This window comes from Erpetoichthys calabaricus, chromosome 11 (genome assembly GCF_900747795.2).
Source record: "Erpetoichthys calabaricus chromosome 11, fErpCal1.3, whole genome shotgun sequence".
NCBI classification, from domain to species: Eukaryota; Metazoa; Chordata; class Cladistia; order Polypteriformes; family Polypteridae; genus Erpetoichthys; species Erpetoichthys calabaricus.
Genome location: NC_041404.2, coordinates 123,858,791 through 123,913,669, shown reverse-complemented (window position 1 = coordinate 123,913,669; position 54,879 = coordinate 123,858,791). Strand labels below are relative to the sequence as shown.

Sequence of the window (54,879 nt, the reverse complement as noted above, 5' to 3'; positions counted from 1 at the left end):
TAGGACTTTGTTCCATATCCCCTGCATGTAATGACTGCCTCAAGTCTGCAATTCATAGACATCACCAGGTGCCAAGGATCTTCTCTGGTGATGCTCTCCCAAGCCGCTAATGCAGCCATCTTCCGTTCCTGCCTGTTTTGTGGGCTTGTCCTGTTAAGTTTTCTCTTCATTTAAAAGTTAAAAAATTAGAAAAGCAAAGGCAATCATTTAAATAATGAAGACACTTCCTATACACTCTTGTTATGTACTCCATTTACACTGAATTTCTGCACATAGCTTGATGCATTACAATTTGTTACAAAGAAATATAAAAATTTGATTCTAATTTTGTAAAGCTAAAGCTTTGTGTTTGCACCTAACTAGAACTAACTGTTGTTAAAAAATTGAAGAATTAACAGGATGAGTACAGGCTGGGGCAGGACACGCTGAACATTGTCAGATAGTTCATCAATTCTAGACCACTCTGACCTCTTATAAATGAGTTTTGAGATGAGTGGGCAGAGCAATGAAAGGTGACTGTTCAGTATGTTGGTTGTTACTGTATGATGGTTCATCAAGCACTTGAGGGTAGGGAAAATGTGGAAGGAATGAAAGTCTATTTCTACTGGAATCTAATTCACATTAAAAAGAAATCCCTCACATTTTTAAGAAATTCCCCATCTTTTCCCCTATGGCCCTGATTTGCTCCTAACAATGGGGGGATTCCCACTGATTCACCTAACCCTCTCCAGTTTGCCTGTCGCCCAAATTATTCACTGTGGATGCCATATAATCTACTATTCTGCTGGTCCTGTCCATTTGGACAAAAGAGACACTTCTGCTAGAATCATCCAGCACCATCACTCTGAGTACTTTTGCCCCGCAGGGCTGCATACTCTGCCCTCTTCTGTTCACTCTGCTGACATAACTGTACAGCTGCATACAGCTGTAACACCATCATATTGTTTGCTGACAACAGAATGGTAATGAGTCTCATCAGCAGTGAGACTGAATCAGCTTACATAATGGAGATACAATAATTGGTGGACGGGTTTAAGTGCAAAATCTGGCATGGATAACAGAAAAAAGATGATTGTTGACTGCAGGAAGTCCTGTGCTATCCACATACCACTGCACACTAAGTACCCTAAGGAGAAACTGGTGAAAAGCAATTGGCAGGTAACCTTACATTACCTCTATAGCCAAGAAATCACAGCAGTATTTCCACTGTTTAAATTTATAAACAGAGTGTGAGTATATACGCACACAATGGATGCAGTAAATGTGTTACATTTTCTAATACTGTTTTTTATTGTTAGTTGTTGTCATTTATGTATCGCTAACTATTCATTTACCTATTATTTGTTAATCGATTTATAGCATCTTCTTTTATTCTTGCACTTGTCCTGTGTGTCTGTGTTGCATAGCGGTCCTGGAGAACGTTATTTCGTACCACCGTATGCTGTGTGTGAATGGTATTATAATAAAGTCACCTGACTTACCGGTAACTGTAAAACCGCGGACGAGTGTCTCTTGCTCCCTTATGAGCCCTTGTGTACGGCACAATAGTCGGCGCCATAACTCGGCGCAGTACGTAAGCCTCTATCTTTAAGTCCCCGCCTCTCAGCAGTAGCCCTGCTCTGTGTTGTTATGACGACGAAGTCGTAAATCCGCCATGTTTTCCTGAGCGAGGCGTTGCGACAGGGACGGAGCGCCTGGTCGAAATGAACGTGGAGAATAATAATACGGCAGAAGCAGTATGCGACAGGGCGGCCTCAGGCAGCATCTTCACAATTCACAGCGGCCTTGGCGACGAAGGTAACGTCGGAAACAGTCGCTGCTGCATTTTTATAATTTTAGAAAATTCTAGATTTCATGGTGGGACATCGGAAACAGTCGCCTCCGCGTGAGTCGGAGCCAAAGCTGGGCGGACAGCGTTTGTGAAGCGGCCAGAAAGAAAGAACCTCCTCTTCTTAGCCTGGTTTCAGACCGTCTCCGAGATGGTGGTGTTTGCCTCTTAAATGAACTGGAGCTCCTTTCCGTCTCATCATCTCTTAATGTGTTGATGTCTTTACAAAACTACACAGTAGATTGATTTTGCAGGTTATTGTCGATTTTTATATCCCATGATTGATGCTCAAATCTCCCGGGGTTTCCCGTCTTCTTAAAAGACTGGATAGTTTTTATTTATGTAATTTATTTATTAATGGAGAAACGTAATCTGGAGTTGCATTATTACGTAAAAAGCACGAACGATCTACGCAAGGTCATATTAGCAGTTTCAAAATCACCTAAAGTAAGGTGTTGGATAAGAAGTGGAGGTAATGGACATGCGTCACGTGAAAGTGCGAGTGAAGTGGAAAATGTATTGCCGGACGGGGTTATGATGTTTGTTTTTGTCCTTTTTCGCACTATACAGGATTTGAGTCGCTTGTATTAAGTTTGCACTTTTAAATATTTTCCCGCTATGTCGTGAATATAATTTGCTGTTCAATCAACACGACCTGTACTCCTAGATGCAAGAGTTCATTTCCCATTCCTTCATTGACCAGCGTTTAAGAACACAGGGCGTTTAAGTTTCCTCAATTCAGCTTATGATTTTAACAAATGCGAATTGTAACGGGTACCAGAAATCGTGTGAACTAAGCCACGAGTTTTATCTTTAAGATATGCCACTTTGCAATGAGGTACATCAGTTGAATCTACAAATAATCAATACATTAAATATGCAAGTGTTTATTATCTGTTCAAAAACAGAAAAATTACAAGAAATTGCATAAGAAATACATGATGTCATGAAAATTGAACTCATCAGCAGCGTCTATATTATAGAAAATTCAGAATTTGGAGTGTGTGGTTATTTTGTAGCTGGCGTCAGCATTTCTAATTGTAATGAGGAGTTTGTTTCACCACTGCAGTGGCAAAGCTCAGGAGCAGCAAGCTGTAAATCTATCATAAGGAGATGATCAATGTGGCTTCTGTTATGTGTTTTTGAACAAGTGGCCTGCCACTACACAGCGCTACATTTCTCAATGGCCCAATGTGCCAAGACTGGAATGTTGATTCTGATGCAGGCCATAATTAATAGGAGGGGTCATCCATAAAGGGTTGTGGGGCTATGGTACCTCAATCAGTTCAGAATAATATATTCAAAATTTATACTGTTATAATTTATATACATATACTAGCCAATTTCCTAATACAATGGGCTTCAGTTATTCTGCCAAGAGTTAACTGAATGTATCAGAAGTACTGCTTAAGTAACTGAGTATTTTTCTGTACACGGTACCTGTATACTAGTTCAGTGGAGCTTGTTTCTCTCGGAACATTCAACATGCAATTAGATAGATTGCTCTGCCCTTTCTTATATAGTTCATATGTGTTATCCTCACAGGTGGCACAGTGGTAGTGCTGCTGCTTTGCAGTAAGGAGACTGTGGAAGATTGTGGGTTCGCTTCCCGGTTCCTCCCTGTGTGGATAGTGCTTTGAGTACTGAGAAAAGCGTGTTATAAATGTAATGAATTATCATTATTATTAATGTGGACCACCAAGTACTTGTAGGAATGGACCACATCCACTCCTTGAATAGTGACTGGACATAGAAGCTTGTTGATGCAGCAAAAGAGACATAATTAAAACATTCCTGCTGTAGATCAGTTCTTGCTCTTTCCATCTACTTTGCTTTTCTTGATGCTCATTGTAAATCACAGTTTTAGTGGAAACTGTATTCTTTTGATCTGAAATACGTTACTATTAGGAATAATGGAAATTCTGTTAGAAATTTCAACTTGTAATATATCCTGTAAAAATTGTAGCTTAAATCGGATTTGAATGTAGCATTCTGATCTGTAGTCATTTACCATTATGAAGTTTTGGAGAGTTTAGATCAAAGCAATATACAAGAACTGTGGTTTAATTTATTCCATACTGCATTGATGTTTACATGCTGCATATTAATTGGCCCATGCAATGAACTGAATGTTTTATGCATTGTACAGAAAAGAACAATTGTAAAATGTCCATTTCCTCTATATTCTGTGTGTGGGAGACCCTTTACTTAGCTATGCAAGCCTTTGAAATTTGTGGATGACTCACAAGTGGGTGAAATGAGCTTGAATGTAAGGGGGGGGGGGGGGTCGGTCCCTTGATGAAATGGACACATTTGTAGGTGTGGGGAGAGAAAGTGAATAGAAACAAATAAATGCATGCAGCACTGTCACCCACCACAACCCTCACTCACACATAACAATGGCAACCTGTGACCCACTGGTTAAGAAACACTGGCTTAAATTGATTATGGCATACTGTGGCTCCTAGCTTGTGTTGTACGAAGGGTTTAAAGTGGGGTGGTACACTGAACCAGCACTTTGCTGTTTCTGCTTTTCGAACCAGAGTGTAGCTGCACATTCCAACTGTACATCTAGGTTAACATCTTAGTTCTCCATAATACTGTATGCATTTTACCACCAGAACCCCCAACACCCCTGTTCTTTGATGTATATGTAGTATATGTGTCTGCATGGGTTTCCTCCGGTTGCTCTGGTTTCCTCCCACAGTCCAGAAACATGCAGGTTAGGTGCATTGGCGATCTTAAATGGTCCCTAGTGTGTGCTTGGTTTGTAGGTGTGTGTGCCCTGCGGTGGGTTGGCGCCCTGCCTGGGGTTTGTTTCCTGCTTTGTGCCCTGTGTTGGCTGGGATTGGCTCCAGCAGACCCCCCGTGACCCTGTAGTTAGGATATAGCGGGTTGGATAATGGATGGATGGATATATATAAGCACACTCAACAATCCAATGTCGGTTGAATTTGTATGTATATTATACCATATCGTGAGACATTAGAGGTAGCCGACAGGATAGGTACAGCGTGTACCTGAGGAGGCCACTTGCTAATCAGATCTTGTGTGAGTTTCGCCTAATTTTCTTTGTCCACCTCATTTCTCATTTACCATGCAGCTTGCCACCTTGTCTGTTTTTTTCTGTGTAGGACAGCTGCCCTTCTTGACTCGCTGCCAGTCTCATATCTTTGCATGATTACACCTGCTACTTGGGCAGTGTCACTCTCCAGGTTGCAGTGTTTGTGTGAATTGCATGCCCCATTTTTCCACGCAATCACTTGTCAGCCCTGAGCAGGAAAACAACGTGGAGCATAAGAACCCCCCCCCCCCCCAGTATTATTAACAACAAAAAAAAAAAAAAAAAAAGTGGGTCGACTATTTTTCTTTTTTCTATAGCGTCAGCAAGTTTCAGTCAAATCAGTTGAAGTATTTTTGAGATTTTGGGGCAGTTAGTTTTTCTATTGTTGGGCTGTTTTACCCCTAAATATTGGTATATCAAAATGTCTTTTCTTAGCAGATACCCACTGGCTGGGATTTTACATCTTGGAAAATTCCAGCTTTTTATCTAAACTGGAAATAGTGGTTTTGTTGTTGAGTGAGTGAGTGAGTGAGTGACTCAGTCAGTCAACTTTGATCTATAGATAGGTATAGCCGTATACTGTATATGTGTGTTAAATTTAAGACATAAAAATAAATGCTTACATATGTAGGATTTTTCAGGTAGATGTCTACAGTAGGTGTAATAGGAAATTGTCTCTTTATTTATAATTTATCAAGCAAGACAACTTTTTTGGTCATGAAGCCCATTAGATGATGGAATGCTATCGGCACATAATGAGTCATTCAAAATGTGTATAATTTTTGCACAAATGTATGGCTTTTCTGAGAAAATTATGAAGATTTTCTGAATTTTATTTTCTTAACCATCTTTGCAGCAAACTCCTCATAATACAGACCTTCTGCTAGTTCTTTTCTATAGCTAATCCATTCAATCTCATTTGAGACATATTTGTTTAAAAGTGAAACCCCATTTTGTTCAAAACTTGTGATTTAACCTTTTTGAGCTCCTCTTAGATACAGTGTTATAGTTCATCCCATGCAGTGTAGCAGAATGTGCAAAGTGAATTTGAGAAGTGTTCTTGCACTGGTTACAAAAAGTCAAATGAAGTTAAAATGTGGGACTTTATCTTTTGACCAAATAGATCCCACTCCATTCATATTTTAAATGACCATACAGTGTTGTGGGAAGAAAGTGCTACACTGTATGCCTTGGGATACTGTTAAAGAAATCTGAAAACTGAATTTTAACAGTGTTCAGAAAAGATGAGTAAGCTGCAGCACTTGATGAGGCCCAGCACAGACACCCCAGTCGCCCTACTCAAGAGACGGGCAAGAAGGGAGGATAAGAGTGGCACGTACTGTAAACATGGAAATGTAATGAAAGCGTCTAACCCAACAGGCTGCTGTGTTTTGATTAGGTGTAGATACATGTTCACCTTGTTATTTTGGTTCATCTTCAGCATCTCTGCTTTCCTCATTTTGCCCCCGGCTCAGACTCCGTTGCCTCCCATTTTTGAACCAGACAATGTTATGGTTATAGTACCAAGAGTGGTCCTACTTTTCATAACTTTTAGGGACAGAGAAACACTAATTACTTAGACAGTCAGGAGTGGTACTGTAGCTGACTGAAGAATTATCTTGCCTTATTTTACCTCCCTGACATGAAAAATACCTGTCGTCCTCATGCAATCCCTCTGCAATCAGGGTCAATAGATCTTGGCCCCCTTGTACTCCTGCTAGCAAAGGCTGACCTGACACTGTCATCTTGACATTCTGGATTTAAAATAAAAAGCGGTAGCAAGTGTAAAGCCAATGTCACATTACATGACTTACAGTTGTTTGGTATGTCTGACTTGCCGACTGCAGTTGTTATTTTGTTGCCAGAGCATACATGTCATACTTCGCTGTTGCGTGCAAACTTTCCAGCACAGTTATGCTTGGCCATTTTTGTGACGGCTAATGACATGCTGCCTGACAGAGCCTGGTACTGTACAAAGGGTTTATAGGTATGGAAAATTTAGCCACAATCTCTTTTCTCTTTTTCTTTGCTTTTTCTTTTCTATAGTGGTCTGCAAAACACGACACATCAGATAGACTAGATTCTTGCTCCTCATCTATGCATTATATGCACAGTACTTCCTGATGTGTGTTTGTTGTTTGTTGTATCTAATGTGCACACAGAGCCTGCCCTCAAATCTTAGGGCAAATCTTAGACTAGTTGGTTTGAGCTGCTAAGCATGTCACTTTATGAGACTGGCTTCATGGGTTCATGCTGCCAGCTTCCACTATCTTGATAAGATTATATACAGTAAATTAAGGCTACAACTGAAAAGAACTGGAAAAGTTCCATAATGTGACACCTGTTTATCTCTGTGACTTTAGGGAATTCTGCTGAACCTTCATCCCAACCAATTATCTTCATAAACTTCACAAATGGTATAGTCATTTGATCCTCCACAATACAGTAGGTCCTTCATTATATCATTGCCTGTTCTGGATTGTCAGCTTTGAATAAGACAACAGGCACCAGGATGCCAGTCTCATACAAAATAGTCAAAGACACTTTGTAACAGTTGAGTAAACTTTCTTTTCAGATTTGACTGAAGTGCTGATCTAACATTGACAGAATGTCCCAGTCTGTCCCCTCTTTATGTATAATACCTTTTATTCTTGGCCTAGTTTTTATTACCTTACATATAATAATAACAACAACAACCTTACGTATAATGGTTTTTTTTCTTTGCAACAGTTTTGGAAAGTCAAAGCAGTTGGTGGGTATATCAAAGCAAATCCAATCCAGTTCAGTTCAGTTGTTGAGCAGGGAGTTCATTATAAGAAAATGTTAACTTTGTGACATACGTTTCAGATCCAGTTACTCAGAAGGAACAAAGTTTACCCAGGAAGACTGTTACATTATTATTAGTGTTACTATTTTAATCCAAATGGTAATAATTGACAGGTTCCAGTGCAGAACATGCATTAACTGTGGAAGCTAAAAACAGTTGCAATCAGTATAGCAATACAATGTTATCTGTAATTTTTCATATATCGTGTGAATTTATTTATGTACATTATGCAGTACATGTATGCACTAGGGAGTTTTGGGCAAGATGTTTAAGAATATTATGGACAAGTTAGAATGTATAGAGATTTTTTTGCATTCAGTTTTGGAAAAAGCTGGGTTTTATTTTTTTTTTTTCCTCTCCACAGATGAAGATGTGCATAAATGTGGTCGCTGTCAACTGGAGTTTACAAGTCTGGAGTCTTTCATTCAGCATAAGCTACGGAACAACTGCCAGCGTGGTCAGGATGCTGTTCCTGTCATCCAGGCAGATGAGCCAAGCCAAGAGAACAGTCCAGTAAGACAAGATTGTTGTACACAACATGTGGAATTGAGAGCTGAGTTGTGGTGGTAAGGTGGTTAGGGTGGTTCATGCTGACAATATGGAAAGGTAGAATGAAACCTGGATGGCAAGTTGGTGATGTTGAATGGTAACTGAAAAGTGCCGTTAAGCAGAGCCCAAATACTAGTAGTTTAGGTGCTGAAGCTGCTACTATATTGGGGCGTGGAGTGGTATGGTTGAAAAAGGATGGGAGAGGATTTGTTAAACTCTGACAAAGTCCAGTTGGCAGGTTGGACAGTAGCAGATACAGTATTCATTGCCAGTGTGAGCACAAATTTTACATACGAACCATTGTGAACACATTTTGAGCAAACTTCAGCATAAAGTAGCAGATACAGTATTCATTGCCAGTGTGAGCACAAATTTTACATACGAACCATTGTGAACACATTTTGAGCAAACTTCAGCATAAATGTCAAAATGTGATTGGGCATGTGTATGGCATAAAGGATAAGGCACTGGACTTTAAATCCAAAGTTGCCAGTTTAGTTAAGTTCCAAACTTTGACTCATTTTGTGACCATGGCCATGTCACTCAGCCTGCCCATGCTTGCTCCATCTGTAACATATCCTGATCTTATCAGTTACTTTGGATAAAAGCATCAGCCCAATATAAAATAAAGGTAATAAATGAAACTGTATAGTACTTCAGCAGTGCTCTACAGCACATGACATTGTAAACCAGTATGGCATGTGCTTTGATATAAACGTTTCTGAAAAAGGAATGATGAGTGTATTGGCTGAAACTGTAGATCTTTTGGGAGGGAGGATACATTTGAAAACCTTTGTTGAACATGTTGTACTAATAAAGTAAACCTACCTAATCCAGTTCACAACAGAAGGGAATCTGAACAGTTCACTGCTATGTTAAGCACATTGCATAAAACAGCTCTGGACAGAGTGCCAGTCCATTGCAGAGCCCAGTCACACACACTCGCACACATGATTGCTCACTCATAGAATAATTTTAAATTGTCAGTCAGCCTGTCTAGTATATTTCTGGAGACTTGAGAAAACCTCAATACCCATAGAAAAGCCCACACAGACCTGGGAAGATGTCACATGGGGCCAGAAACCATTCTGGCAGCACCAGGCACATGGCTGGAGTAATGAAGAAAAGCAAATTGGAACTGAAGTAATGGATACTAAGTGGAAAGCTGGTATAGAAATACAAGATACTGCAAAAAAGTAAATGTAGGAAAGTCCAAGGAGCAGGAGGAGTGAAAGAGGTTGATGCTTGACTTACTTGTAAAGGTCTTTCTTTGATGTACCCAGTGCTGAAGGTTGGTTAATGAAAGATTTAATGGTTTGAAAGTGCTGTATGCAGGTGGCAAGTGCAGCTTGTCTACAGTATAGTTACTGAGTATGTGTAGAAGGTTCACACTCACACCACACAAACTGCTACTACAATTTGCTGTGTCATACATAAATTGGATATATCGTATAGTTAACAAAGATATTTTGGATGTTAATGAGTTTTATTCACTTTTATTATTAAACCTATTATTAATCTATTCTTATAGTTTGCTTGGGAAGTGATTTTATTTTATTTTTTTAAACAGCAATATTGTGTTCCCACCATAGGTTTTCTATGGTATTTAAGTCTGGACTTTGACTCTGTCATTCATGGAGCATCACCACTTTCGTTTTTTAGCATTAAATCTGGAGTCACTGTCTTGTTGAGTAGTGAATCTCTGTCCCACTTTCAGTGGTTTTGCTTCAGTATCTCTCTATATGTTGTTTTTTACCTTATGTTTTGACAAGCCTGCCAGTACCTGCTGATATAAAGCAACCACTGAATGTGTTGCTGCCACCACTTGCCACCATATTTTGTTGGAATAGAGTTTTGTAAGATGAGCTGTTCTTTTTTTTTTTGTTACAAATATTGCTTGGCATTTAGCTCAGAAAAATTTCCACGTCTTGTCAAGAGTTCCCTGCTTGCATTTTTACAAGTTCAAAGTGAGACCTTTTTAACATACGTCTTCCTCTTTGACCGTTTTACCATACGAACCAGATTAGTACATCAGTATTTGTTAACTGTGTAGGTTTCTCTTATCTCCGTTGTGACACTCTGCAAATCTAAAAGATGTTTTTTTTGCCTCTTGACCATTTTCAAACTTGCTTAGCTTTTGAGTTTTGATATATACTTTGAAACGTCTATGAATATGTCACTTCCATTTTCTGATAAAAAATATAACATTGTTTCCTGGGATTCACAGCCAACCCCCCACCCCCAGTTTGACACAGAACAAGCAAGAATCCAATCAGTACTACTTTACACATATTTATGTTCTATTTGAAATCTAATCATTACCAACACCAAATTTCCTACCCAATTCAGAGGGCTCTGTTAACACAAACCTCAGGACACAGCAGTCTCTCATTTTAAAATGTCACAAATTTCCTCCTGAGGACAAATAAAGATCTGTCCATCTATCCATCTCTCATACAGTGCCTTTCATATTGATCTAGCAAGGAAGCTTAAGAGGCCCATCTCTTATTTTTGGCTTATCTTTGAGATAAGTGTGTGATTTTTTGCTAATTGCTAAAATGGTAATGGTAACAAGTTGAGGCTGTGTTTTTTATAATAATTGTAAATTAATAAACTAAACATGGTAAATACTTTTCAAAGCTAGACTTTTCAGAGTTGTTTTATATAGTTTTCTTTTATAATTAAAATGAATGTAGTCTATTAAAGTATGGTCTTATTTTCTGCATTATTTATTTTATAACTGACTTATTCAGTTAACAGTGGTATAGAACTGGTGCCCATTTTGGCACTACTGGGCACAAAGTGGGAACTCCATAGATAGATAGATAGATACTTTATTAATCCCAAGGGGAAATTCACAAAAGCAACATAACATTTTTCACCAGCGCAGCCGATTGAGTTCACATTCCCCAGAATAACAGAAGGCACCGAAGGCTTAAAACGCTACTTTCTCGCAAGCCGCTTCATTTTTAGCTTAGTCCCGCTCTGCTGCCACGATATGCCTTCTTACCTCGTCGGGTAAATGTGGAACCACGCCGGCACTGGCATTTGTTCTCAGCGCTCGAAGTTGAGTACTTGAATAGGCGAGTCTTGGCGTGTAAAAATCCATGCCCACGTTGTAAAAGTAAGTGTGTCCAGGGAACAAATCCACATAAAATAAAGTGGTAGGAGTGATCAATAAATAAATAAAAATGGAAAAATAAAAGTAGAAAAATACACATACACATACAGTCATACATGGAGTTGCTGAAAAGGCTGCCACTCTCGGCGGCACCGGATGTAAGAAATGTGAGCAAGGCTCCAGTACATTGCCTAGCACATGCATCCACACTCAGTTATACTTCACATTTGTTTTCCGCTAAAGGCAAGTGTGAGTAAAAAATCCATTGTCCCTATGATTTTCTGCAAAGACAACTCTACCTGACTCATAGTCACTTCTTATTAGTTGAGTTGCTTAGATAGGGAAGTTCATTTGTATAACCAAGATATTTAGTGTGGCTGGAGTTTGCAAACACCGTAATATGCTGCAAAATTAGAATGTGCATGAAAGGGTTCCCAGAATATTGCACTACTGGCTTATTAAAATGGCTTACTGGTATGTGAAGTGAGATGTTTATAAAAAGAATTTGAGGAGATATGTGGCCTATGAGAAGTGGTTGATTGGAAAGGTCAGTAGTTAGAATGATCAGTACTGTAGATGTGTGCAACTCTGTTGATGGAGCAGCATATGAGTACAGAGTTGAGATAAAGGTTTGAAGTAGGGGTAATGTATTGTGTACTGAGAACAACTTGCCAAAGTGGTTTGGGCAAGTGAAGTAAGAGATAAGAATGAACTCCAAGAGTTGTACTTTATAGGTGAATTGTCTTCTTTCAGGTTGTGTTGTCAGATGAGATCACGGTTGCAGCTATTTTGGTGGATGAGAGCAACAGACTACTTGAAGAGGCTAAAAGTTCATCTGATACAGGTAACTACTGCACATTTGCGGTCAATAAGCTGTGGGTTGCGCTGAATGTTCCAAGGCATGGCTGGGTAAATTTCTTAAGATCCTGTAATTGTCCAATCTGTTGGCTGATGTTAATTTATGGAATATATCGGCTGCAGTTCCACCCCTGGCTGTAGTGTCTGAATGCTGCAAGTGAGTAGTGGTTGTTTAGCTGCTTATTTATTAATTTGTTTTAATTATAAGGGACCAAAACAAAAACGGATGATCATTCCGGAGATCAGCTATCTCAGCATGGAGATGACGGGAATGATGAGGAGCACAAAGAAGAGGAACAGGACAGCCAAGGAACTGCTCTGAAGGCCAAGTTAAAGACCGATGAGCACGGGCGCTTCCTTTGTCAGTTGTGTGACAAAACGTTCAAAACGGTTAGTGTGAGTGTTTTGCCATCTGTTCGGAGATGGCTAGCAAGAATTAGCTGTGGTGTTCCCTATCAAGTCCAGGGACTGAGCTTGAGGGCCCTGGTGAACTTAGTTAGGTCTTGAGATGGATTATAGATCCTCCACTTTTGATCTCAGGAAGCAACTGTTTAAGAACCCCATTTCCAAATATGGCATACAATTAAAGACTTGTCCAGTTTACAGAGTTAGAGAGTTCATTTGTAGTAGAATTTATGCTCTTTGGAACCATTCATGATGTGTGATGTTGACTCCTTTGAAATGCTTCCCTATTTCAGGGCAACATTCTCCGTGCTCATTTAAGCACCCACAGTGAGAAGAAGAATTTCCGGTGTGAGCTGTGTGGCAATGCCTTCCGTACAAAAGGTTCTCTTATTCGGCACAACAGGCGGCATACAGGTAAATGTTGCCCTGTTGGGATATGTTTCAGAGGTTCTAGTATTTTTCTTCTTTTTGATTAGCTCCCATTTGCAGAGATCCAATAAAACAGCATATTTATTCTTACAGATGAGCGTCCTTACAGGTGTAGCCTCTGCGGGTTATGCTTTAGGGAGTCCGGTGCACTGACCAGGCACTTAAAATCCATTACACCCTGTACGGAGAAGATTCGATTTCATCAGTGCAAAGAAATCCTGGTCAGCAAGAATAGCATTCAAAAAGGTCATTATACTGCTCAACACTCAATGGCTGCTGGCCCTGGCTAGTAACATTGAAACCATCCATACAATGTACACTGTCAAACATTCCTCCCTTCTCTGCAGTATCCAGTGATGCCGAATTGGACTCTTCTATCTATCGTCTCAGGCCAGCTGAGGAGCAACCATCAGTGGTGGAGGTTGTGCCTGCTGAAGAGCACCACCTTGAGCAGGAAATTCACGTGCAAATGGAATTGGAGAATACAGGGCACACAGAACAGGTGGGTAGACCTCTGCTTAAACAAAGTGTGCAGTTGACAAAGAGAACTTTCTACAGGGAGAGTTACTGGACCTGCTATTTCTATTTTGAGTTGATGTCATTGACTCTAATAATTGTGTATAAAATCAATGAGGTGTGTCTCCCATACAAAATAAATAACTAGACCTCCCCTTCTTGAATTCTGTGAATTTGTGAGCTGTCAATAAATACACTTCCTTTAAACTCCATTTTCTTTTTTTCATTTGGATGCTTAAATAGGCCCTTTAACAGAAGAGTTAAACATTATAGATCTGGAGCTATAAGGGCAAGTCATGATTTCTAGTTGATTTTTGAATTGTCTGGAAGCAGTTGTTTCAGCAAAGAACAGAGAAATGGAATAAGGGAGCTACTTATGTATTCTCTTAACATATTATTTATTTTCCTAGATCACTACATCTGAGTCAAATGGGCAACCCAGTCACTCAGAGACTGATGGCAGCAGTCTGATTAACCAGGCGATAATCGATTCTGAAATTGGTGCTGAGGAGGAGGATGATGATGATGACGAAGATGTTGATGATGTTGATGATGAAGATGAGGATGAGGTAACTGATAGTGAACGTATAGAGGACATCCAAGTGACCGAAGAGTGTGTGGAAGTGGGCTCCGAAGAGATGGTGAGCAAACGTCAAATGTAGGAACTGATTTATGCTGGACAAAATACTGTAACATCTGAGCATTTGTTTGACATTTGTTTTTTTTTTTTCCATAACTGATTCTCTGGTTTCATTTGAAAACCAGACTGTCTAGAATTTTATTATGGGGCAAAAAGTTTCAGTGCATTCAGCTCGGATTTTAATTTACAGTTAATGAAATTGTGAGTTTTCTGCAATGATTGGGGGTATGGTGAGATAAAAGAAGGAATGGAGGGCCATAAATTATGTATTCTTTGTGTATCCAAATGGCATGGATATGCATGGACCAGTGAATCAGTATTCTAGGTATTTACATGTACAGAATTAAAATATTTAGAGGAAAAGCTCAACCATGAGCTGCATCAGCATCTGATATATGGTTTATTAGATGTGATCAACAAGCTCAGTTAACATTCTTTCTGGAAAAGAGAACATTAGGGTGTATCTTTAATAGGCTAAGTTTATTATGTTAAAACTCTGCTAAGTGCACGTTCATTTTTTAATAGTAATCCGATTACAGCATGCTATGAGTTTCTGTGTAGATTAATTTCTGCTCTGTATCACGTATTTTTAAGTAGGGTGTTGACAGGCAATTAAAAAAAAAAAAATAGTAAAGCCAAACCTGTGCTTTTCAAATGAGTTCATGACTCCTGGCCGTTTCTTTTAAACGCTAAAAATCAGCAGACAATGAGAAGCACTAAGGGTGTTTGATATAATTAAATGAATAATGAAACTTGTATGCCTGTGATAGAGGAGAATGATTAATCTGTATTGGTTCATAACCTTCCTCTTTTCCTTAACAGTTATGTATGCATAATAATGCTCAGATTTCTTGACACCATCTGCATGCTTGATATAAGGCTGAAATAAAAAAAAAAAAATTATTAAACTGTTTCCACTCTAGCTGTCAATACCCTTATCTAAATATGTTTATAGGCTTCAACTCGGACACCATTACAGACATTGTAAGCAGATCTCATTGATCCCTGATTTGACCTGTGGTATTGAACCTTCTCTCCCTGATGAACAGTCTCATGTATTGGATGAACATCAAAATAAGAAGTATTAAGTATATAGTCATGGCCAGAAGTTTTGAGAATGACACAAGTGTACAGGGTACCAGTCCACTGTAGGGCATTATTTCTCAATATCTTTTTTTCTTTCGGCTGCTCCCGTTAGGGGTTGCCACAGCGGATCATCTTGTTCCATATCTTTCTGTCCTCCACATCTTGTTCTGTTACACCCATCACCTGCATGTCCTCTTACCACATCCATAAACTTTCTGTTAGGCCTTCCTCTTTTCCTCTTACCTGGCAGCTGTATCCTTAACATCCTTCTCCCAATATACTCAGCATCTCTCCTCTGCACATGTTAAATTATTCATAACTGAACTCGGCTCTACATGTTTGATTCATACTTCTAGGTAATTAATACAGTTGTGGTCAAAAGTTTTGAGAATGACACAAATAATGGTTTTCACAATGTTTGCTGCTTTAGTGTTTTTAGATTTTTTTGTCAGATGTTTCTATGGTGTACTGAAGTATAATTGCAAGCATTTCATAAGTTTCAAAGGCTTTTATTGACAATTACATTAAGTTTATGCAAAGAGTCAGTATTTGCAGTGTTGGCCCTTCTTTTTGAAGACCTCTGCAATTCACTTTTGCCTTATGGCACAGTCCTCCATTATGCTGGAAAAAAGGCATTCTCCGTCACCAAACTTTTCTTGGTGGTTGGGAGACGTTGCTCTCTGAGGATGTTTTGGTACCATTCTTAGATGGTTCGTGCATAAACTTAATACTGAAATTGTCAATAAAAGCCTTTGAAACTTATGAAATGCTTGTAATTATACTTCAGTTTACCATACAAACATCTGACAAAAAATCTGAAAACACTGAAGCAGCAAACTTTGTAAAAACCAATATTTATGTCATTCTCAAAACTTTTGGGCACGACTGTAGTAATTACCTAGAAGTATGAATCAAACATGTAGAGCTGATTTCAGTTATGAATAATTTAACTTTATATTGAGAAATAATGGCCTACAGTGGACTGGTACCCTGTTCAGGGTTGTTTCCTGCCTTGTGTTCAGTGCTGAGCTCTCAAACCCTCCTACCCTAAATTGGATTAAGTGAGTTGGTTATTGTTATCTTATATTTGTTGATAAAATGTATGGAGGCACATGTTAAGAAAACTCTACTCAAGACTGCAGACCATGAAGAAAAAAGTAAGAAGCATACTTGAATCTCCCCTAATGAGGATAACCTAGTCCAGGGGTGGGCAAATTCATTCCTGGAGGGCCGCAGTGGCTGCGGGTTTTTGTTCCAACCCAGTTGCTTAATTAGAAAACAATCCTTGCCAATAATTACATTTCATGGCTTGTTAGTGCTTTAACTCTGCTATGTCAAGTCATTCTCATATCCTTGATTTTTTTTTCCATTCTAAGGGTATCATCCAAACACTTTGAAGTGTAAAACGGATGGGTAATTCTCAGTCCTTCACTTTTTTCTCTTCTCTTTCCTTCCAAGTATTTAATTAAACCAAATAGTGCATGATAAATACACACAGGTGTAAAGGGTAACAAGCAAAATGGATAACTGCTGGTTTCTTTTGTCATTTGTATCTTATTGCTAATAAGGAGCAATTAAAAACAGAGAATGCAGCTGTTTAAGACTTAAATAAGCAATAAGGGTTCAAAGTCTTAATGAGGGAGATAACTAAAATGAAGCAGAAGTGTTTCTAGAGCAATAAGTGCTTCTTATTAAGGAATTGGGTTGGAACAAAAACCTGCAGCCACTGCGGCCCTCCAGGAATGAATATGCCCACCCCTGACCTAGTCTACTCTTGGAAGTCTTTGATGTCAGAGGAGGTCTGAGATTGAAGGATATCTGCTAGGTTTATGTAATAACTGCTCCATTATAGAATCGGGATCAAAAGGCAAAGCCATATGTGTTCTAATTTTTGGGTTGTGAGGTTGATGATTCATTTTGTGTTTGAAATATGCATCAGTTCTTTCATATCCCCACTTCCCTCCGATTCCCAATAGTCAGTGTATGGAGGAATATTTCAGAAAAAATAAATGAATTGTGAAATGTACAAAAGGTTAATAATGATATGTGAGCACAAATATTTAAATGTGTTAGAAAAATATTTTTGTTGTTTATTTCATTGTTTATGTATTAATTCCTTGGAAAGAAAACTGTCATTTTCTCCAGTCAATGTTAATTTTTGAAGAAGATACTTTAATTTAAGAGGCTCCAAACTCCATATCCTGTCAGTCATCTACCTTTAAAATGTATGTTCATTTCAAGGTAGGTTTCATGTTGTGCCCAGTGTCACTGAAATAAATATAACAGGAAAAAATAAATACATTTGTTTAAGTTCACATAATTTATTATCACAGTTCACAAAATATTTGTGTATTTATTAATTGTTTTTCCAAAAATATTCCTCCATAAGAGTAAACTATCACTTTCAAGTATGTATTTTTTTCTCCTATCTTTAAATATCTGTGCTTGTAAAGTGTTTGGCTAAGCCTGACTGTTCCTTTGCTTGTTGTTTTGAGCCTCATGACTTGTTCATTTGCTGTATAGGAGACTTCAAATAGAGAGTCTGACTGTAAGAGTTACGCCTGTCCTCACTGTAGTCGTGTCTTCAGTGGACCAAGTTACCTGCGCCTGCATATCAAAGGACACTTGGGTGAGGACTGAAATATGTGTGGGCCCTGACATGTAATAGGGTAGAGGGATTCTCTTACTGATGGATGGGATGCATTTTTTTTTTTTAATTTAATTTAATTTAAGGACCATTCATGTTGTTGTGCTGTAGCTGTGAATCTTTTCAGAAAAAGGAAGGTGTGCTAAGCAGTAGACTGTGTCATGTGATTTACTTTTACGTTCCAGGTTACAAACCCTTTAAGTGTCAGGAGTGTGACAAGGAGTTCATCACAGGCTACCTCCTGAAGAAGCATATGGAAGCACACATGAGTGAGAGGCGCTTCAAATGTGGGGAGTGTGGGAAACTGTACAAGACCATAGGTCATGTGAGAGAACACATGCGAGTTCATTCAGATGAGCGACCATATTCCTGCCACAAGTGTGGCAAGGGCTACAAAACTAAGGTAGAAGTTAAACGGCTATTACTTTGGCTAGGATTTGCTGTCAGCATGCTTAGAAAGTATCCATTTTCAGCTTTTTCTCTGTTCAGCCCAAGCTCATATTTGCTGATATATATACCTCAAGTGGCAATGATCCAAAAGCTGCCATTTGACTCCAGTAATCAAAGTGAATGTACTTGCAGTCTGTACCAAGCCTCGTTGTGACAGTAGTGCCGTTCTGCGTTTCAGAATGCTCTCCAAGTGCACCTTCGGACTCACTTTGATGAAAAGCCTTATGTTTGTCAGTTCTGCTTTCGTGGGTTCAGGGAAAAAGGCTCCTTGGTGCGGCACATCCGCCACCATACAGGAGAGAAGCCGTTCAAATGTTTCAAGTGTGGACGGGGTTTTGCTGAACATGGCACCCTGAATAGACACTTGCGTGCTAAAGGTATGTATAAGCATTAAACTGCAATTCGTACTGGCTTTGGGGTGATGATTGTAGAGAGTCTCTGAGATGTTTGTCAAATTTCTTATGTTCTTACATTCTTATTAATGAATAACCAAAAGGGGAGACCATTCAGTCCATCATGCTTATTTGTTTAACTAGCAGCTGAGCTGACATAGTATTTCATTCTCATACTTCGTAAAGGTTGTCAAGGTTTCTGCTTCAATTACGTGGCTGTGTAGTTTATTCAGATACCCATAACTTTTTTTGCGTGAAGAACTGCTTTCTGCCTTCAGTCCTAAATGCACCTCCCCTTGATTTCCACTGGTGTCCTCAAGTTTGTGATTCACTGGTAAGATGAAAGATGTACTTTATCAGTTCCTTTCAGGATTTTGAAAATCTGGATTAGGTCCCCATACAGTCTTACCTGCCCGAGATTACAAGTTGAATTCATCGAGGCTGTCAAAGTACAACATGTCATTAAGTCCTGACATGTACTTTGTTGCTCTCCTCTGCACAGCTTCAAGTGTTGCTATGTTTTTCTTATAGTACAGTGACCATAGTTGCAGTCAATACTCCAAATGTGGTCTCATTAGTGAGTTATATAATTATATATATTATATATTAATTATATATAATGTCCCTTTAATTTATATTCAACTTGTTTTTACAATATAACCTTGACATTTTATTTTCCTTTTTTTAATCACTTCTACACATTGCTTAGATCAGGGGTCGGCAACCCGCGGCTCTGGAGCCACATGCGGCTCTTCAGCCTCCTTGTAGTGGCTCCCTTTGGCCTTGACAAAAAAAAAAAAAACCATGAAAATGAATAATGGCAATTTCTTAATTTAAGTTGTATTTATATATATATTTATATATATATATATATATATATATATATATATATATATATATATACAGTAATCCCTCCTCCATCGCGGGGGTTGCGTTCCAGAGCCACCCGCGAAATAAGAAAATCCGCGAAGTAGAAACCATATGTTTATATGGTTATTTTTATATTGTCATGCTTGGGTCACAGATTTGCGCAGAAACACAGGAGGTTGTAGAGAGACAGGAACGTTATTCAAACACTGCAAACAAACATTTGTCTCTTTTTCAAAAGTTTAAACTGTGCTGCATGACAAGACAGAGATGACAGTTCAGTCTCACAATTAAAAGAATGCAAACATATCTTCCTCTTCAAAGGAGCACTTGTAAGTATGCGAAGCACCGCGGCACAAAGCTGTTGAAGGCGGCAGCTCACACCCCCTCCGTCAGGAGCAGAGAGAGACAGAGAGAGATAGAGAGAGACAGATAAAAAAATCAATACGTGCCCTTTGAGCTTTTAAGTATGTGAAGCACCGTGCAGCATACTTAAAAGCTGCACACAGAAGGTAGCAACGTGAAGATAATCTTTCAGCATTTTTAGACGAGCGTCCGTATCGTCTAGGTGTGCAAACAGCCCCCCTGCTCACACCCCCTACGTCAGGATCACAGATAGTCAGCGCAAGAGAGAGAGAAAGAAAAGTAAGTTGGGTAGCTTCTCAGCCATCTGCTAATAGCGTCCCTTGTATGAAATCAACTGGGCAAACCAACTGAGGAAGCATGTACCAGAAATTAAAAGACCCATTGTCCTCAGAAACCCGCGAAGCAGCGAAAAATCCGCGATATATATTTAAATATGCTTACATATAAAATCCGCGATGGAGTGAAGCCGCGAAAGGCGAAGCGCGATATAGCGAGGAATTACTGTATATATGTTTATTTACTACTACTACTACTGTTATACATTTTAACATCTAATTTAGAGAGTTTAATTCTGCGTGGACAGAAGCATTTGCCTTCACCGCCAACGACACTGGCTTACCGGTGTGCTTAATATGTGGCGATAAATTATCGAACAACAAAAAATGTAACGTTGAAAGACATTTTCAAAACAAGCTCTCAGCATTCACTGAAAAATACCCAAGTGAAGATAAGCGAAAGAGAGCAATTTCGGAACTGCAACGGAAAGCTGAACAGAGCAAACATACTTTCAAAAAGTGGATCACTTCTACACAGTCAACTACAGCTGCTAGTTTTGTGGCAGCTCAACAGATCGTAAGGAGGGGTAAGCCGTTCACAGACGGAGAATACATGAAAGAATCGTTCATAAAAATATCAGAGCATCTATTCTCCGACTTTAAAAACAAACAGGAAATTGTTCAGAAAATGCAAGCTGCATTTAGAGAAAGATTCAGTGAGTTCAGAAAGGAAAAACACACACTCTCTCCTTCCCTGTCACACGACTGGACATCGACCCATCCCTGCTGAACACATCCGCATTCACAGGAGTAAGCCCGATCTAGAAATTGAACTGGACGACATAGCAGATAAAGATTAATGGGTGTCCAAGTTCAAATGCCTGACAGCGGATCTTGAAGAAGTCACCTGTCAGAAGGCTACTCTCGCTAAAGAGCACAAATGGAGTGATATTGAAAACCTCCCCAAACCCGACAAATTTGTGTTCGACACATGGAGTGCCATTCCCGAAACGTATATGAACATGAAAAAATATGCATTTGGAGTCCTGTCCATCTTTGGCTCAACATACTTAAGTGAGCAAGTTTTCTCAAGCATGAACTTCATAAAGTCCAAATATCGCTCCTGCCTCACACATGAGAGCCTGCAGTCCTGTGTGAAGGTCAAAGTCATATTGTACAGCCCCGACATAGAGATGATCAGCAGCGAACTTCAGAAACAGAAGTCACTTTAAACAGGTGACAACAATAGCATTTAATAGGCTATTATTTTTCAGAAAAACAAAACACATTCATTTCAGACCCGGAGCTGATGTAGGTTTTTTTGTATGTTCAGGTGCTTCAGTTGATTCAGCACACTGAAATGGAATTTAATGTTTACTTTTTTAAAGCTGCTAAGCTACAGCTAAATGTTTTATTTATATTAAAGTGGGCTAGTTTTTATTTTAATTTTACACAGGTATAGGAAGGACCCAAATAGGCCTGCATAGTTCAGTTTAATTTATTTCAAAGTAGCCCTACACATGCACACTGCACTTCTGTTTGTTGTATTCCGTGGTTGTAACATGTAAAATCTAAAAAAAGATTAAAACTTTTAAAAGTTTATAAGCTGTGTTATGTTTTGCGGCTCCAGACTATTTTTCTTTGGAGGAAGGGGGGGCAAAATGGCTCTTTTGATAGTGAAGGTTGCAGATCCCTGGCTTAGATGAAGAAAATATTGTCATCATAAACTCATAAATACTTTTCAGAGGTTGCTTCCATTGAGACTGCATCTCCTATCTTGTATTTATAATTGATGTTCTTTTTGCTCATGTGCAGCACTTTGCACTTTTCTACAATAAATTACATTTTCAAGTGATCACCCAGTTCAGTCGTAAAGCTTGTCCATGTCATTGTGGTTTGTTTTTTGTTTTTTTTTTCTTCCTCCTCTGTGTCACCCATTGCTCCAGTTTTAGTATTATCTGCAAACTGCACAAGTAAACTAAATATATCAAAATCTGTCATTAATGTAAATCAGGAAAAGTAATAGTCCCAGGAGAGACGCCCAAGGGACTCCACCGATGACCTCACTCCACGTGCAGCATTCTGCTCTTGTGTGTTCTCTTTTGTCTCCTTCTAGTTAACCAACTAGAGATCTAGTTTTGCAGGTTACCTCTGATGCCTGCAGCTTCTGGTTTTAGAATGTATCTTTGAAGGATTACATCAACTGTTTTTTGAAAGTCTAAGAAAATGATCTTGTATGCTTTTGCATTTTTTTTCCATTACTGAAGTTGCCTGTTCAAAAAATCTGAAACATTGGTTTGGCAAGATCCTCTCATAACTCTGTGCCTCTGCAAGTGACCTACATTTTAATTTAGAATTTAATTAGATGTGACCTACATTTTCATTTAAAAGCCTGAGTATCTATAAGAGGCAGAGGTAGTGTTTGGGTATTTGCAAGAATAAAGCAGTTTTATAAATTTTGTTTCTTACCTGAGCAATCAGTATTGGAATTGAAAGCCAACAGTCTGCCTTTGTATCTTGCATCACCTCTAGTGACCTAGTGCTGAGCTCCTGGGTGTCTTGCTGGCTACTGAGATGTTACTAGATTGACCTTTCTTGAACAGTAGGCAGCAGCTCTTAGACAGACTAGATACGTAGCGATGCAAACAGATAGGGGAGGTTACAGGGTGCTTTCCAATGTTAAATGCCCTGTCCTGCAAATGCAGGTGGTTGCTTTGCAGGTACAAAGGAGTCTGAGACTGCAGAGGTGTCAGAGGAGGACAACACTGCTGACAGCATAGCAGCCACAATTATTTCAGAAGACCCCCACACTGTGCTTGTTGAGTTCTCCTCAGTGGTGGCCGACACACAGGAATATATCATTGAGGTAAGTAAACTTGGGGTCGTGGATGTCACAGCCCTTTACATTTTCTGCCTAAAGTTCAGGATCTTATTTCTGTCTTTTTCTGTGCAGGCCCCAGGAGAGAGTGCAGCAGGAGTTGAAGAGACTGAACTGATCCATGATGACCAGCAGCAGGTGTGGCTTCTTACTTAACAGTTTAGTGAGGATAATAGCATGACACTGAAAGTGTGTTATAGAGTCCAACTCAAACAAGAGTATCATTAGTAGCCATCTTTGTATAAAGCAAGTTTAGATAGTAAAAAGAGTAGATTCCAAGAATGAATTTAATATGTAAGCAGGGTTTTTTTTTTATTTTTTAAATACAGTGCATCCAGAAAGTATTCACAGCGCATCACTTTTTCCACATTTTGTTATGTTACAGCCTTATTCCAAAATGGATTAAATTCATTTTTTTTCCCTCAGAATTCTACACACAACACCCCATAATGACAATGTGAAAAAAGTTTACTTGAGATTTTTGCGAATTTATTAAAAATAAAAAAAATTGAGAAAGCACATGTACATAAGTATTCACAGCCTTTGCCATGAAGCTTGAAATTGAGCTCAGGTGCATCCTGTTTCCCCTGATCATCCTTGAGATGTTTCTGCAACTTAATTGGAGTCCACCTGTGGTAAATTCAGTTAATTGGACATGATTTGGAAAGGCACACACCTGTCTATATAAGGTCCCACAGTTGACCGTTCATGTCGGAGCACAAACCAAGCATGAAGTCAAAGGAATTGTCTGTAGACCTCCGAGACAGGATTGTCTCGAGGCACAAATCTGGGGAAGGTTACAGAAACATTTCTGCTGCTTTGAAGGTCCCAATGAGCACAGTGGCCTCCATCATCCGTAAGTGGAAGAAGTTCGAAACCACCAGGACTCTTACTAGAGCTGGCCGGCCATGTAAACTGAGCGATCGGGGGAGAAGGGCCTTAGTCAGGGAGGTGACCAAAAACCCGATGGTCACTCTGTCAGAGCTCCAGTGGTCCTCTGTGGAGAGAGGAGAACCTTCCATAAGGACAACCATCTCTGCAGCAATCCACCAATCAGGCCTGTATGGTAGAGTGGCCAGACGGAAGCCACTCCTTAGTAAAAGGCACATGGCAGCCCGCCTGGAGTTTGCCAAAAGGCACCTGAAGGACTCTCAGACCATGAGAAAGAAAATTCTCTGGTCTGATGAGACAAAGATTGAACTCTTTGGTGTGAATGCCAGGCATCATGTTTGGAGGAAACCAGGCACCGCTCATCACCAGGCCAATACCATCTCTACAGTGAAGCATGGTGGTGGCAGCATCATGCTGTGGGGATGTTTTTCAGCGGCAGGGACTGGGAGACGAGTCAGGATAAAGGGAAAGATGACTGCAGCAATGTACAGAGACATCCTGAATGAAAACCTGCTCCAGAGCGCTCTTGACCTCAGATTGGGGCGACGGTTCATCTTTCAGCAAGACAATGACCCTAAGCACATAGCCAAGATATCAAAGGAGTGGCTTCAGGACAACTCTGTGAATGTCCTTGAGTGGCCCAGACTTGAATTCAATTGAACATCTCTGGAGAGATCTTAAAATGGCTGTGCACCGACGCTTCCCATCCAACCTGATGGAGCTTGAGAGGTGCTGCAAAGAGGAATGGGCGAAACTGGCCAAGGATAGGTGTGCCAAGCTTGTGGCATCATATTCAAAAAGACTTGAGGCTGTAATTGCTACCAAAGGTGCATCGACAAAGTATTGAGCAAAGGCTGTGAATACTTATGTACATGTGATTTCTCAGTTTTTTTATTTTTAATAAATTTGCAAAAACCTCAAACTTTTTTCACGTTGTCATTATGGGGTGTTGTGTGTAGAATTCTGAGGAAAAAAATGAATTTAATCCATTTTGGAATAAGGCTGTAACATAACAAAATGTGGAAAAAGTGATGCGCTGTGAATACTTTACGGATATACTGTAAGTGTCCACAATAGGGGGAAGCCAGAAATAATATTTTGTAATGATCAAGGTAAATCTAAGGGTGTACTCACACTGAGCACATTTATTCTGTACCGTGCCCAAGCATTACTGCCCCCCCCTCCTTACACCCCCACTGGCCTGCACTCACACTGCACTTAACTTTCTGGGCCTGGGCAGACTTTTTCATAACCATGTGACTTTGTGTAAAGCCAAAACAAGATCCAAACACCAAGTGACAGCATGCATGTCAAAATGATCTCCCTATTATAAAAAAAAAAAAAATCTTGGGAGGGGGAGACTAGGGAGACGAGACGTGATCTCGGAAGACAAATTAACGTCATGCAAGTGACACTTTAACATCACGTGAGACAAGGCAGTAGGACATCTCCTCATCTAGCAGTTGTTGGAATGCATTTGGCAGACACACTTCATGTGCTCCCAGCTCTTAAAACATTGACAAGCGACAAGCAGAACATGCAGCAGCAACAAGCCAGCAGATGATCCGAACGCTTCTCCTTAGCGTGCGTTCAGCCACCCCCACCCACCATTCACAACGCTAGCGGCAGAGATGCGAATTGACAAAAGGACAGCTGCTGTACAGGCTTTTAAATGATTGATGCGCAGCGTGACAAAGAGAACACGCAACTCGACAGCAGCTGAACGAACGGCATCTCCTTAGCGCAAGTTTAGCTGCCTCCCCTTCACAATGCAAGCAGTGTTATACGTCCTGCGAGAAAGAGATATAACCACACCCAGGGTGGAAATAAAGGACAAGTATTGTTTTTACAAAATTTTTAAAGTAAAAGTGAAAATAATGTAACAATTCCCATGAAAGTAACGATCTCTTTAAATTGTATATCTGATAAACCAAACCCGGGGGTGAGCGAGCGAAGCGAGCAGGGGGCAGAACCCCCTAGTTTTACTTATTTTGTGGTTGGTTTGGAGTCATGTAGGGTAGGATAACGCTCTACCCTCTTATAGATTTGTTGAGTGTGCAGCACAGTGTCTTGCTGTTAATCGTGCTGCATGTACGAGAAGATTTTTAGGGAGACAAATGATGTTAAGGGAGGAAATTGCATCTTTTCTTGCCAACTACAGTTCACGTTCATGTATAAGGTGAGAAAAAAAAAAAACAGGTTTTTATTAGTGCATTTCTCATTTCATTCAATATTGAGTTATCTGACTTGTCATATCATTGATGTCATGTCCGTTTTCCATGCTAAGGCATGTTTAGCAATCACATTGTTCCCGAATGTGCTCAGGCCCAAGTAGGCCTAGCATGGAGTAATCACATTAGGACAATTGTGCTCAGGCACAGAACAAATTGCCAGTGTGAGTACATCCTAAAATTTACAGCTTATTAAAGTATTAGGATCCAGTGATTACAGTGTTTGGGTAGAGAAAATCTGTAATAAATAAAACTTTCATATAGTATAATACAAAAACCTGAATAAACCCAATACACAATTTTTTTAAACTATCAATTTCTTTGGTTTTGATGTGAAGGATAAAAGTTCACTAACACTTACATCAGCCATGTGAAAAGCTACAGCCCCATTAGTCACTTAGTCAACCAATGAACCAAATTTAAATAACGGGTTAAACTAAGCTAGGCACATCTCACTGCTGCCATCCGTATTGAATCTAAACATCACTTAAACAGAACCTTTTCAGGAATGCAAAGTGGACTAAAAATTCTCCACAAGCAGCATGCCATGCTTTGATTAAAACAAATTACAGTGGAACTATGAAAGAAAGAAAGTTGGCTGAAATACAGTATATCCATCAGGAAAGGTTTACAAAGTAACCTCCAAAACCTTGCGACTCCAGCAAACCACTCTGAGAGCCATCATCTTCAAATAGAGACAGTTTGAAACAGTGTGAAGTCTGGCCTATCAAAATTGCTCCAAGAGTGCATGGGAAAACTCATCAAGAAAGTTATAAAAGGACCTAGATGTACAGGCCTGCCTCAGCTCAGTTAATGACCGCTCTCATGATTCCACCATTTGAAAGACATTGGGCAAGAATGGCAGAGTTGCAAGGCAAAAACCACTAACTGATTAACAAGAGGAACATGAAGGCTCATTAAACATTTGCCCAAAAACTACCTTGATTGCCCTCAAAACGTTTGGAAAAATGGGTCCTGTTACATCTGGTGTAAAGCTAACTGGGCTTTCCACAGTTATAACATCATATCATGCCCACAGTCAAACATGGTAGTAGTGGGATGATGTTCACATTTAACAATGGCAACTACAGACTCCAAAGGGTGGAAGTAAGTCGAGGTATCTTATGAACCCATGAAACACCCGTGAGGAATCAAGAACACCTCTAACACCAGTTGTGTCAAACATTATGGTGCCCTGAAATGGGGAGAGCGGGTAGAAAAATTGTTGCCATTTCTACATGGTGTGACTGAAATGTATGCAAATACTCTTAAAAGAAAGTCTGCAAAGTGCGCTTTAATCACATCGGCATTTTTTCATTTGTAATTTTAAACTGTGAAGCAAATGGGTAAACCAAAGAAAATGTGTCATTGTTCTAAACATTACTGAAGGCACTGTATGTAGTATACCTAGACTGAAATTTTAGTAATAGTTTAAATAAATTGTTTTTTCAGTATTGTAGTAAGAGGATATTCTTCATCTAGAGTGTGAGTGATATGCTAGTAACTACAGGTATGTAGTGGAAATAGTGAGTAATTTGGAGATTATAAGGAGCACAGTGGAACTACAATTAAACATCCATTATCCAACCCGATATATCCTAACTACAGGGTCATGGAGGCCAATCCCAGCCAACACAGGGCGCAAGGCAGGAAATAAACCCCAGGCAGGGTGCCAGCCCACTGCAGGGCACACACACACCCACACACCAAGCACACACTAGGGACAATTTAGAATCGCCAGTCCACCTAACCTGCATGTCTTTGGACTGTGGGAGGAAACCCACACAGACACGGGGAGAACATGCAAACTCCACGCAGGGAAGACCTGGGAAGCGAACTCGGGTCTCCTAACTGCGAGGCAGCAGTGCTACCCACTGCACCACCGTGCCGCCCTACAATTAAACATACATAAACATAGTAAATCTAGGGCTTAAAGAATCATGCAAATACTTTATAATCACTAATTTCTCTAAGCACCACAAGGGAAAAAAAAATAGTACTGCCTTTAAATTCTGCATTTTTGTTCATTTACTGTTGTATGTTACCAAACTTTGTAAAGCTGAATTTCTAATGTGTATATTCTTTATATACTCCTCAAACATTTCCCCTCATTTCCGATGCCATTTTGTGAGAGAATTTGCTTAGACTTTGTAGATTGTAGCAGTAAGTTTGCCTCTGTCAGCCATCCTGTGCATCTGTTTCTCTCAAACAAGAACAAATAGTGTGAGGTGTTTGGCTTGTTTTTTTGTGTTTATATACAAAATGTATGCTTTTAGTATGGGGACAATGCATTACTTTACCAACGTGGCTACAAAAAATGGTCAAATAAATGTAACGGGCGCACACCACTCTGAATGGCCATGAACATCAACCCACTGATGAGAAGTGGCAAGTAGCTAGGACTATTGTTCTTACTGACAGAAGAATAATGCTTTATAGCAACAAGAGGTTATGCCTTTTCAAATGATAAGGAGAAAAAAACCTGTGAATAATAGTCTGTACACTCGGCCAGAAAACCTTTTAATGTCTAATGCCATTTAGATGTTTGTAGACTGAGGAGATGAATATATTGAAAAATCCAAACAAGTGATATTTCATTTATATGCTGGAGTTTTCCCAGAGTAGATTTGAATATGAGTGGAGGGTTTGTCTGAACTTTGATCATTAGCCTTTAAAGGGGGGGGGGTATGGTGCCACCTTATGAAAAGCTTTATGAAGGTCAAAGTAAAGAAGCTGAAAATTCAGGTTGGATCACACACTGAAAGCGAGTTATGATATGAAGAATTGTTCCCAAGTGTATTGAGGTTAAGTGGGATCATGCAGGGGTCAGTGCTGAGAACCATTTTTTAATTTTTATTTTATATAAATGGCATAAAACAAATGTTCTGAAAGACACACAATTAGATGAAGAGATGTTGTACAGTCAGCACAATTCTGACTGAAGGAGCTGCACATAATTCAGATGTAGGACAGATGTCTAACAAATGTTTAATGTGCATGCATAAAGGTGGCAGTATTTGATGTAAATATACACTCAAGGGTCTGGAGCTTGAATCTGTGCCTTTTTAAGAAAGAATTGGGAGTTCAATTGGAGACCTTCAAATCCCTACATGAAAAAAATGATGAGCCATTTTGGGTCAATCTCCTGTTTAAGTCTTAAAACTGCAGTTATTTTTATTTTAAATATAAGTTGTTGTTTGTGGACAAATTAACTTTGTTTTCTCTGTTTTTAGGTGGGCAGCCATATTATGAAAGTAGTCCAGCAGATAGTAAATCAAGCCAGTTCTGGTCACCAGATAATTGTTCAAAATCTTACCGTGGATGAAAACACAGATGTGGCAGAAGATGGCGGGGACACCATTACCATAGCCACGCCAGAAAGTCTGACAGAGCAGGTGGCTATGACACTGGCATCCGCTATTGGAGAAGGTACCATCCTGACCACAGAGGGCAATTTGGAAGCTGCTGAGGGAACAGTTACAATGTTGGCCTCTCAGGACATTGAAGTGATGGAACATGCAGAAGAGTATGTCATAGCCACGCCAGAGGAAGTAGAGATACAGACAGTCATTGTGTAACCACTAGGGTGAGGTCCTGGTATTTGTAGCTGACCACCTGTACTGCTGTCCTAACTTTGTTTACAGCACTCGTGACCATGCATATTGTGCCTGGTTGGCTGAACTCTTGGGGCTGAGATGACTGAAAAGAGCTTATTTCAATAGAAAAAGAACATTTCAACAACAGTTGTCACCTAAGAGAGTCCTAAAAGGAGCTGAAGGGTTTTGACATTTACATCCACATCATGCCCGAATGTGGCTGACATAGCAGATAATGATCTCTACTGGTCGACAGTCGACTGGATCAAAGTGCCTTGGATAAGAAACTCGAGCAGCGCCAATATGAAGCACACGGCCCCTGAGCTAGCAGGATGGACCCTTCCTTAGGATGTGCGTCAGCTGCAGTAGCTTTGGCTAATCTGAGTGAAGGTATGGAGGGACTGACCATGCCACTGTTTACAAGTGTACAGAATGGATTCCTGAAAGGAATAATGACTGCCATAGCTTTGAATTGCATTGCCTTGAACAGAGTGTGTTAATAAATCAGAGACTTCTTTTATATAAATATATTTATATATTTTGGTCTATCAAAACATCTTTTCTCCCCATTCCCTTACCATGATTGATAAATAAGTGTACTGATTGTTCTCATGTTTTTACAGCTTTCTTTGGAAAAACTGCAACTCGGGCTCCTTGCTGAAAGGGGAATGTCCAAGTCATGTTGGCGCCTATACCACACAGAACACACACATCAACACCTAGGAAAAGTCTGCCATACGGCCTGTAACTCAAGATGTTCTACCAGCTGAGCTGTATTCAATGGACAATAAAAACAGCAACTGTTGCATAAAAATATTCCATAATAGCACTGACTGTGACAGACCCCCACCTCAGCTTATTTTAGGCATCACCATCAGTTGCTTTTCTTCTCAGAAGTGTTGACAGGTTGAAAGATCTCTTTCAGATTGGCCACAAGTCCCTTAAAGTAAATGTTCCCTTGCGAGTTATGAAGGTGATGGCACAATACTAAACTTCTCAGCTTGTACCACTCATTGGAGGTCTTGTTACTAAGAGACAGGTAGAAGTGGAAAAATGTGTATCCCACCAGCAACAGGAAGAGGAAGATCAGAAAACCCAGCATGAAGACAATTCGAGGGAATGTCAGGAACAGATGCTGTGAAAGACATGAGGGAAATTGGATATGTTTAGAGCAAAAACGCTAAAGTTAAAATATCTGAGCTCATCACTTTTCTTTATTATATAATGTGTATGATGAAGTGAAAGAAATCCAACAATAAGCCTGGTTGGTTAATAAGTGGGTGGGGAGGCTGACAATTGTCTTGCTTTGTCAATTTTGCGTAGCTCTATCTCTGTCCTTACTTTTATTTTTAACATAAGTCAGCCTTCTGTGTCAAATGGAACTCCCAAGTATACTGGTCGGGCAATCTACACACCCACTCAAGCTTATATTTTTACATCTTTCAGTGGCTGGACTAGCATCACGTTATTTATTTTCCATTACAGAAATGCATAAACCTTGACCTCCAGCCATGGAGTTATTTTGGTTTTGATGCAACATATGGAGGCTATAAATGTACATTGAGCATTCCTTAAGAGAACCCTGTTCGGAATGGTGCATGTCTGATGGAAGAACTTCTACTGAACGTCCATTACCTGAATGATGAAGAGAAGCCCAACTGGATGTGTCAGTCCGCTGTTGTCAATGTAGGTTGCATTGATGAGATCTGAACTAAGCACCGCCTGCAAGAGTAGCCCACCTGTCAACAAAGTAACACTTGCTACTGCAGCCGTCAGCGTGACCAAGTAAGCAAGGAAGTATTTAAGATTGAGAGCACCAATGCAGTTGTTCACCCAGACACAGTGGTGATCAAAACGATGAACACATCTGTTGCAGATCCCTGTGGGTAGGAAGAAGATATGTGTATTTCAAAGTAAGACTTTCATAGTCATGCCATCTGAGTAGGCTATGCACCCAGGTATTGGTAATCTTGACTCAACCCCTTTTGCTTTGCCTAGTAAGCAACCAAAATCAATTTAGCTATTATCAGCCTAAAACATTAATCACTAAAACCACTAGTCATCATCAAACCAGAGGAAATGGCATTCTAGACTAAAAGGTAAATCCAGAGGACGAGAGTGACTTAATGTTCAACATGCTTGTTCTAAACACATGCGACTCTACACTAAATCGACATACACTTATAACCCTAGCTGACACCATCACATTCTTCCTTTTCATACTACTTTTTTCCAGTACCCACAGCCCATCTCCCTAAAACCCAGATACTCAAATTCTTTATGGCCATACAGCAGTGCTTTGAACGAGCTGGCTTCACAAATTCACATGTGGGGCAGGATGTGGCTTCCCGGAACATTAATCCATCATATGGATACACTTGAAGAAGTTGGCCATGATTGGACCTTTTGATAGTGCCTGTGGAATTGAAAAATAAAACAGAACAGAGGAATCATATTAAGGCCTAGAGGAGGCTGTAAACACCAGTAACAACCAAAAGACTTGCTCAAACTGACCAATACATTAAAACATCTTGCTCAAAACCTCAACAATGTGGCAGTCAGAAATGGCAGTACTGTACACTTATTGGCCATAAAGTCTGGCTGACTGCCCCTTCCTATATTCTTCAGAGAATTCTTGTTTGGTGTAAGACCCTGCATGCCAACTGCTGCCTGAGCTGGATGTGGGATTTCAGAATTCTTGCAAAATGAAATGAGGTATGCTCTGGGCCAGGAGTCTCAAACTGAGTTCCTAGAGGTTTTCAGGCCAGCCACTTCTACAATTAGCAGCCAATGGTATATACTCTGTTGCCTCTACTTTCATTTATTAGCTTTTTAAAATTGTAAAACTTTTTTCCCCCCCTTAATATGTGGTATACTGATGTAATTATATGGCTTGACAATGCACATTCTTAGACACATTGGGCATTTCTTATATTGTTCAGATTATTTTCCTGGGAGCATCTTCTTTGTTTTTAGACCAGATATGGCCCTGTCTTTACTGTTAACTGTCAGATATTTAAAGAAAAACAATTTAGGGTCTGGATTTTAAAAAGCGAGTCAATTAAAAATCAAGGTATGTTCCACTGGCAACAATAATTAGCTACTCATTAAAAAACAGGCTGGATTAAAAACGTGGAGCCACTGCAGCCCTTGCGGATTTAAGTTTCACATCCACTCTCCAGGCCTCGAGTGCCGCAGTGGCTACAGGTTTTCATTCTAACCCTTTTCCTAATCATTGATCAGTTTTCACTGCTAATTAACTTTTTCCCCATCACTTTAATAGCCCTGTTAGAAGAGTTCAGCCCTCTGAATTGATTCCTTTCTTCATTAAATGACAGCCAAGCAGAAATGAGATGTGAAACGAGCTAACAGATGACCAGCTAAACTGGGGCTTCAAACTCCAACCAATTTCACTCCAATCACTTTCTTAATGAGAAGCCAATTCTTGCTGTTAATTAAACCCGTTATTTAACTCCATGGCTTGTTGCTGCTCTCATTCTGCCACAGCACACACTTCAAAAACTGTTGTTTTTCTGTTCTTTCTAAGAGCACCGTCAAAATGTTTTGGTGACCTGAGAGATCAACCCTACCAAGACCATCACCTCTCTTTAATTTCAGATATTGTGTAATGGGCACAAGGGAGCTGGTCATGTGGTGGCTTGTTTTGTGTCTCATTATTGTTTGGCTGCTAATTAAAGAAAAACAACTATGGGGCCTGAGTCAAGTTAATTAAATGAAGTAATCAGCAGCAAAAACTGGTCACTAATTAAGAAGATGGTAAGAATGAAAACCTGCAGCCACTGCGGCACTCGAGGCCTGGAGTTCGCCACCCCTGCTCTAGGCAAATCAGCACACGATCTCTATCTTGCACCCTGTCAGCTCTCACACTTGAGAACATTGTAACACCTGCAGGCCACTTCTTTTCCCATACAGCATGACTGAAATACAATACAATACAATTTACTTGTGTATAGCCCAAAATCACACAAGAAGTGCTGCAATGGGCTTTAACAGGCCCTGCCTTTTGATAGCCCCCCAGCACCAAAACAAACTCCCAAAAAAAACCTTCTAGGGCAGGGGTAGGCAACGTCGGTCCTGGTGAGCCGCAGTGGCTACAGGTTTTCATTCCAACCCAATTGCTTAATTAGAAACCAATCATTGCCAATCGCAGACCTTATTTAATTTTATGGCTTGTTAGTCTGTGCAATGTAAGGCTCTTATAATCGTAGATTTTTTTCCTTTCCAAAGATATCATCCAAAAGATATGAAGCCTAAAACAGATCATTTTCAGTCTGTCACATTTTTCTATTAAGTGTTTTATTAAATCAAACCGTGCATGATGAACACACACAGATGTAATTGGAAAAAAGCTAGCTGGAGAACTGCTGGCTGCTTTGTCTTTTACATCTTATTGCTAATAAGGAGCAATTAAAACACTGAATGCAGCAGTTTAAGATTGAAATAAGCAATTAAGGTTGGAGAACCTTAACAAGCGAGACCACTAAAATGAAGCATCAAAATGTCACTTAAGCAATATGTGCTTCATCAGCAATAATTGAGTTCTCGTTAAGGAACTGGGTTGGAACAAAAACCTGCACATACTGCGGCTCACCAGGACCGACGTTGCCTACCCCTGTTCTAGGGAAAAAATGGAAAAAAACCTTGGGAAAGGCAGTTCAAAGAGAGAGACCCCTTTCTAGGTAGGTTGGGCGTGCAGTGGGTGTCAAAAAAAGGGGGTGAACACAAGTAAACCTCAATACAATATAACAGTGCAATATAAATACAGAGTACAGAGCAGAATTCAACAGTAGATGATATTACATAATACAATTTGGATTTGAAAATGTTTTAATGTTAGTCCCAAGCTAGGGTGGGAAGTGTAACTGTTTACCAGGATCTTTGGTGCTGCATCTATAGAAGAAATAGGTCTTCACCGCAAACAGCCAATAAGGCCACAGGAGGCCGTTAATTCCAAATCCCATTTCTCTGCAGTAACCAAAAACTTCAAAAGTAAACTCCCCATACACAGCTGCCTCCAGCATGAAGTGTAGGGCAACAAACAAACGGTTTCTGAAAGAGAAGAAAAAAAAAAGCCCAGAGTCAGTTTCTGACTTATTGGCTCAACCCCCACCACCAAATCAGCCGGCTACTCACTGCTGGTGGAAAAGACGATGGAACGCACCACGTAGTGTTGTCTGCAGCCATTCTGGCAGAAAAAGGGAAGAGACCTGGTCAGGAAAAAAACAAAGCCTTCAAAAGGGACAGGATGCATACCAATGCAAAGAAAATGTTGTTTCATATGTAGCAGTGAAAATAAGAAAAGGCCCCTCATCTACCCCACCATAACAAATATGGATGTGTTGTGGCAAACGCCGCCAGTACTGTACAGAAGCTGGAATTACTCATGTTTCAATCCACAAGCCATGGCAGACAGGGGTCCTGCTGTAAACAGACCAGTACAAATAATGGCTTCAGTGAGACATCTGACACTGCAAAGTAGGCCGTGGCCTTGAGCCAGCTTCTCAGACAATTAGGCTAATTAAGTAGCCTGGAATGAAAGGGACAGAACACTGCTGGTTTTTGGATGTGCGGTGACAACTCAGTGAAACTCGGATAAATAAGGCTTTCAGTTTCTTGGCATGTAGTTGAACTGCCAAAATGTGGTCCATGGTGTGTTTTTTTTTTTTTTATTTGAGAATTTGAGATCCAAGGGATTTCATAGAAAACTTATCAGTTTAGTTAGTTCTTACACACTGCCTCCTCTAACTAGATAAGAGTTTGTAAAATCCAAAATGAGAACACAAATTGCCATAAAGTAAGCACCCATTCATTTTCTAACCTGCTAATCCAGTTCATGGTCTCTGTGAGTTACTACCTATGCCAACAGCATTGGACACAAGGCAGAAATTTATCCTGCATATTATACAGTTAGGTCCATAAATATTTGGACAGAGACAATTTTTTTCTCATTTTGGTTCTGTACATTACCACAATGAATTTTAAATGAAACAACTTAGATGCAGTTGAAGTGCAGACTTTCAGCTTTAATTCAGTTGGGTGAACAAAACGATTGCATAAAAATGTGAGGCAACTAAAGCATTTTTTAACACAATCCCTTCATTTCAGGGGCTCAAAAGTAATTGGACAATTGACTCAAAGACTATTTCATGGGCAGGTGTGGGCAAGTCCGTCGTTATGTCATTATCAATTAAGCAGATAAAAGGCCTGGAGTTGATTTGAGGTGTGGTGCTTGCATGTGGAAGATTTTGCTGTGAATAGACAGCATGCGGTCAAAGGAGCTCTCCATGCAGGTGAAAGAAGCCATCCTTAAGCTGCGAAAACAGAAAAAACCCATCCAAGAAATTGCTACAATATTACGAGTGTCAAAATCTACAGTTTGGTACATCCTGAGAAAGAAAGCAAGCACTGGTGAACTCAGCAACGCAAAAAGACCTGGACGTCCACGGAAGACAACAGTGATGGATGATTGCAGAATCATTTCCATGGTGAAGAGAAACCCCTTCACAACAGCCAACCAAGTGAACAACACTCTCCACGGTGTAGGCATATCGATATCCAAGTCTACCATAAAGAGAAAACTGCATGAGGGTGCACTGCAAGGTGCAAGCCACTCATAAGCCTCAAGAATAGAAAGGCTAGATTCGACTTTGCTAAAGAACATCTAAAAAAGCCAGCACAGTTCTGGAAAAACATTCTTTGGACAGATGAAACCAAGATCAACCTCTACCAGAATGATGGCAAGAAAAAAGTATGGAGAAGGCGTGGAACAGCTCATTATCCAAAGCATACCACATCATCTGTAAAACACGGTGGAAGCAGTGTGATGGCTTGGGCGTGCATGGCTGCCAGTAGCACTGGGACACTAGTGTTTATTGATGATGTGACACAGGACAGAAGCAGCTGAATGAATTCTGAGGTGTTCAGAGACATCTACTGTCTGCTCAAATCCAGCTAAATGCAGTCAAATTGATTGGGCAGCGTTTCATGATACAGATGGACAATGACCCAAAACATACAGCCAAAGCAACCCAGGAGTTTATTAAACAAAGAAGTGGAAAATTCTTGAATGGCCAAGTCAGTCACCTGATCTTAACCCAATTGAGCATGCATTTCACTTGCTGAAGACTAAACTTCAGACAGAAAGGCCCACAAACAAACAGCAACTGAAAGCCACTGCAGTAAAGGCCTGGCAGAACATTTAAAAGGAGGAAACCCAGCATCTGGTGATGTCCATGAGTTCAAGACTTCAGGCTGTCATTGCCAGCAAAGGGTTTTCAACCAAGTATTAGAAATGAACATTTTATTTCCAGTTATTTCATTTGTCCAATTACTTTTGAGCCCCTGAAATGAAGGGATTGTGTTAAAAAATGCTTTAGTTGCCTCACATTTTTATGCAATCATTTTGTTCACCCCACTGAATTAAAGCTGAAAGTCTGCACTTCAACTGCATCGGAGTTGTTTCATTTAAAATTCATTGTGGTAATGTACAGAACCAAAATTAGAAAAAAGTTGTCTCTGTCCAAATATTTATGGACCCAACTGTATCTGTCCACCACTGTGCACACCCACCCACATTCACAACACCAGGCCAACAGCTCAGTCAAGCAAAGGACTGTACAGGAACAGGTCATAATTAGAAAAAACAAAATTGTAATCATAATATGGAATAACAATTATCATCCTCAAACCTGCTTAACCCAATTCAGAGTTGCAGAGTTCACTTACACACTGGAGTCACAGGAACAATCTGGAATTGCTAATTAACATTACTTTAACAGTGCAGGTAGAAAACAGGAGTACCTGAAGGAAACCCCATGCAGAAGATGTGAATCCAAAATGCTGGATCTGTGAGGTGGCAGCACACTGGGTCTGCCTTATGATTTTCTCCTGGTGGGAAATTCCTTTACACAAGCACTCCGTAAAACAAAAATGGATGAAAGATACAAACTATTGGAGTCCTGTGTACTATGTGAATGGATCTGCACTAATACAAATGTAGACACAAGTTAGAGTCATCAGACACAGAGCAGTGTTTCACTCGTCCTCCACAATTTTCTGCTTCTGTGTTATTCCTGTCTACCATGCTTTCTTACTATACTATTCAATTAGGTCCATCCTTTAAAGTTTTTTTTTTCTCTTCATTCATCCATCTTCATAAAACTATGTCTTCTAGAAGTATCAGTCATAAGGCAGGATGCCAGTCCATTACAGGACACACTCACTCATGCACACGCATACACACCTCTGTACTATCAATCTAGAGTATCCCAATAAAGGGTTTGTCTTGCAGATGTGAAAGAAACACTGTAAGGACCTAAAGACAAATACAAGCACAAGGAGATCATGCCAACCCCTTCAGAAGGAGGTTCAAACCCAGTCTCCTGGAGTTAGATTTACAAAACCTGTGTACACACAAAAAGAGGCCCAGAATCTGTGTGTGCAACTTTCCATGCAGAAGTCAGATTTATAAAAGAAAAGCTGATTGGAAAACTTGCATATATTTAAGGCAACTTTGCATCATCCCTATGCAACATATTGGAAAAACTGGGAAATAACACCTTTGATCAAGTAGAGAGATGCAGCCAAATCAGGTAAATGATGACTCATGTATATAATAATCATATCTCTAAGCCATTTTTATATTGTGCGTTTACATGACAAATGTATTAAAGCTTAAAAGTGACAAATATGATGTGCAGGCTCTATTTTACTGTAGTTCTCTTTTAAGAGGGACAATTCCATGTAATTGCACTGAAGAACTTTTTTGGTTTTTCATCAGCTGATTTACGCTACCTGTTGTTAGTTCTCAGGGAACTGGCTGACAGGTCAGCAATACTTAAGCCAAGCTTCACTCCATCATGCCTGCTCTTCTGAAAGTCATCAACTGACCAGCAAGGATCTACATTCAGTTTTTGTATGGTGTGGGTAAACGTACATAAAACATAACATGTTTTTTCCAACACAAAAAGGCAATTTGCAGCAGTGTCCACTTTTCCTAATGTAATTAGGGCAACTGACTGTACTTACATGGCAATAAGTGCAGTAGGCAATAAAGAAGCTGCTTTTTTTTTAACTGTAAGCAGTGACATTCCATTAATGAAGAGTTACCTGTGATGTCAAGATGAGTCTGACAAGCATTGTGGCTCAAAGGCTTGGGTCAATACATGATTCATGTATTTTGAGGCAAGTAGCTTTGGCAGAGATAATGGTACCATATGTGGTGGCAGGTTTGTTGGTAAGGCAACTGGCTGAACCCTCAGTTTTCATATGGCCTATACTATTCATTGTAACAGCAATCATGTCATCACATGTGCCAGGGGCTAAATGTTCCGACACTGCCACCTTACACCTCTCCCCGAACCCCAGAACACAGAGGAGAGGTGCCATAGTGCCATGCTTACACTTGTGCACTCAGTTGTGGACAACAGTATAGGACTAGATGCATCAGTATGGAGACTGCTCTACCAGTCAATGAAGTTCAGCAACATCATGATTGCACATATCTGAGGCTAGGTATCTGCACTGGCAATGGGAAGGTTGCCGGTTCGAATCCCGTAAATGCCAATAGGGACTCTGCTCTGTTGGGCCCTTGAGGAAGGTCCTTAACCTGCAATTGCTGAGCGCTTTGAGTAGTGAGAAAAAGCGCTATATAAATGCAAAGAATTATTATTATTATAGTCCATGTATTATGGTTGTTTCATGGTGGCACATTCATGTACACACACTTAAAAGATGATTGTGATTTAAAAAGGTAAATTGTATAGAAATGTGCATATGCCACATTTTATAAATTAAGATTTTTTTTGGTGTGAACATATTGTGAGGCATGAATCCATGCAAAGTTTTATAAATATGACCCCTGGAGCTCTGAGGCAGCAGCACTATCATTATCTTGTGACACTGTGGTGGCTATGTGGGGCACAATATGACATAATGGCAAGCAGACTAAAAAAGCAAACTGTGTTCAATACATTCCTTAATTATTAGACTGAGACAAAGGTGATGTGCAGACACTCACCTTGGTGGAAAAGTTACCCAGCCTTCCAAGTGATGTCTCCACCTGGCTGGTATATGTGCACATTAGCAAAATGCAGCCCAGAACGACTATGCCATAAATTGCAAATAATGTCAGAAAATCCATTTTGTTATCTGAAACAGAGAAACAAACCACATAAAAAAATGTAAAAAATGTAACTCTTCGGTCGACCTTATATTAATTGTGTCACTCTCGTTTTATTACTCGTCCAATTCAGCAGTGAAATGCGGTGCATCTTCTTTAAATTTGACACGGTAAAACACGGCCAATGCCTAAAAGACGACATTCACAGCAAAAAACGGTGCAAGAAATCGCCATACAGGTACCAGCTCTCTACCCTTCTGAAAAGCACTGAACTACTTTTTCTCCGGTGTGTGACGTGCAAAAGGAGCTACTACCTGGACGGGACGTCAGTCCATCATTGCGTATATTCATTAACACCACCACATTCACACAGGACAGTTGAGAATCTGAATCTTCAGATAAGCCAACTAACAAGACCGGTTCAGCTTTGGGACAAAAACCCCACGTCCACACGAGGAGAACATAGACGGGGCACATCATACACCCGTGGAGCACTTATAGTAACCACGATCGAAAACTAAGGGCGTGCTACTCGGGTTTTATACAATTTTCTTATGGTACGTCTCACTTTAGATATGATAAAAAAAGGAAACTGGACCTATCTGAACTTTGTTTGCCGGTTCACCTCTGCGTTCCGAAGGGGAAAGTTTTCACGGTTGCACCATCGAATTTTCACATCCGGGGAGAAATGTGATTGTTATACTGTCTTTTTCGCTTCCTTGATTGCAAAACATGGAATACATACAGCACTCCAAAATTAAAAACAGTGCAGTGCGAAACACAAGAATTTTTCATTTAGTTTTGACTAACGATCGCGAACTAATACTCTTGAAGGTAGTAGTCATCGCGAGCACGAACTTCCGCTTGGGGGAGAGTTCTGATTGGCTTTTGGTCCGGGAGTGCCCGCCTTTTTCAATGTTCTCGAGGGGCGGAAATGAAAGGTGTCGCGCGTTTGCAGATTAGCCGTGTGTGTCTTTCGAAACCAAAGGGTGGCGCTGTTGGAGACCTTCGCTTTACTGGTTAAGTAGCTCGTAGCTTTTGTGTTATCTCTGTGTTTTCGAACTGCTGAGAGAACGACACAATACAAATGTATCTCAGTAATATAATGTTTGCTCATTTTTAATTTCTGATTTTTATTTTAATTTTATTGATTTTATTGTCATCATTCCATACAAATAGATACATTTTTACAAAAAATAGGATTGAAAACAAATCAACCCCCACCCCAGAGAAACAGAACATAGCCAACGGAGTAAAACTTAGAGCTAATAACAATAAATACATTGATGAGTTTAATAGGGAGCGGATAAAGATAATGGAGAAGAAAAAGAAATGGGAAGAGAATCTACTTCCTCAGTGCTTTAAGAGCTTATTCTAAAATATTATTGATTAGATCCTGTCAGGTTTTGAAAAAGTTCTGCACAGATCCTCTAAGTGAGAATTAGATTTTTTCCAATTTCAAATAATATAAAACATCAGTTATCCACTGACTTAAAAGAGGAGAGTTAGGATTCTTCCAGTTTAGCAAAATAAGTCTGCTCCCCAATAGTGTACTGTAGGCAATCACAATTTGTTTGTCCCCCACTTTAAGCCATAATTTCTGAATTTTTTTAGAAATTCTAGTGTCTTTAGTGTGTTCGATCTTTGTCTGGGATGTTAAGTAAGTGGTAGTTTCTGGAAAAAACGTGCAGTCTTCATACTGAGACATTTAACAATTATAAAAAAAAACCTTTATTGACATATTAAACAACCAATGAAGCACATCTTTTAATATACTTATCCATCTTAAATTTAAGAAATAAAAATGAAGACTATGGAAAAATGAATATAAACAACGAAGAACTGAAAGTCATAAAATACAACAAATATGAGGGTAAAGGAATTATTAAATATCCATTAAATTTTCCTTAATTAAAGTTTTCAATCTTTCAACAGTTCTTTTCTCCACAAAAAATAATCCATCCATCCATCCATTGTCTCCCGCTTATCCGAGGTCGGGTCGCGGGGGCAGCAGCTTGAGCAGAGATGCCCAGACTTCCCTCTCCCCGGCCACTTCTTCTAGCTCTTCCGGGAGAATCCCAAGGCGTTCCCAGGCCAGTCGAGAGACATAGTCCCTCCAGCGTGTCCTGGGTCTTCCCCGGGGCCTCCTCCCGGTTGGACGTGCCTGGAACACCTCACCAGGGAGGCGTCCAGGAGGCATCCTGATCAGATGCCCGAGCCACCTCATCTGACTCCTCTCGATGCGGAGGAGCAGCGGCTCTACTCTGAGCCCCTCCCGGATGACTGAGCTTCTCACCCTATCTTTAAGGGAAAGCCCAGACACCCTGCGGAGGAAACTCATTTCAGCCGCTTGTATTCGCGATCTCGTTCTTTCGGTCACTACCCATAGCTCATGACCATAGGTGAGGGTAGGAACATAGATCGACTGGTAAATTGAGAGCTTCGCCTTGCGGCTCAGCTCCTTTTTCACCACGACAGACCGATGCAACGCCCGCATTACTGCGGATGCCGCACCGATCCGCCTGTCGATCTCACGCTCCATTCTTCCCTCACTCGTAAACAAGACCCCGAGATACTTGAACTCCTCCACTTGGGGCAGGATCTCGCTACCAACCCTGAGAGGGCACTCCACCCTTTTCCGGTTGAGGACCATGGTCTCGGATTTGGAGGTGCTGATTCTCATCCCAGCCGCTTCACACTCGGCTGCGAACCGATCCAGAGAGAGCTGAAGATCACGGCCTGATGAAGCAAACAGGACAACATCATCTGCAAAAAGCAGTGACCCAATCCTGAGCCCACCAAACCGGACCCCCTCAACACCCTGGCTGCGCCTAGAAATTCTGTCCATAAAAGTTATGAACAGAATCGGTGACAAAGGGCAGCCCTGGCGGAGTCCAACTCTCACTGGAAACGGGTTCGACTTACTGCCGGCAATGCGGACCAAGCTCTGGCACTGATCGTACAGGGACTGAACAGCCCTTATCAGGGGGGCCGGTACCCCATACTCTTGGAGTACCCCCCACAGGATTCCCCGAGGGACACGGTCGAATGCCTTTTCTAAGTCCACAAAACACATGTAGACTGGTTGGGCAAACTCCCATGCACCCTCCAGGACCCTGCTAAGGGTGTAGAGCTGGTCCACTGTTCCGCGACCAGGACGAAAACCACACTGTTCCTCCTGAATCCGAGGCTCGACTATCCGACGGACCCTCCTCTCCAGGACCCCTGAATAGACTTTTCCAGGGAGGCTGAGGAGTGTGATCCCTCTGTAGTTGGAACACACCCTCCGATCCCCCTTCTTAAAGAGGGGGACCACCACCCCGGTCTGCCAATCCAGAGGCACTGTCCCTGATGTCCATGCGATGTTGCAGAGGCGTGTCAGCCAAGACAGTCCTACAACATCCAGAGCCTTGAGGAACTCCGGGCGTATCTCATCCACCCCCGGGGCCCTGCCACCAAGGAGTTTTTTGACCACCTCGGTGACCTCAGTCCCAGAGATGGGGGAGCCCACCTCTGAGTCCCCAGGCTCTGCTTCCTCATTGGAAGGCATGTTAATGGGATTGAGGAGGTCTTCAAAGTTTTCCCCCCACCGACCCACAACGTCCCAAGTCGAGGTCAGCAGCGCACCATCCCCACCATATACAGTGTTGACACTGCACTGCTTCCCCTTCCTGAGACGCCGGATGGTGGACCAGAATCTCCTCGAAGCCGTCCGAAAGTCATTCTCCATGGCCTCCCCAAACTCCTCCCACGCCCGAGTTTTTGCCTCAGCAACCACCAAAGCCGCATTCCGCTTGGCCTGCCGGTACCTATCAGCTGCTTCCGGGGTCCCACAGGACAAAAGGGTCCTGTAGGACTCCTTCTTCAGCTTGACGGCATCCTTCACCGCCGGTGTCCACCAGCGGGTTCGGGGATTGCCGCCACGACAGGCACCGACCACCTTACGGCCACAGCTCCGGTCAGCTGCCTCAACAATAGAGGCACGGAACATGGCCCATTCGGACTCAATGTCCCCCACCTCCCTCGGGATGTGGTCGAAGTTCTGCCGGAGGTGGGAGTTGAAGCTACTTCTGACAGGGGGCTCTGCCAGACGTTCCCAGCAGACCCTCACAACACGTTTGGGCCTACCACGCCTGACCGGCATCCTCCCCCACCATCGAAGCCAACTCACCACCAGGTGGTGATCAGTTGACAGCTCCGCCCCTCTCTTCACCCGAGTGTCCAAGACATGTGGCCGCAAGTCCGACGACACGACCACAAAGTCGATCATCGAACTGAGGCCTAGGGTGTCCTGGTGCCAAGTGCACATATGAACACCCCTATGCTTGAACATGGTGTTCGTTATGGACAATCCGTGACGAGCACAGAAGTCCAATAACAAAACACCGCTCGGGTTCAGATCAGGGGGGCCATTCCTCCCAATCACGCCCTTCCAGGTCTCACTGTCATTGCCCACGTGAGCATTGAAGTCTCCCAGCAGAACGAGGGAGTCCCCAGAAGGTATGCCCTCTAGCACCCCCTCCAGGGACTCCAAAAAGGGTGGGTACTCCGAACTGCTGTTCGGTGCATACGCACAAACAACAGTTAGGACCCGTCCCCCCACCCGAAGGCGAAGGGAGGCTACCCTCTCGTCCACCGGGGTAAACCCCAATGAACAGGCTCCAAGTTGGGGGGCAATAAGTATACCCACACCTGCTCGGCGCCTCTCACCGGGGGCAACTCCAGAGTGGTAGAGAGTCCAGCCCCTCTCAAGGAGATTGGTTCCAGAGTCCAAGCTGTGCGTCGAGGTGAGCCCGACTATATCTAGCCGGAACCTCTCAACTTCGCGCACTAGCTCAGGCTCCTTCCCCTTCAGAGAGGTGACATTCCACGTCCCAAGAGCCAGTTTCTGTAGCCGAGGATCGGACCGCCAAGGTCCCCGCCTTCGGCCACCACCCAACTCACACTGCACCCGACCTCCTTGGCCCCTCCCATAGGTGGTGAGCCCATGGGAAGGGGGACCCACGTTGCCTCTTCGGGCTGTGCCCGGCCGAGCCCCATGGGTGCAGGCCCGGCCACCAGGCGCTCGCCATCGAGCCCCACCTCCAGGCCTGGCTCCAGAGTGGGGCCCCGGTGACCCGCGTCCGGGCAAGGGAAAACGCCGTCCAAAATGGTTTTTCTTCATAGGAGGTTTGTTTAACCGCTCTTTGTCTCATCCCTCACCTAGGACCAGTTTGCCTTGGGTGGCCCTACCAGGGGCATAAAGCCCCGGACAACAGAGCTCCTAGGATCATTGGGACACGCAAACCCCTCCACCACGATAAGGTGACGGTTAAAGGAGGGGACAAAAAATAATTCTTCAAGTTATTTAGAACAATGGAAAAAGAAGGAGTAATTTTAGAATTCTTACATTTATAATTAACATTTTTACCTAAAATGTTAAGAACATTAACTAAATGGACATCTTGTTTGTTTTCTAGCATAAAATCAAAAGTAATGTACTCTGTAGAGAAACTGTCAAGGTAAGATTTTTTTTTTTGGTATAACCATTTATGCAAATCATCCCAGATCTTGTTGGAATAAGTACTAAAAAAAATAAATGATCAGTTATTTCCAGGACATTACAGTATTCACAGTTATTCCAGTCAAAACCTAACTGCTGTATTAAAAGTTCTTTAGAAGAGAATATACAGTTTAAAAATTCAGAATGAATTTATTTAGATTTTGGAGAAGCAGGAAACGTGAAATATTTACTTTTTAAATGATGTATAGTGTTCTCTGGACAATACTGTGACATGGAATTCTTATCTGGGCGGCATGTTCTCCCCGTGTCTGTGTGGGTTTCCTCCGGGTGCTCCGGTTTCCTCCCCCAGTCCAAAGACATGCAGGTTAGGTGCATTGACGATTCTAAATTGTCCCTAGTGTGTGCTTGGTGTGTGTGGGTGTGTGTGTGTGTGCTGCGGTGGGCTGGCGCCCTGCCCGGGGTTTGTTTCCTGCCTTGCGCCCTGTGTTGGCTGGGATTGGCACCAGCAGAACCCCGTGACCCTGTAGTTAGGATATAGCGTGGTGGATAATGGACGGATGGAATTCTTATCTGAATAAGCTGGATGTGATAGGTGCTTAAAATAACTACATTTGAGTTTATTTGAAAGAACACTATGTTAAAATCAAGTCAGAGACATTTTAACATGTGTGGTTGTGAGCGTCATGCAATGGGCTTAACCTCTGCCATGCCAATAAATGCTCCACCCTCTCTGCAACATCCAGGTTCAAACGAGACATTTTCTAAATGTGTGAGTCATTCACTTAAATTTAAAAGAAGGAAACATACAGTGTGTTTAAAATGTGGAAATGCAAGTGTGAAAGCTAACAACTTTCAACACAGAGAACTTAGTGTACATCAGAGTGGCTGACAACGTAAGAGGGGAGGAGAAGTTGGTAGCATGCACTGATACAGGAGATAAAAATACATTAGGGCCTGACTTAGTATGTGTGGTACATACAGAAGAGTAATTTCCTCAGTAAAATTTGTAGAGGATGCTAAAGAGAAGAGCTGCAATGTAAAAGTTAACACCCAGGTCAAAGTGAAGGTGTCATCCACAAACTATTTTGGCACAAAAATGGCCCCTCATCACATTTTGTCACAAATCTCCTAACCCCCTTCCAGTAAGGACAAGACAAACTTAAGATCCCCCGCCCCCAGCTGCAAACAAGTCACCTTATCACTCTCAAAATAACAAGACAAATCTCTTTATTATTCCATGTTTTTCTAAAGCAAAATGTCATTAGCAATGTGCACAGTTTAAGCATTAACCACATGTGCAGCCAGTCTGTAAGCAGTTTACCTTTGTATAGATGAATAACTGAGTTTGCTGAACTGTTTTATTCTAGTACTAGTTTGTTTGTTCCTCTGCGGCAACAAGAAGTGATCTGCCATTGCACAAGCGTATATCATAAACAGGAAATGCATTCACATGGGACTGAGCTTTTGACGTGAAGGCAGGACTCTTGACAAGTGAATGAGGGGGAGGTGAATTTTCAATTCAAAAGCTCAATTCCAAATGAATGTGCTTCCTGTTTATTAAAAGCATGATTTTTTCCATAAATGCCTAACAGTTTTAGCAAAAAAATGCATGTTTCTTGCATGTTGTGAGCATATAACTGGATAATTGACATGTGAATTATTCAAAACAAGTAATGCAAGTTTTTCTTTCTTTTCCATGGATGATTTTTTCAGCATTTGCCCTTGTACAGCATGGGTCACCATTGGCTTGTTTTATATCATAAACTTTTTATCTCCATTCTCCTTGAAAATATGTGATTCCAAATTTTTCTCAGTCTTCACCACGAAACACATGGGGTAAATAACACATAAAAAATAACATTTTTTGGATGGAGTGTTCGTTTAACATCAAATAAGTCCATCCATTTTGTAACCCCCTAATCTGCTTGAGTATCACAAGAGCCAGCACCTAATCAAGGTTCAATATATCAATCAATACCTTTCCAGGTTTGCTTGGAATGAACCGTAAACACTTGAAAATCTCATTAAGAAAGACCAAATGGAATCAAAATGCACTTAAAATCAAATGAATTATTAATTCTCTGGTAAATAATGGATGCACGACAATGCATTTATTTTCTCTTTGTGGTACATATATTTTGATTTTTTTAGTAAGAAATTGTAAATGTGTGGGCATGCCTTTAGCAGTCTTGTACAGAAGGCATTAAAGTACACAGCCTCCGTCACTCAGTCACACCCAGTTAATCTGACAGGATGTGTTTGGATTGTGGAAGGAAACCAGTACGTTCACATAAAAAAACAAAAATTGTAGCTCCAGTACCATATTTACAAAGCCAGCATATATTAGATTCAAAATGAAATGTGGCTATTAAAATGTCCTGCAGCATAAATTCAGTTCACTGTATTTCTAAAGTAGACTGTCCATTTACACATTCTGAGCTCTGTACACATTACTCAAAAAAAGTTTTAATAAAATGCGAATATCTTTCAATATGGTTTGAAAAAATAACTTTATGCATGAAAAGCTACTTTGGCTATTTGAAGACAACCTATGTGACAGTCTGTTCAATAATAAATATATTTCATGGCCATGAGGCCCACAAAATTCCAACCTCACTGAAAAAATGATTTAATCATTTAAAAATCTGAGATTTCACATGTAATAGTCAGAAAGGTTGATCTTAGTGTTGGTCTACAGTGGTTACAGTATAACCCAAAGAAGAGCATGTCTGTATTTTACATTATTAATTATTTTCATTTTCATTTACTAAGCACAGGCCTATGAGCAGAATGTCTATTATCGAATAACTAGAAAAGTATTTGAGAAGTTTTTGTTACTACGCACGATTCGAAAAAGACATGTCTCAGTAAGCAAATGTAATAAAGAAGACAAGCTATGCGTCAGTTTTATGGTAGTAGACATGTCAGTTGAGTTTTATTTTACTCTATAAAGTTGTGCATTTACTTCCCAGTAGCCACCATTTGACCATAACATCATTTTAGGTTATCTCACATCACATGTCTACTGTCTTTACTCGTATAACTCTTACTGTGCCTTGTCCGTATCGTGTAAGAAAAGTGATCACCCTTGAGAGGCTGTCCCACCTGCATGCATCACTTTTGTGGTGTAAGATTGGGGGGTTTGATCGTGGGTCTCACAGGGCACTGCAGTTAGTTTCTCGCAACCCCTGTATGTGTTTTGATCGACTCAATCACAAGTGAATTTGCACATTTTCTGTGTTTTTTTCAAGAGCTGTACGATTGAGCGTGCAAGTGGCATGAATCAGGTGCCTAATCAGGTGCTGGCTTGGTCGGATTGACATGTAACTGTCCAAGTAGTTTGTTGTGAATTGTGTGCAATTGGTTCCTTTGTGCATATTTGTCTTTGTCTTTTTGTTATTTTAATACTCAGTGTTTGCCGCACATGCACACTTTCTCCCATAATGCTCAGTATTTCATGCGCTACATGCGTCCTGTGTCGGATCACATTAATAATACGAACCGCTCCAGCCTCTGCTTGTTACCACACTGAGGTCATTCATTGCAACGGGTCTTGGTCCAGTTGTTTTGGTCTGCGCCTGAGTGCAATTGGAAAGTTCACATCTACTTAAACAAACTGGACTTTCGGGGATAGCACACCAGAGTATGAAAATGCCTTGAATCAAAACAGTAGGTTTATAGGCTCATAGATTCAGTTTTGTCACATATACAGACTACAGTAGTAAAATTATTACTTGCATGTGCTAAATAACATGTAATACATTTCCATTCTGTCTTCCTCACCTGAAAAATGTCAAAACATATAACTGTTGAACAACCAGGAAATTCCTGGAGACAATGGATGGATGGATGGATCTTCCCTATACTATATTAAAAAAACAATTTAAGTTACTCCAAGCCTTACACATAGGTTTTGTAAGTTGAGATATGCTGATTAAAAAAAATTAAATACATTGGATTAGTAAATACAAATATAGTACTGACATGGTATACTAACACAAGAAGCTAAAAAGAGAAGTAGAGAACAAATACTTTTTTTCTTACCTTATATGTTTTTGTGTATCCGTGCTGAAAGATGAAATTGTTCTCAGTAGCACTAAGGCACAGGACAGGAACCTTGCCAGTCCTGCCAGGGAGGGCACTTTATTGTGGGACAGTCAACCTAACATGCATGCTTTTGGGATGTGAAAGGAAAATTGGAGAAAATCCTTCAGATGGATATTGTGAAAACCTCTGTACCACTGCGTTTAGATATTCTGTGTGTCAGCAGAGACACATGTATGCTGTTGGGTTTCTACACAACTAACCTTGTATGTACATCATTGTTTAATACCAGATCAAGGTCAAATCAATGGGAGACCAAGGGTTGCAAAGGAAGCCAAAAGCGAAATCCATCCGTCAATGCATTATTTCCTTATCCTGGTTATCCAGTCACAAGTAAGCAGTCTGTTCCATAATGCATTATGCTGGAACTAACCCTGGACAAGATACCAAACTACTGAAGGGCGTACACCCATACAATTTGGAGTCAGTAATTAATCTAATAGGAATACGGGAAGAAAACTAAAGTAAATGTAGAAGGGACATACAAACTCCACCTGGGATGACTCTGGAGCTCTGGTGCTGACCCAACTGAGGAAATGTTCTTCTCAATTTAATGTTGTCCACACAGCAGTGTGTTTTTGTTTTTTTTTTGTATGTATGTGTGATGTGCTGCAGCACATTTGTGAAACTTTGTCTTTGTAATGAGAGCGGAGGAGCAGAAATAATGAAGTGGAAAGTGATTTTACTCAGGAATGAATTTGTTAATCAGCTAGGTGCTCCTCCTTTATTTTGTATTGAGAAAGACAAAGAGAGTGCATGCAGTGAGACTAAATGAAAGTACAAGCTATAAGGTAATGGGATAAACTCTAAGGTGTTCATAATAAAGCCATTATGTTGTGATGTGTGAGTCCCTGTCTTGTGCCCCAAAACATGAGGCTGAGGCTCAGTACTTTAGCAAAACCAGCTTTATTCAGCTTGAAAACAGGAACAGCATGGTTATTGATTGTAGCAGGATCTACCACTGTCCTATACACAGACACATAATCAGGTAGGGTTGTGGCAAAGTAATACTGTTCCCTGCATTTACAATGTTATAATGCAACTGATAGGCTGTCTTCCACAGACGCAGCGATTGTGCTTTGGGACGCTCTTCGGTGTGTCATCCCATTGTGGGGAGTCCTAAAAGAGTTTAGAAACCTTACAATGTGTTATTTATATATACGGTTGAGTGATACAGTGGAGCAGTAATTAGCGTTGCTGTTTCTTGGATTCCGGGTATGTATCTTGCACCAATAACTGTTTGGAATTTGCATGTTCTCCCTATGTCTTTGAGGGCTTTTGCATCCAGCAGGGGGTGCTCTTTCTCCCTGGCATGTGTTTCTTGATGCAGAACAGACTAGAGCCAATGCCATCCCTCTTGTAACCATGGTGAAAAAAATTACAGGAGAGAAATATGGTATGAAAAGAGATATATGTATTTAACTTGCTTTCAATGATAACTTCCATTCCCGTAATACAATGTATAATCATGTATGCTTACATATTCAGGCTGGAGAGAAGCCAAGGTACAATACAACCATCACAGCCTGTTCTTCAGGTGGGGATACTCTGTTAACTGTATGTCCATGTTCGGTGGCATATGGGTGCTTCTGACTGGCTGCTGGATCCTCGTCATTATAACCACTCACATATTTATACATTCATAGAATTCTTGTCAAATACAGGGACGGGCTGTTAATTTCTGGACTGAACCCAAATAATACCTTCACCTATTCTCATCATTTGTGGCAGACTGTGTTTTTTAACCATATTGGTCAAGCAGATATCAGCACTTTTAAAATAGCCTTCTTGTGTGTCCTTCACATGTTTTCTGGCCATATCTCTAGCCTGTGCTTTCCAGTTGTCATTTGTCTATCTCTCTGCCAGTGTATCTCTTTTCAGCTGAATTGCATGGCTTTGAAATAAATTTCACAGATTGTTTTGGCACAAAATAACCTTCTTGCTGCAGCTTTCATGGAGTACTCTGTTTTTTCCCACATCCTTAAAGACTTTTATGTTAAGTTAATTTTAAACTTTGAATTTTCTGTTTTTTCCCACATTCTTAAAGACTTTTATGTTAAGTTAATTTTAAACTCTGAATTTTGTCCATGTGGAGTGTGTATGTGAGTGAGCCCTGTGTTTGACTGACAACCCATCCAGGCTTGACTGACACCCAGTGAACCAGGACAGGCTTTGCCTTCCCTCAACTCTCAATGGGATTAAGTTGGTTTGAGAATATTTTGGTAAACATTGTCTATAAAATCTGCTGCAGAATAGCACTAAAAGGTTTACTTTGTAACTTCAGTATGTTTAAAATTCATCTTTAATTTACTGAACTATGCCTTGTGACAATCCAGATTCTGTGCTGGCTAATTTGAAAAATGATTATATGAAGCGTGAAAGGAAATATGTCACTTGAGCAAGTTAAAACCAGCTAAAATGTGTTTCATTGTGTTGTCATTTATATATCTATTATTATTCTATTGTATGTTTGTCACCCACTGTAGGCAATTGTGGAATGTAGTTGGATTAGTGTAGAGAGAAGGTGCAGTAAATAGAAAAGTAAAGCATGTAAAAGTGCAGAAGTGAGAAGAAGGAAGCAGGTTTTGCATAAACAGATTTTATGTCAAAAACACATAGGGGCATGCTGGAAAGAGAGGAGCAAATGTGGAAACAGGAAACAGCCAAGTGATAATTTTAAATTATTTTCTCTATGAACTGTAATTTAATAATAAACTTATAATTATGTTGATATATTTATCACTTAACATTCCCAAACCTGTTTTTTCTACCTCATTGGAGCACAAGACAGGAACCAGCCCTGGGGAGAATGAAGGCCAATATAATTGTATTGTCCCTAATGAGTTCTTGGTAGATGCTGACTTTTTCATATGCAGATAAAGTCAGGTTATTTCCAAGTGATCTTGCAGTTGTGTTTTAAGTAATTGCTAAATAAATATGCTTTGTGTCTTGTGTTAGGGCAGGGTGAAGCAGTGGACTCAAATACACAAGTTTTGTCCTTTACTGGAGACATTTTATTTAGCTCATTTAAGAGTTTGGTTGATGGGAATGAACACATCCATAATATGGCTACTTGAACTGGTATCAGTATGGCTTTGTAATGTAAAGGATCACATACAGTAGCCTGCTCTGTCGATATGGTCTCTATTCTTTCACCTCCTATACTGCCATTTTTCTTTGCCTATCTGATTTCTCTGCTCTCTTTGCCTCTCCAAGCAGAACATTTGTTTGCCTCCCTTCTTCTTTGTCCAGTAGCTTTCATTCTCTTCTACATCTCTTAACCGCAAATGAATTCACTTTATTTGTGGGTTAGTTTGCAGAATCATATCCTCGAGCAGAGAGGGCTCATTTGGTCAAATTGAGTCTGCCAGTTGGAGGAAGAAGCAAGGGTTAAGAGAGGTGTACATGAAAGGTGTGAAAAGGAGCGTTTTGTAGTGACCAAGTGCTAGGAAAGTGGGTGAACAATTCCATTTGGTAAAATTGAGTTTAAATACCTGTGATGGCAGGCTCATATGTGCACAGATATTTTGATACTTGGCCCCTTTTCATGTTCATTTCGAAATGATAGCTGTATAGGCTTCACTTTGAGACTTTCTATACATAGAATAATGTAAGACAACTGATTGGTTACTATGTGTTTTCTGACATGGTGATTTTTTTAGACAAGTCAAACCACTGTTGTGCAATTGCCTCTGACATTTCAGCAGGGGGCACAGATGCCCTGCTGCTGCTTGGATGCCTGAATGTGGAATATGCAAGCTATGGTGAAGAACAGAGATTTCAATGGTGCTTGGGCTAACACATTTTGTTATTCACTGCACTTCAATTAATTATGAATGTGATGGAGGAGAGGAAGACCTCATTGCATGTGCAATGTTTTAGGAAGCATAGTTACATTACTAGTTCAGTCCTGTAAAGTGTTGTATATTTAGCCATAATTGAATATAAGGAAATTTTCAATACTCAAAACAGATTACTTAAGATGACCTGGTCTAGCAAATTATATTGTAAGGATTTCTCTTTGATAATATAACAAAATAGAAAATAATCATAAATGATATTTACAAAAACATAAGTACAGGCACCCTAGTACTGGCTGTTGCCTCCTTTTACAGAAATTACTTGATACTTCTTGTAAGTGCCAACATGTAGCTTACATTCACACAGAATTACTTCTGCGTTTGGATGTTTTATTGCATGTATGGCCCATTAAGTCCACCTACAATGCTTCAACAGAGTTTAGTTTAGACAGAGTTCAGGTTTTTGACTTAGTCATTGCAAAAGTCTCCTTTTGTTCTTTTTGAGTAATTTTGTTGTAGATTTGCTGTAAAGTCCCATTGTAAGACCCATTTTTGGTTTAATCTCTTATTTTTTTGGTATCTTTTCGCGTTGCTCAACTGTTATCTTGTATTTTTATAGTTCATCGAAGACTCCATGATACCAAGTCACAAAGACCCTGCAGCAGCAACTCAGCCACAAACCATAAAGCTCCCATCATCATGGTTTACAATACGATTCTCTTAATTTGCATTTGGCTCTGTATGTGCTTGGAGAAAATGTTCAAGAAAGTCTTCAAGAATGTCCAGTTAACATCAGGGGATCTAAAAGCATTTCTTTATACAGTCATTGTCAAGGTACATGAATCATCTGTTACAAAGAGCTTGGACAACTCTCGTCAGTATGGGAGATATAGAACAAAGAATAACCTGTTCTAAAAAGTGAACATACATAATACTTGATAGAGATCATCAGGGTGTAGAACAGAACTCCTGAAACAATGTCCTCTGGACAGAAGAAGTTGGAATTAATCTACAACAATACATGAGAGAAGATACTTCCACCTACCATCATACAAAAGACATAACCAGGTTAGTTTAAAAATGCATTAAAATATTTATAATTTATTTTATCTCACATTTTGCTTACCAATGTACGGCCAATAATAAACGAATACCTGTATATATTCATTTTATTTTGTGTAGCACCTTTATGTTATAAACTCCATTCTAAGATACAATATACAGTATATTGGTAGCATGACTTTTGACATACTGATTGACTTGCTCAGAGTGAGTTTGTCAATTGAAATTACTTGAAATATGTCATCAATATATATAATCAGCAGCGAAACAATAGGGCAGCATCTTTAATCATGTACTAGATCATATGTATAAAGATATACATTTTATGAAAAGCTCACATTGAGACAGATTAT

At 40.4% G+C, this 54,879-nt stretch overlaps 2 protein-coding genes across 4 annotated transcripts; one reads left to right on the top strand and one right to left on the bottom strand.

Moving 5' to 3' along the window:
• Window positions 1–1,638: 1,638 nt before the first annotated feature.
• On the top strand, window positions 1,639–30,442 carry e4f1 (E4F transcription factor 1). Its single transcript, XM_028813816.2, has 14 exons — window positions 1,639–1,797; window positions 8,084–8,232; window positions 12,143–12,233; window positions 12,456–12,637; window positions 12,946–13,066; window positions 13,175–13,327; window positions 13,429–13,583; window positions 14,008–14,238; window positions 17,847–17,952; window positions 18,156–18,373; window positions 18,599–18,797; window positions 23,026–23,186; window positions 23,274–23,336; window positions 29,554–30,442. The coding sequence occupies exons 1-14, from the start codon at window positions 1,704–1,706 to the stop codon at window positions 29,896–29,898; spliced, it is 2,268 nt and encodes a 755-aa protein (XP_028669649.1). The 5' UTR covers window positions 1,639–1,703; the 3' UTR covers window positions 29,899–30,442.
• zdhhc4 (zinc finger DHHC-type palmitoyltransferase 4) lies at window positions 30,109–40,908 on the bottom strand. Of its 3 annotated transcripts, XM_028813817.2 has the most exons (7): window positions 40,656–40,908; window positions 39,956–40,086; window positions 35,071–35,144; window positions 34,808–34,986; window positions 32,207–32,332; window positions 31,552–31,796; window positions 30,109–31,051 (listed from the first exon to the last, which is right to left on the bottom strand). In XM_028813817.2, the coding sequence occupies exons 2-7, from the start codon at window positions 40,076–40,078 to the stop codon at window positions 30,791–30,793; spliced, it is 1,008 nt and encodes a 335-aa protein (XP_028669650.1). In that variant the 5' UTR covers window positions 40,079–40,086; window positions 40,656–40,908; the 3' UTR covers window positions 30,109–30,790. The 3 variants fall into 3 exon arrangements, with proteins under 3 accessions (XP_028669650.1, XP_051789318.1, XP_051789319.1); XM_051933358.1 differs by lacking the exon at window positions 40,656–40,908 and having other exon boundaries at window positions 39,956–40,643; XM_051933359.1 differs by lacking the exons at window positions 32,207–32,332; window positions 40,656–40,908 and having other exon boundaries at window positions 39,956–40,645.
• Window positions 40,909–54,879: the final 13,971 nt, after the last annotated feature.

Coding starts and splice junctions, on each gene's coding strand:
- e4f1 (XM_028813816.2), top strand. CDS start 1,704: ATGAACGTGGAGAATAATAATACGGCAGAAGCAGTATGCGACAGGGCG. Junction 8,233..12,142: donor CAAGCCAAGAGAACAGTCCA/GTAAGACAAGAT, acceptor GTCTTCTTTCAG/GTTGTGTTGTCAGATGAGAT. Junction 23,187..23,273: donor CACAGGAATATATCATTGAG/GTAAGTAAACTT, acceptor TTTTCTGTGCAG/GCCCCAGGAGAGAGTGCAGC.
- zdhhc4 (XM_028813817.2), bottom strand. CDS start 40,078: ATGGATTTTCTGACATTATTTGCAATTTATGGCATAGTCGTTCTGGGC. Junction 32,333..34,807: donor ATGCAGCACCAAAGATCCTG/GTAAACAGTTAC, acceptor TCAATTCCACAG/GCACTATCAAAAGGTCCAAT. Junction 31,052..31,551: donor GGCTTCTCTTCATCATTCAG/GTAATGGACGTT, acceptor TGTCTTTCACAG/CATCTGTTCCTGACATTCCC.